The sequence below is a fragment of the Rhinolophus sinicus genome, chromosome 14, assembly GCF_057876585.1.
Source record: "Rhinolophus sinicus isolate RSI-liver-muscle chromosome 14, RSI-T2T, whole genome shotgun sequence".
NCBI classification, from domain to species: domain Eukaryota; kingdom Metazoa; phylum Chordata; class Mammalia; order Chiroptera; family Rhinolophidae; genus Rhinolophus; species Rhinolophus sinicus.
In genome coordinates, this window is record NC_142514.1 from 142,297,443 (window position 1) to 142,369,531 (window position 72,089).

At 37.2% G+C, this 72,089-nt stretch overlaps 5 protein-coding genes and 1 pseudogene across 5 annotated transcripts; 3 read left to right on the top strand and 3 right to left on the bottom strand.

The window, feature by feature from the left end:
* Nucleotides 1-6,727: 6,727 nt before the first annotated feature.
* Nucleotides 6,728-7,687, bottom strand: LOC141572442 (olfactory receptor 51F1-like). Its single transcript, XM_074337132.2, has one exon. It carries the CDS (start codon nucleotides 7,685-7,687, stop codon nucleotides 6,728-6,730), a length of 960 nt encoding a protein of 319 aa, XP_074193233.2.
* A 14,089-nt stretch (nucleotides 7,688-21,776) lies between these two features.
* On the top strand, nucleotides 21,777-22,727 carry LOC109436953 (olfactory receptor 51F2). Its single transcript, XM_019715834.2, has one exon. The coding sequence runs from the start codon at nucleotides 21,777-21,779 to the stop codon at nucleotides 22,725-22,727; it is 951 nt and encodes a 316-aa protein (XP_019571393.2).
* A 4,064-nt stretch (nucleotides 22,728-26,791) lies between these two features.
* On the top strand, nucleotides 26,792-27,730 carry LOC109436968 (olfactory receptor 51A7-like; annotated as a pseudogene).
* A 13,506-nt stretch (nucleotides 27,731-41,236) lies between these two features.
* OR51S1 (olfactory receptor family 51 subfamily S member 1) lies at nucleotides 41,237-42,208 on the bottom strand. Its single transcript, XM_019715839.3, has one exon. The coding sequence runs from the start codon at nucleotides 42,206-42,208 to the stop codon at nucleotides 41,237-41,239; it is 972 nt and encodes a 323-aa protein (XP_019571398.3).
* Nucleotides 42,209-61,816: 19,608 nt separating this feature from the next.
* On the top strand, nucleotides 61,817-62,773 carry LOC109436903 (olfactory receptor 51H1-like). The gene has a single exon (XM_019715782.1). The coding sequence runs from the start codon at nucleotides 61,817-61,819 to the stop codon at nucleotides 62,771-62,773; it is 957 nt and encodes a 318-aa protein (XP_019571341.1).
* A 5,185-nt stretch (nucleotides 62,774-67,958) lies between these two features.
* LOC109436904 (olfactory receptor 51H1-like) lies at nucleotides 67,959-68,909 on the bottom strand. Its single transcript, XM_019715783.3, has one exon. It carries the CDS (start codon nucleotides 68,907-68,909, stop codon nucleotides 67,959-67,961), a length of 951 nt encoding a protein of 316 aa, XP_019571342.1.
* Nucleotides 68,910-72,089: the final 3,180 nt, after the last annotated feature.

A 72,089-nucleotide genomic window follows, 5' to 3' on the forward strand; every position in this document is an offset into this window, starting at 1 on the left:
TTAACTCCAATTCGCAGGGTTTTATTTCAATCTGAGAAAAAGCATTACAATATTCAACTATAAACTAGTAGGGGTCAGATATCTGTGTATTATCTGCATCCCTGAGGAGAGGGTGGACCTTAATGTTATATGACTTTTCTGTAAGCCCCTATGAATAGTTTTGAATAGATAACAAAGTACAACATCACCACAATGAACACCTTTCTCTACCTTCTTACCAACTTTATGTGGAAAGAAGAGCTTCCATTTACCTCTTCACCAGCAGAGACAGAACAAGTTACCGTTCTGGAATCATGGGCTTTATAGTAAAGTGCGAGTGAGTTCTGGGGCCATTGGTAAATCTCCTTGGGACTATAGACAGAGAAAAACTGAAATCCTTCTCTCGCCAGCTATAAATATAGGACATTGTTGTATAATCACAGAAGGGTTTTATTTAGTAACTCAAGTGACAAGTCGTCTGCAGGGACATTAATTGCAAAACAAAAGAATGAAATCATCCACATAAGTGGATGTTTAGACTTTTTCTGTCACTGGGGAATAGAGAGATGTATGTCATTATCTCTAGATTATCAGTATTCTGGGAAGATATGAAAGTAAACCAATGTTCGCTGACATAGTTATGGTGACAATGAAGAGAGAAGAAAATATACACCCCAGTCTGCAAGTCTCTGTTCCTCCACAGTGACCCATAGAGAGGATGATACATCCACTCCAAAATCTATCTTGGTCTAGCCATTCCCTAGCTTTTCCCCAAGAGAGGGGTCAGCTCTTGATACATTAATTGGGCCCCATACTGCTAGTGGCTGAGGTTGGTATGGGTGAACGATGAGTTCTCATGTGCATGTGTTCTTGTTCTCATAATTGTTGTTTTTCTTGTGGGAATATATTTAACATCTGAGACTATTGCACAATTTTTGTTGTTCTTGTCAATCTGGGTATTTCAGTAATGGATACAGACTATAGACTTAGCAATTCTACATTCATAGGAAAAGCCAACATACACACCTAAACATTATGTTTCCCTTTTTTGGGGAGGCCTCACATTGGCAGAGAGTCTAGTGTTTTTCTGGATATCGATTAAATCGGCAAATTGTCCTCCATTTAGCTATTTTTTCCTTAATTTATATTTGGCTATTATACCTATACTTCCTTGTTTGAGAACTTTTAATGGCAGAAGGTGTGAGGGTTCAATTCCAGTACTATAACTCTACCTGGAACCCCTATCAAATGTCTGGCCTGATACTTCACCAACAAAAATGAACTATGAGCAATTCATTGTGTAAAATTTTATTTGTCAGTGTGAAAGAATACAAAGTGTCACCACATTGTGTTCAGAGAGTTTATAATCCAACAAGGTTTCCACTGAAATCCTTCTGTGGTGGACAGATTAAAAATAATAAAATAGTCCCTGTTTACCCTTGCTTGATTGAACCCTTGTGTAACCCTCTGATCTTGAGTATGGGTAGAAGAAATACAGTTTCATTAGACCCTTTTGGCTCAAACCAGTGTCCAAGATTTTATTTGAACGAAGCTGCTTTTAACCAACAGATTATGGCAAAGGTGACAGGATATCACTTCCATCTCATCAACCAGCTAAAAACTAATTCTGGTCTTCTCCATTAATAATTATGCTTCTATCAACATTATAATACCTTTTGATGACACATTTATACATTTCTGTTGATAATATTCTATGAGTGAAATTTCTGGTTCAACTTTGAAATACTACCAAACAGCTTTTGAAAGAGTTCGTACAATTTTACACTCACACCAGCAGCATGTGAGAGTTCCTTTTGATTCATATTTTATCAATAATTGCTATTGTCAATATTTTTAATGTTAGCTATTCCTGTGGGTTTATGCCTATCTTTTGGTACTATACTAGCTCGTATTTCCTAACTAATGATGTTGAATATCTTTTAACATGTTTAATGGCACTTTACATCTAATTTCTCATAAACTGTCTGTTCCAAACTTTCCCCATTTGTCTATTGTCATGTTTGATTATTTTATAAAGTTGCTTACCTATACAAGACACAAATCATCTTTTTAATATTCCCTTTTGATGGACAGAATTTCCTGTTTTAATTTAGAGCAAGATTTTTTTCCTTTACACTTAGTGCCTCCTATGTTCTATTTAAGAAATAGTTGTTTTGATTTTATTTATACGTGGAATCTGAAAAACAAAATAAGCACATGAACAGAAATAAACTCATAGATACGGAGAACAAACTGATGGTTACCAGGTGGAAGGGAGGTTAAGGAGCTGAGTGAAAAAGATGAAGGGATTAAGAAGTACAAATTGTCAGTTACAAAATAGTCATGGGGCTGTAAAGTACAGCACAGGGAATATAGTCAATGAAATTGTTATGTATGGTGTCGGGGGGGTGGGTACTAGACTTATCAGGAGGATTGTTTCATAATTAATATAAATGTCTAACCACCATGCTGTGCACTGGAAACTAATACAATATTAAATGTCAACTGCAACTAAAAACTAAAAATTTCAAAAAAGAAATAGTTGTTTACTCCAACAAGTTAAATACATTGTCCAATGTTGTCTATAGAAACTTTATTTTTTATTGTTTACATTTAAATCAATAATTCATTTGGAATTTTATGTTATGAGGGGGACATCAACTTTATTTTCTGTATATGAGTATAAAATTAGCATAAGTAACTTTCACTAAAGACACCGACTTTTCTCCACTGCTATATGGTTCTACATTTATTATACAGAGAGTATCTACATATATAGTGTATCTGTTTTGGACTCTATTCTGCTTTAATGCTCTATTTGCTTGATTCTGGGAGAAACCTATTGTCTTAATTATTGTAGCTTTGTAATAGTTCTGATATTGAGTAGAGTAAGACTCCAAACTTTATTAATTTTGTTATGGATTTTAGAGTCAGTTTGTTAATTTACAAACAGAGAGAGAGAGAGAGAGAGAGAGAGAGAGAGAGAGAGAAATTCTGAGGTTTTAATGGGATTGCACTGAATCTGTAAACTAACTTGGGGAAAATATTTCATAACACTTTAAAGTATTGAATTGTCCAATCCATGAATATGGTTTATCCCTCCATTTATTTAGGATATCTTCAGTTTCAATGCTGTTTTATAGTTTTCAGAATAGAATTGATTTACACCTTTGTAAAATTTATTTTTAGGTGTTTGTTTTCTTATGTATTTTAAATGGTAACCCTTTAAATATATTTTTTGTTTGCTAGTAAAATTATGAAAAATACATTTTATATGGTGATATTGTATCATAAATCTTGCAAAATCCATTTATTAATATAAAAGTTTATTTGTTGATTCTTTTGGTATTCTATATAATCTATCAGGTTTTCTGTATATAATAAGATATATATTTCTCCTTTCCATTTATTCTCTCTGTGTTATTTTTCTCTAATTATTGCATTGGCTGGGTTCTTCTTTGCAATATTGAATAAAATTGTTTTTATATACTCACTAGGAAGTGTTCCTTCTTTTCTTATTCGCTTGAAGTGTTTGTGTAAAGTTGAAGCCTGTAGATTAGAGATTGGAGCTAATTGTTCTGTTAGTTTTCTTTCTGTCTTCCTTTTATCTCCCCTCCTTTCCTCCTTCTTTTCTTTTTTTTCCTTCTCCGTCTCCTTCTCCTTCTTCCTCTCTCTCTCTCTCTCTCTCTCTCTCTCTCTCTATCATTGCCTCCTTCTTTTGTTCATTCCTTCCTATTTTTATGTCTTGGTATGGTTTGTAAGTAAGAATATAATGTATTTAATATATATGAAACTATGGAATCTATATTTTTCTTTCATTACTGTTATATGTTGTGATTTTTAGGTATTTATACATTTCATCTAAGTTTTTTAAAAAAGTGGTATTCAGATATTAAATTTATTTTCTTTTACTACTTTAAAATTTTGTAGCATCAATAATAATGTCACCTCTTCATTCCTAACACTGATTTTAATGCTTTTCTTCAATTATAATTGATCACTTTTGCTAATCAAGTTTATTAATAATTCGTTTGCTAATTAACTTTATTATTAGTTTTTCTGATGAATTAATTTTTTAAATTTTATTTTCCTACCACTAGATTATATAAACTATTTGAGAGATCAAAAATACTTTAACGTGCCCTTGTATTACCACCACTAAGAAAGAGCCTAATGTTACTCAATAAAATGTTGAAGGAAAGAAGAATGATAAGGAGGAAAAAAGACGATCTCTATTATCCAAGTCATTGCATGGTCAGAGTGACTACTCTGTGTTTGGAAAGAGCTTTACAGATTTGTTTGACCTTCACACTATATATGATGGGGTTCAGCACTGGGGGATATAGGAAATGGAGATTGAACATCAGTGTATGGCCATATGGAGGAGCATTATGACCCATGCAATGTACCAAAGCCAAGATGACCCAGGGAATGTAGACGATGGCAATAGCACCAATTGGAAAGATGCAGGTGCCAAACATTTTTTCCCTTTCCTCTGGAGAGGTGGTGCTGAGGATCAACTTGATGATCAGCATATAGCAAAGGAAAATGCAGGGAATATCTATACCTGATGTCAGAATGAGAGCCACTAAGCTGTAGATGCTGTTGACCTTGATAGTTGAGCAAGAAAACTTAATCACATCAGGTGGTAGCAATAAGAGTGAAAAAGCACATTAGGACCACAGAAGGATAATTGCTTAGGAGCAGGAACAAGCCCATTGGGTGGACCCAGCGTTGATGCAAATGTGACTACACCAGCCTGATGATTCTAGAGTTGGTTAAAATCATAACATGTCTTAGGGGATTGCAGATGGCAACAAAACAGTGGAAAGCCATGGCTGAAAGCATAGAAGATTCTATGAGGTTGAATCCATGCAGAAGGAACATCTGTACAATGCAGGCTGATGATCCTGGCATTGTACCAGAGAACAGCCAGTGTTGCAGAGAGAGAAGAAATAGAGATCCCCGTGCCAGTGGTGGAGAGTATGGAGAGGAACTAGAACTTGTGCTTATGGAAGTGGGAGTGTATACATAGTGCTGTTCCCTAAGAGGGTGACCACACAGTGGCAGCAAAAAGGGATATAAAACCAAATGTGAAAAACCTTATAGCCCTGGAACTCTGGTGAAAAGAAAGTTGGGGGAGTGGAGTTATCAAGGGGTAGCATGGTGGGCTGCATGAAATGGCACTGCCCTTCAGTAAGTTCCTGCATTGACACATTTCATTGAGTCAAAGCTACTCTCTGTCAGCCATTTTGATAGTCATTTTAATTAAATATCTTTTATTGATCTTTCATTTGTACTGCTTCTCACAAGGCCGACGCAAAGTAGATTCCCAGTCATTGGTGTGCTGGTAAAACGATTCTCTTAAAAAAGAAAAACAAAACTTCATTTGTAGTGTTTGCCAATTCCCATGGTATAAGTGGTGATTTCAAGCTGCCACTATGATGTTATTGTACACAGAGTTGAAAAGAAAGGCACACACTGGCCTCTGAAATCTGACATATTGCTTTTTCCCGTGTTTGTGGGATATGTGAAACATTGCTCCTATCTATTACTATTTTTCCAACTATAAGAAAATTTATGTGATTCCCCTGAGGTTTTCAGTTCTATTTGCCTGTGAATTTTTCTACCATTTTATACAACCAAGTCTTAAGCTTCTACCTGCTTCTTAAATTGATATAGTTACTGTGAATCCCTTTTTAGGAACCAAGTATTTTAGATTGAGCTATGTATAACTATTTGTAGCTGAGCATCATTCATTATTTACCTTGGTTCTTTGATTGGTTAAGAGAGCAATACTAGGTCCTTCATGACATTTGTGAAAACTTTGAAATTTTATGAAAAATAATGAGTGTGTTTACATGTGATTTTTCAGTGGAGAAGTTTTCATAGATTACATTAGATTCCAAAGGAACCATTGTGAAGAAAAAGATTAAGAACCTCTGACCCAAACTTCCTTACATTTTACTTTATGATTTTTCCAATTTCCTCAAATTCCCATTTCCTGTAATGAATTAGTAATTGCCCCTAATTCTTGAAACTTTTCTATGGACTGTCTAGTACTTGTTACCTATCTACACTGCATGCCATGACATATCTATTTTCAGTTTTTGTATTATTGATCCCAAATAAAAACAAGCTAAATTGTGCACTAAAGATAGACAATACAGCTTTTCTTCAGGCATGATATATGCACATGAAGATATAGTTCTTACATTTGACCTTCTAACATTTTTTCTAGATGCTTTTGGCAAAGTATGCAATACATCAGTGAAGAGCATGGTGTCTAAGATACAGAAAGGTTGGATTCAAATCTCAACCCTGATCCATGTTAGATGCCTGGGCTTTGATGAACTACATGTCTCTAGACTTTAGTTTCTTCATCTCTAAAATATAATTAATAATGCTGTATATGTTATTGAGCTAGTTTGAGGATAAGTGGACTATATCTTAACAGTAGTTACTGGGACAACTAGTATAAAATAAACAAGCAATAAATGGTAATTACTATGAGTATTATTTTTATTTAATTATTATTATTTTCATGATTCCCTTATTAGACCATAAAATCCTTGGGATATATTATACTTGTATTTTATAACTAAAATACAAAAATGCTTACTAAATATTGATTGAAAAAAATAAACAAAATGAGAAAAAAAATCTCACAGGCAGTCACCTACCAGGGTTGCTCTTCTAGAGTGAAAGTCACTTTTGTCAGGTTTTTCTCAAAATTAACCATGTCTGTTTATTTTGTAGGGAGAAGCCTGAGTATAGCCCTGCGGATCTGTTTTGTTTTTACACTGTAGATGATGGGGTTGAGCACAGGGGGCAAAAACAGGTATGTATTAGCCATCATCGAATAGACTACTTTGGGGGCTGATAGACCATATCGATGCACCAAGGACAAGCTCATCATGGGGATGTAGAAAATAGTGACGGCTCCAATGTGGGAGACACAGGTGCTAAAGGCCTTGTGTCTTTCTTCAGGGGAGGCAATGCTGAGCACAGAGCGAATGATCAAGATATAAGACAGGACAATGCATGGTGTATCCACCCCCGTGGTCAGGCCGAGATCAATTAACCCACAGATGCTGTTGGCCCGAGTATCTGAACATGCTAATTTAATCACATCTGGATGGTAACAGTAGGAATGGGAAAGGACATTCGCTTTACAGAAATAGAGGGGTTTAAGGAGCAAGAGCAGTGGTACTATTAATACTACAGTGCGTATAATCACTAAGAGGCCAATCTGAATGATTCTAGAATTAGTGAGAATGGTAGTGTACCTCAGAGGGTAACAGATTGCCACGTAGCGGTCAAAGGACATAGCCACCAGCACCCCAGATTCCATGACGGTAAATCCGTGAAGAAAAAACATCTGGATAATGCAGGCATCTAGACTGATTTCTCTTGCATTAAACCAGAGGATAGCTAATGTTGTCAACATGGTAGAAACAGTCAAGCCCAAGTCAGTGGCTGACAGCATGGAGAGGAAATAGTACATGGGCTCATGGAGACTCTGCTGGGTAATGGTGACAAAGAGGACCACGCTGTTTCCAGACAGGGCAATGGCATAGAGACAGCAGAAGGGAATGGAGAGCCAGGTATGGACAGTCTCTAGGCCAGGAATACCGGTCAACAAGAAAGTTGGAAATGTAGATGTCAAGTTCCTTAAGATCTCCATGTTGTCCAGAATTTGTAGCATTTGTCCTTACAATACCCACATCCTATAGAAGTAATAAATTACATGGTTACACAAAAATATCTGGCTAAGTTTACTTTTGGTTCCGAGAGTTCTCTAAAGACATAGATAAGTACTCTATGATTGAGAAGCTCTAAATAAAACCGAAGATCCCTTTGTATTCATAATCAGGGACATTTAATGATTATTTATGTATATATATATATATGTATATATATAGTATATATACATATATATATATATACATATTACGTATATAAAATATATATATGTATATATATATTACATACACTATATATGAGTATATAATATATATGAGGTAGGACAATTAAGTTCATGAACTCATCCTAGAAAAAGTGCTACATACCTCACTGCTGAATATCACTACAGTTTCCTTCAAAGTACTCCCCTTGGGAAGCTATGCACCAATGCCGACTTCTAGTCCACCCTTCAAAGCAATTTTAGAACTCCTTTTCTGGAATGGCCATCAGAGCTGTCGTCGTATTACCCTTGATGTCCTGAATGTTATCAAAATATTTTCCTTTCAATATTTCCTTTATCTTTGGGTAAAGAAAGAAATCATTGGTGGCCAGATCAGGTGAGTAGGGAGGGTGTTCCAATACAGTTATTTTTTTACTGGGAATTTTACTAAAAACTCCCTCATGGATGGTGTCATTGGAGCTGGTGCATTGTCGTGATGCAAGAGCCATGAATTGTTGGTGAAATGTTCAGGTCGTCTAACTTTTTCACATGGCCTTTTCAGCACTTCCAGATAATACACTTGGTTAACTGTTTGTTCATTTGGTACAATTTCATAATGAATAATCCCTCTGATATCAAAAAGAGTTAGCAACATCGTTACAACAAGTTCACGAACATAACTGTCAGACCTCATTAGTGTTTGTGTGTGTGTGTCTGTATAATCATTTAAATCTTAAAATAAAATATGTCCATATAACCTTATACATTTTGATGATTATTTTTATAATTTTAGTATTTTCAGAATTTTAAGCATCATTAGATAGTGAGATTCTATGAATAGAGTTTTAGTTAAGAAAAATTATTGCATTCAATATTGAATATGTTGTGTATGAAATGACTGAGAAAAGTCCATCTGAAAGTATCCATGGGTATTCAGTGTTCATGTGGGTGTGGATCTTCAGGCAAAAATCTTCAAGTTTGTAATAGAGGCAAAAAAGTCCAGATTTTTCTGGTTATTGATTTAGAAGTTATGTGTCATTTTAATCCAACAGTGTTGGTAAACAACCTCAGAGAGTAAATTTATGCAAGAGAATCAATGAAGATGAACCTCTGCAGAAGTCAGTAGTGAGGACTATAAACACTGAAGATGAGCCCGGGCACTTTACAGGAACCATAAAAACCAAAAGAGCGTATTATCATAGTTGGGGGTGACACATAAACAATAGTGTCGAGTTGCTCATGCAGTCAAGTCTATTAAGGATTAAACATTTTAAATGCAGCTGAGAGCCCATGTAATAGTCATGGATCATTGACCCTGTAAAAAACAGTTGAAGTCTAGCAATGAAAGTTGAGAACCTGTTTACATGGTTTGAGGAATGAGTGGAACAACAAGTAGTGGAGCACTTGTTTCTGGAAACTTGTCAGTGAAGGCAAGGAGAAAAATAGGCCATGACTAAAGAAGACTATAAGGTAGATGGAGGACTTTTGCAAGATGGGAAAGACTTAGAGAAATGTATGTATTTATAAACTGAGGTTGAAGATATAACAAATAATGAAAGATTGAAATATAGAATGATTGGGATTCATTGGTTTAGAAAATTCCTTAAGAAAGTAATAGATGATTAAATATAGAGCATAATAGTAATTACCTCTCAAAAACATGAGGATTTCTACTGACACTAGTGAGTAGGTGAAAAATGGATAGATTAATAAGGATGGTTATATGAGGGAATTTTCACCCAATACTAGTTATTATTATTATTATTGTTATTATCCTTTTTTTTTTTTAAATTTTGGTCAAGTGAACCTAACATAAAATTCACCATTTTAACCATTTGTAAGTATACAATTCAATATTAAATACATTCATATTATCATTCAACTATCACCACCTTCCATCTCCATAACTCATCTTTAAAACTGACACTCCATACCCATTTAAACAATAACCCCCCTTATGCCCAACCCCTGGGCACCACTATTCTATTTTCTCTCTCTATGATTTTAACTACTATAAATATCTCATATATGTGGAATCATACAGTATTTGTCCTTTTGTGATGGCTTTTTTCACTTAGCATAGTGTCTTCAAGAATCATCCATGTTATAGAATATGTCAGAATTTCCTTCATTTTTAACCAGTGCATGCATTTTCCCCCCCTCTGAATTATAAGGGGGATATATACTGCTGCTTAAGAAGTATGCAATGACGGATGTTGGTTTGAAGATGAGGTCGAAGCTTTCTGTAGACATTGCAGGGAATAGGAGAGTCAGTTGAATCAATATACACAGAAATGTAATAAAGTCTTGTTCAATTAAATTTTTAAAAATAATATTTAAAATACATTTGCACTGTTAAAATCAATTCTAGGAAGACAAAATCAAATAATAGCAATGTAAGTTATTGTATTATTAGTATTTTTCTATCAAGTTCTTTAAAATACTAGGTAAGTTGACTTCCTGAGAGTAAATGTAATACCCTGTAATAAGTGTACATGTTAGCATTCCGTTTAAGCTAGTTTTCTATAGTTCCTTTTAAAACTCCAGTTCCCACGGTTTTATTTCAATCTGAGAAAAAGCATTATAATATTCAACTATAAACTAATAGGAGTCAGATATCTGTGTGTTATCAGCATCCCTGAGGAGAGAGTGGACCTTAATGTTATATGACTTTTCTGTAATCCCCTATGAATATTTGTGAATAGATAACAAAGTACAACATCACCACAATGAGCACCTTTCTCTACCTTCTTACCAACTTTATGTCGAAAGAAGAGCTTCCATTTACTTCTTCACCAGCAGAGATAAAACAAGTTACAGTTCTGGAATCATGGGCTTTACAATCAAGTGCGAATGAGCTGTGGGGCCATTGGTAAAATATAAATCTCCTTGGGACCATAGAGAAAGAAAAACTGAAAGCCTTCTCTCCCTATCTATAAATATAGGGTATTGCGTATAATCACAGAAGGGTTTTAGCTACTAACTCAAGCGACAAGTGGTCCACAGGGACCTTAAATGGAAAGCAGAGAAACCAAATCATCCACACAAGTAGATGTTTAGACACTGCTCTGTCACTGGGGATTACAGAGGTGTATGTTATTATCTCTGAATTATCAGTATGCTGGGAAGATAAGAAAGCAAACCAATGTTCACTGACATAGCTATGGTGACAATGAAGAGAGAAGAAAATATGCACCCCCGTCTGCAAGTCTCTGTTCTTTCACTACTCCATTGACCCATAGAGAGGATGATACATCCACTCCCAAATCCATCTTTGTCTAGTCATTCACTAGCTTTTCCCCAAGAAATGGGGAGCTCTTGATGCATTAATTGGGCCTCATTTTCCCCAAGAAATGGGTGAGCTCTTGATACATTAATTGGGCCTCATTTTGCTGTTGGTTGAGGTCACTGTGGGTGAATGATGAGTTCTCATGTGCATGTGTTCTTGCTCTTGTACTTGCTGTTTTCCTGTGGTAATACGCTTAAGGGCATAGACTCTATGGAGAATTTTGCCATCCTTGTCAATGTGGGCAGCGAAGTAATGTATTCACATTACTTTATAGGCCCAGCAATTTTAGACTCATCAGAAAGGGGAAGACCCACACCCAAACATTATGTTTCTCCTTTAAAGAGAAGCCTTACATTGGCAGAGAGAAACTTGTGTTTGCCTAACTATGAATAAACCAGTAATGTGTTCCTCATTTAGCTATTTTTCTTTAATTTACATTTGGCTATTTTTCCTATGCTTCCTTGTTTGAGAACTCGTAATGGAATAAAGTGTGAGGGCTTCAATTCAAGCACCATAATGTACCTGGAACCCCTATCAAGTGTCTGGACTGATACTTCAACAACATAAATGAACTATGAGCAACTCATTGTGTGAAATGTTATTTGTCAGTGTGAAAAAATGGCAAGTGTCACCACCATTGGGTTCAGAGAGCTTACAATCTAACAGGGCCTATTTTAAAATTAGATTGTTTTTCTGTTGTTGAGTTGTACGAGTTCTTTATATATTTTGATATTAGCCCCTTATCAATAAAAGGCATTGTTTGAAAATATCTCCTCTCTTTCAGTTTGTTGCTTTTTTGCTTGGTTGATGGTATCTTTTGCTGTGCACGAGCTTTTTAGTTTGATATAGTCCCATTCATTTATTTTAGCTTTTACTTCCTTTGCCCTTGAGGCAAAGTCACAAAATCCTCTCTGAACCGAAGTCCATAAGTTTAGTACCTGTACTATTTTCTATGAAATTTACTGCTTCACGTCTTATGTTTAGGTCTTTGACCCATTTTGAGTTAATTTTGGTACATGGGGACAGATAGCAATCTAGTTCCATTCTTTTTCACGTGACTTTCCAATTTTCCCAGCACCATTTATTGAAGAGGCTTTCTTTTCTCCATCATATGTTTTTGGCTCCTTTGTCAAAAATTATCTGCCCATATATTTGTGGGTTGCCTTAAACTTATACGTATAATTAAAAAAAATAAAAATCAGTATTTTTCTTGAAAGTAAGATCTGCTAAGGGAAAACTATCTTGACAAATAATATAATAGTAATTTTTACCATTTTATTCTTTAGAACTAACAACTGATTTGTTTAACTGTTGCCCTGAGTCCTTTTCATCCTTCTGTTTAAGTCATTTGGGCAACTTCTCAGGGTAGAAAACCAGTTGGAAAACACTGGTTTAAAGGTCCATAGCAATGTTTGTAGTGATGCTGAGTTAGCTTTGACTCTGGGACAGTTACCATGAAGATTTTGGTTGGAAAGTAACTGACTTACCAATTGTGCACTTCTAATTAAATATGTTATCTTTAGTGTATGGCTCCTCCTAGATTAAGGGACAGCAAAGTTTACTTTTTTTTCCCTATAAAAGGTCAGATCATAAATATTTTAGGCTTTGTGGGCCATACAGTGTACAACTACTCACCTTAGTCAATGTAGCATGAAAGCAGCCACAGTCAATATATAAATGTGTGGATGTGGGTATATTCTAATAAAAGTTAGTTTACAAAAAAATGCTGAAACCTGGATTTGGTCTGCAGGCTATAGTTTTCTAACTCCTGTCCTATATGATAAATTTTCATGAGGTGAGCCCTGAACAACACACCATCCATTACACCTCTGTGCTTGGCATAGAGTAGGAGTTTAATAAACATTTGCTGAAGCAAATAACAAATAAATGCCATTATTCACTGGCAGTGGATGGACTTAAATAACTAGTTAACCATATCTTAAAATATTCTGACAGAGCCCACACAGAACTTCCTCTCTTTCAATGCTTCTATAGGTCTCTGCTGGTAATCTCTTATTTACTTTTTTCTCATCATCCCCTGATGTATAAAATGTCAAATGAAGATTGGAGAAAAAAGCATTTAAAAATAGAAGCAAAGATTTATTTGCAAAGAGTGCAAAGGAGTCAAATTTTAGAAGTTATGCTTCACAAAATACAAAACACAACATATAGGGGAACAAATCACACATAAAGTTACCAAGGTTATTAGGTTTACATTAATCTATTACTGATGGATTTTGACCATCATATTCACAAAGGTTGTGATATATGTTAAAATATCAGTATAAAAATCAGGGATACAACAGTTTTTATTAGGGAGTCCAGGTTTACAGAATATATTCAAGGGTTTACTGTTTTGGAGATGAGGCTGACCTTATAATTTTGCATTTATCTCAGGTTTCAAATAATTTTTCTTCCTCTGTTTCTTTTAACTCTACACATGAAGCACTTAACACAATGAAAGTATTAACAGAAGAAAGTGTTAGGTTCTTCTCTTCCTCCTTCTCTTTTTCCTCCCTCCTCTTCCTCCTTCTTTCTTCTAGACAAACTTTTCTCTCCAAATAGATGTGACATCTAGGAATATGACCTGAGTTTCTTCAACTGTTAACTCTTCCACAGTCCCAGATGCAATGGTGGCTCCAGACAAACATGACGCCAGGCTCTAGTGGAAGTTACTTGTTGGCCAAACACACTACTTTTCAAGTATAGCTGGGCATGGCTTGCTGAAAGGAGTGTATAGTAGAAAGTTTAGTCTTTTCCTGATTGACCCTTTTAAAGGTCTCTCATCATTTGTGTCTTTCAAAAATAGCAGGATGCAGAGAGGTGTTGAATTACATCCCCCCAAAATTCATGTGTCGAAGTTCTATTCCCCAGTATCTCAGAAAGTGACCTTATTTGAAAATCAAATCATTAAGATATAACTCGTTAAGCTGAAGTCATAATGGAGTACGGTGGATGTTCTTATGCAAAGGGGAAATTTGGACACAGGGACATGTACACAGGGAAAATACCATGTGGACAGGAAAGCAGAGATCAAGATGATATGGGTACAGGCCAAAGTTTCCAGCAAACCACCAGAAGCTAGGAGAGAGGCCTAGCACAGTTTCTCTTTCATAGACAACAGAAGGAACTAATGCTTTTGATACTTTAGTCTCAAAATTCTAAGATCCAGAACTACAGCATGTCAAAAGAACTCAAAGAGAGTCTGGAGGCTTTGGCTAGAAATAGAGGATAAAGAGTTATTCAAGGGTCTTGGAGTTTACAAATTAGAAACACAGCTAGGCAGAAACCCAGTACAGTTTCAAAGAAAAAAAAAACTTAAGAGTTCTCATAATAGAAAGTGCAGTCTTGAAAATAATCAATCCTACATTCTTAGCCCTCGGATTGGTCCAGGATGGTTATTAGTCAGATGTCAGGTGGTCTGGATAATGGATGTCAGGTGGTCCAGAAGATGGGTGCCAAGGGGTCTGGTCATGTCCTATAGTCTGGATAATGGGTGTCAGGTGGATGTATATGTGAATCCTTCGGGGAGTTATCAGAAGGTCATCTAGAGGTCCAGATTTATATCCAGGCATTGACACAGGACTGGAAAGTTCAAAAAGTTTAAGTTCTGAGGCTAGTTAGAACAAGAATGGAGTCTTTCCTCATGCCTCAAACTTCATAAAGTTAATCATTTTAGCAGCTTGGTTAAAATGATTCCATTTTGTGTATTCCCTATCTTCACTCTTTTCAGGCACATTTCTATTGTTTTAGCTAGTCATCTTGTGGTACTTTTTTTTTTTTTTATAGCAGCCCTCATTTTACAGGTAGAGAAACTAGGCATAGAGAGGTTAAGATTTTACAGTATAGATATACAGACCTAGAATTTTATACCTAGTCTTATTCATTATGTTAAACTAAACCTTAAAATGTTCAGAAAAAATTTTAAAGCCTAACAATTCTATATATAGCTGATATGCTGATATAGTATAAGAGCAAAAGAGTGTCTTTTTTTTAGATGGGAACACAGAAAATTTATCATTTTCTGCTTCCATTTTTTTATGACTAAAACTGGAGTATGTTCTTCAGCAAAATGAAACAGATATCCAATAAAGTTCAACTATTGCTAACCAAGTGGTAGTGAAACTACTCAGGGGTACCATGTAACACAATCTCAGGAAAGCAGCAATTCAATATGCCTTAAAAATGCAGAAAGCATTAAAGCTCTGCACAAAAGTGGTGTCAGAGGAGAAGTGGTGTCCAAAATTCAGAACTTAGGCCCATCCCAGATGTAATGAATCAGAATTTTCATTTTAATAAGCTCTCGTGGATGGTTTATATGGTTGTTAAATTTTGCAAGCTTTTAATAACCATTATGAGTAATTAGCAGTGAGACTTAGGGGGATGAAGAAGTCTTTATCCTGCTAGCAGGCAAAAGGGAAGATCATTTGAATTCCAGAGAAAACAGAAAGTTGTCTCAGAAAACCATGATTCAATGTAAATTAAACAGAAATTTGACATAATTGAATCAGCGTGCAAGGAAAGCATCAATTTTATTTTGATGAATGGATGCCCCCTCTAATAGTGGTATGTGTTTTGTGACATAGGATAACATACCGTTCCTTTTTTAGTCACACCATGTATTATAGGTTCTATGTTGAATAATGTTTATTTAATCTCATTTCAGTAAAAAATTATTTGCTTTAAAATTCAAACAACTAAAATACAAATACACAACATTTAATCATACCTCCAAGGCTGTATGTTAATTTATATATCCTATCCAGGGAAATATTATGCTGTAGGTGACTAAAATTGGGAATCAAGAAAGAAGAGAAGGAGGAATGTGTAACAGCATTTCTTGCCTGCACCCTACATAGCAGTAAATAAAATATAAAGTTAATGGAGATAAAAATGAATGTTTATATTTATTCTATTACACAAATAATAAAATACTTAAAAGGGGGATGATTTAGTCTGGTGTGGTGAATCTCCTGGGAAATTCTAGTTCTCAAACCTAGGATCATGTTATTCATCACATTATATTGTCTCCAATCCTCAAGGGTCTCTTGGCAGCAGGGCTGGGTTAATGCTGGGCTCCTTATAGAAGACCAGATCCAAGAGCCACCCACATACATACTTGGCTGGGCTGTGAGTGGAAAGGGCAGCTCTCCCTCTGTCTGGAGCCAGGTATGATGCTAGGGCCAGAAACAGCAGACCAAGAAGAGGGACTGTTGAGAGCGAACCTGGAGTACAAAGGATAGAGTAGAGGGAGCGGTGGGGGATGGGGAGGCAGGCATTTACAGGCAAAAGACCGTAAATTAGATGTAGAAGAGTGGAGATATTGGGAAGAGGGCTTCAGGGGGACAGACTCAAGCTAAAGGTTGTGGGAATTGAGTGAGAGATCAACAAGAAGTTTGCAAACAAATATTTCCAGGAGAAAACGTCAGTCAGTTAAATCAAGCAAGTAGAGTGAATTGTGATTCTGTGTAGTCCGAATTTGACGTTTATTATATATTTTATTGTTGTTTTACTCAGCTTTTAAATTTGGCTGATTTCTGTATCCCTATTTGCTAGAAAATAGCTTTTGGAGTTCTTTCACTTGGCATCAGCTCCATCTTTTTGCAGGATCCTTGTAGTCTGAATTTTCTAATAGCTATCTTCATAGACACGATTTATATTTAGAAAGAAGGACTTCAAATACCTTTTGTCATTTGACCATCACAGAAATCACTAGAAATAGTCAGACCAGAGATGTTTTTAAAGTCCAGGATTCACAAATGAGGGATCTTAGATGGCAATGAGTTTCCAAGTTCCTACCCCTTGTCTGTGTAGGACCAAGGACTTCTACCTTCATGTAGATTATTCTACTGCACCAGAATAACATATCCCGAAGTCCACCACTTCCTTCTTGACCAAATCCTCTAGATATAGAGATCCATTCAGTGCTATTGTTTCCTGTTCCCAACTCCCTCACCATCTATCAAACCACAGACTCTCACCAAACCAAAACAGACACAATCTAATTTAAAGTTAATGTAGCAGCATTCTTTGGTCTTGGCCTTCTAATGTATGTATGGCACGCTCTACTTCTTATTTTTTTTACATGTATCTTTTGCAGTCAGTAAACATTTAAGTTTGATGTGGTGTTCTGTATCAGTATTTTACTTACTGGCTTTAATTTCATCTTAGTTAAGAAGGCATTCCCTAAAAGAGTCATAAGTGCTTTTTCTCTAATACTAATATTATTATAGGGATTTGTTTTGCCTTGAAATTCTTAATCCAAATGCAGGGATGTTGAAAATATTTTTATGTTTTTATAAATTTGTAGCCAATTGATCAAACATCATTTATTACATTTAAGTTATTTTTTCTAGTGATATAAGATGTCATTGTCATTATATTCTTTATCTATCTATCTATCTATATCTATATCTATATAAATATTATATATATCTATATATATCTATATATATCTATATATATATAGATATATATATATAGATATATATATATGAACACTGCTCTTTTCTGGGGATATGTTTTTTAAACCTTTGACTGTTACATTTTGTTAATTATAATAGCATTATACTAAATTTTTACATATCAAAGGACGTCACCTCTGTCATTTTCAATATTATATTGAATATATTTGCACATTTATAGAACCTGATACATTTTAGAATCCATTTGTCACTAGTCATCAAAAATTCTGTGTATTTTTGATCAATAATGCTTTGAATTTATGAGAATGTTAATGGGTGAATTCATGTCTTTTCACTATTGAGTATTCCTATCGTCAGGAAAGGAATAAAGGACTTTCTTTATGTTTGACAGTAAATTTTTACAGTCCTCTCCTGTCCCCACCAAACACAAGGTTTTGTTATACTGACACATTTTGTAGTTTTGTGGCTACTATAAATAAATCCTTAGTTTTATGAAGTTTTCTCAGTAATTAATTTTTATGAATAAGAATAGCTATTAATTGAGATACTGATCTTCTACCTGGTCACTTTGGTAGACTCTATTTTAAGAGTTTGCAGTTCATTCTTTTGGACTTTTCAGGTAAAAAAAATCAATTAAAACCTAAATAAAGACTTTTTTTTCCTTTTAAAGGTAACACTATCTTCTTTTATTTGTCTTTTTTCATTTACTAAGACTGTTCCATAAAATGTTGAATAATATTGCAATAGTAGGTATCCGTATTTTATCATTGCTTTTTAATAAAAATGCTTTTAATTGGTCACCAGTAAATATGTTTGCTCCAAATTTCTAGAAGCTATCTTTCATATGGGAACTTATTTAAAATATTAATAATTTGATTCTGGATTGCCATTGAATTTTCTGATTTTTTTTCATCTCATGAGAAATCATATCTTCCTTCCTTTAATCTATTAGCATAGTCACACCATTGATAGATTTCTTAAGCTGAATATTTTTTTCATTCGTAAGACAAAGTCTACTGTGTCAAAGGGCGATGTTCTTTAAGAGCACAGTTGCATCTGACTTGCTAAAACATTGTTTATAATGTTTGCACGTGTCATCCTAAGTAATTAGATGAATAACTTTTCATCTTTTTATTCGCTCTAGAATAGGATTTCTCAACCTCAGCTCTATTGACATTTGGGGCTAGATAATTCTTTGTTGCCTTATGCATTGTAGGATGTAAGCATCCCTGGTGTCCAACCACTAGATGACAGTGGCACCTCCTCCCCAGTTGTGACAACCAAAACTCTCCAGGCATTGCCCTTGGGGGTGGGGGATGAAATTCCCTATTTTATGCTCTACTAGAATTTGTAAAATATAGAAATTCTCTACTTTTTTAAAAAAATTAAAGTTTGGTTGTCAGTGGAGTTTTACCTGGCATTGCCGTTTTTTCTGGCTGAATTTGATTTCTTGGGCTAGTTTGGTGATTGATGTTTTCCTATAAAATTATTCATTTTATATCTGTTGCTAAATATAGTGTTATGCATCTATTCCATTATATTTAAAGTTTTATTTCTATATCTATTTCATTTTCTTTTTAATTTCTCATGCAGTTAATTGTGACTTCTCTAAAGTTTTCTTGACAACTCTTAAAGAAGTTCACATATTTTCTTTTGAGATAATCAACTTTGGTTTTATTGTTAACTCATTCATTTGCGCTTTTTTATTTTTGTGAATTGCTTCTTTTGACACTTATTTAAATATTTTCCCAGCATCTTACATTGAAAATATAAAAATGTAATATTTTATATCCTTGTTTTCTAATAAAAGTATATTCTTCAGACTATACATTGCACTTTAATGTTTTACCCCACAAGTTCTGATATGTGGTTTTCTCATTTTTATTCAGTTTAAAGGATTGTTTGTCTCATTTATATTTTTCTGTCGTAGAGAAGATATTTAATAGATGGATGTTGTTTTTGCTTTGGAGCTTTTGTTATTTTTACATTTATAATAAATTATTATTATTTGTAGGTTAATTTAATAGTCAAGGTTATACAGTATGAAGATCTGAAAGAGATTATTTCATGTTTAAATAAAGAAGAGATGGAAGAAGAAAGAGAGAGCTTAGAGATTCAATAGAAAACATTTGGTAATTAATTGGCATGGTGAGCATTAGAAACAAAAAGCATACAGGATAACTCCCAGAACACTGATTTAGATAATTGGCTAATTTTTGTGGAAATTGTAAGTTTTAGATAGAATGTATAGGAGAGAAAACAATTATAGGGGAAAATGATCCATTTGGTTTTGAACACATTGAATTTGATTTATCTATGAGAAATACATGTGACAATGTTCAAAAGGCAGATCTGTTTTCAGGAACCTGGAAACCAGAGAAGGCTTTCAGGTATTTATTTGAATTTTGTCTTTAAATAGGTGAAAAATGAAACTGTGAAAATGGGCGATACAATTATTTAAATGTCTTGAGAATGGGCAAAGGACAGATCTTTGAAGAATTCTGTATTTAAAGTTCCTGGGGGAAAAAAGGCAGAAAAAGAAACTAATAAATGGGAGGGGGAAATAATAGAGACTGGTGCCATACAATACACGGGGAGAGACAATTTCCAGAAAGAAAGTTTCATCAGCGTAGTTAATCTAAGTGTTGGATAAATGGATCATTAAAATGAGTCAACCAAATCCAGCAGTTCTATTTTGATGTTGTTTTCATGTAGGTGGGTATGACTTTGCCACCTGCTTCCCTGGGCCCTTTGTATATAGAGACTATCAATGAGATTCATTTTCCAAAAAGCCTAAAGTGCTTCATGTTTGCACAATTCCTATGGAATTAACATAGGAACTTTAGAACTCTACTCCAAAGATGCCACATTGACCATAATGGGTCTCTGAAAGCACACATCTGAAAAAGATTTGTCAGGGACATTTGTCAGACTGGTGTAGAGATTCCTCCAATGCATTCCTCAGCTTTATTGAATGAATGTGTTGAGGTCATATATGAAGATTCCAACTCCTGTTCTTCTACTGCCTAACTGCATAATTTAGGGCAAATTACTTAATCACTTTAAACATCAATTTTCCTGTATGTATATTAGGGATAACAATTTTTGTACTTCACTTGACAGTTATGATTATTGGATAAGATTATGGATATGAAAATGATTGCATCTGGCACATGGTATTTGTCCAAGAAAAGCTGGTTATTAAAGTTCTTTGTGTTTCAGCAGTAGCCTGTGCTATTATTTATCAAAATGTAGTGCTTACTGCACTGTATTAAAATAATTGCAAGGTTTGCCTTTCTCCCTCCTTTCAATGTCTTCTCTCCCTCAGTTTCTCTCTCCCTTCCTTCCTTCCTTCCTCCTTTCTTTCTTCCCTCTCCCATCTCTCTCAATTTTTCTTTTTTTCTCTTTTTTCTTTCTCTTTCTTTCCTCCATCTTTGTTATATATGTGGTTTCTCTCAACAACTAGGCAGTGCTTTATAACGATAACCTTGGGGGATTATTTAATTGTTGAGTCATAATTTCCTCATATGAAAAATGCATATACTACTACTTACCTCCTAGAGATGATATATGGATAAAATTATACAATGAATATAAAAAACAATAATGCAGGGAACTCTCAAATATGGGAGTTATACTTACTTTTCTTAGGATGGTTCTTTGGACCAGCCTGTTATCATATATATATATATATATATATGTCTTGGGGGATATCTTTGGCATTCTTCTAGACATATCCCAGAAAAACCTAATTATATCCACATTTCAAATGAGACTTGATTTTTTGGTGCTTTTTTCCAGAATCAAGAATTTATTTTCAAACAATACTGAATGTTAGATTTCTCATCATATTGTTTAGGTATTCTACTGGGAACTTTTATTGACAAGGATGATTTAATTGTAATGTTTATTGCCACCAAAGAGAATTATAGACTTAAGAAACTTGATGTGGAATAATTCAGGGAACCTTTCTTCTTAACAAATGAGAAGTACTGAGAGGTGAAGAGAGAAGACTGTAGTTCTAGAAAATTCAGAAAATACTAAAGCTCTTGGAGAAATAACAATAGTAATTCAGTGAATCTGAGTGCCAGAAAGATGTTCTAAGTGATAAGCTATATATATTCATTATGTGTCGTATTCAATTATTCAAATATTCTTGTTGTCTCAGTCCCTCATTATGTTGGAGCTCAATAATACCAATGATCAGCCTCTGACATTCCTCCTGACGGGTATCCCAGGCCTGGCAGCAGCCCAGGTGTGGATCTCCATTCCTATTTGTCTCCTGTATGTCACTGCCCTGTCTGGGAACAGCATGATCCTGTTTATGGTCATCCATGAGCAGAGCCTCCATGAGACCATGTATTATTTCCTTTCTATGCTGTCAGCCACAGACCTGAGCTTATCCCTGTGCACACTGGTCACTACTCTTGGTGTGTTCTGGTTTGAAGCCCGAGAGATCAACTTAAATGCTTGCATTACCCAGATGTTCTTTCTCCATGCATTTACTTTCATGGAGTCTGGGGTTCTGCTGGCCATGGCCTTTGATCGTTTTGTGGCCATCTGTGACCCACTGAGATATACCACCATCCTCACCAATGCCAGGATTGCCCAGATTGGGGTGAGCATATTGATAAGGAATGTTGCTGTCATGCTGCCGGTTGTGCTCTTTGTCAAGAAGCTGTCCTTCTGCAATTCTATGGTCCTTTCACATTCTTACTGCTACCATGTTGATCTCATTCAACTCTCATGCACAGACAACAGAATCAACAGCATCCTTGGTCTGTTTGCACTCTTCTCCACAACAGGATTTGACTGTCCTTGCATCTTGCTCTCCTATGTTCTGATCATCCAATCTGTCCTCAACATTGCTTCCTCAGAGGGACGGCAGAAAGCCTTCAATACTTGCATATCCCACATCAGTGCTGTTGCCATCTTCTACATCCCTCTCATCAGCTTGTCTCTTGTCCATCGCTATGGACATTCAGCACCTCCATTTGTCCACACCATCATGGCCAATGTGTTCCTGCTCATCCCTCCTGTGCTCAACCCTATCATCTACAGTGTGAAGACTAAGCAGATTCGAAAAGTTATTGTCAAGATCGTAATTCAGAAGCAGCTCCAAATCTAATCATTAGTTATCTCAGAGTAGAGATAAAGCCATCTATGAATGAGTGCTTTGATAGTATGGAGTAATTGTCCCCAGAGTGCCTCGATATGCCTCCAACAGTTGAAACTATGCAACTTGTCAGTTATATGATATTTGCTTAGTTAATTTCTTTCTCAATAAGTCCATATTAATATCACATCAATTACGATTTTTTTCAAGACAAAGTGAGATAATGTATCTAAACAACTACTGATATTTGCAAGCAGTATGAGACCCCAATAAATTATTCATACTCTACAAATAATTCTAAAAGTCCAGATTTAATGTAGGAAATTTATTAAAAAGCCAGTTGTGCTTTTCTGAATAATATACAAAAAGCACTTCAATTAATTGGATTTTTTTCTTAAAACTCTCGATTCTCTGCATGCTTCAAATATAGCCATCCCATCTTAGAGTGAATACTAAACTACACATCAGTGTAATGCAACACTGGATCTTATGTAGTGGAGTTATTTTGCCCTTTATCATGTGTAGGGGCATATTCAATGTAAATACAAAATGCCATATCAAGTGCTTAGAATCAGTTACTTCTACTGTTAGCTGAACATTAAAAATTAAGATAAACTTTGTCCAGAATGCCATTGATCATTTTACCTCAATAATCTCATACTTTAACCAAAACAGAGCATCATGGTATGTTTGGTTGCCCATTATCAGTGAGAGATTATATCCTATATTTTTTTTTTTCTAAGAATGTGAAAAGTCAAAATTAATAGTTTCTAGGTCTGTTTTCTTCAATGTTCTGCCTGACCTAATTTGTTGACTGCAGCCATCACCTCCAGCACATCCCATCTTGTCTTAATGTGAAGACAGAGTAACAAGTGTTGACTCACCAACATTGACTCATTGATTTGTTCTTATTTTGTTTCCGGCCTAAGATATTTTGCTAGATCTTATTTTGTATTCTCTACCTGAAAAACATATTCTCTCCTATAACATGCCACCAGAATTATACCTTTTATTTATTTCCAACCTTTAAAGTTTAGGGATGAATACAAATTGATATTCTCTTCTGAACTTGAGGGTTCAAGATACCAAGAACACTTGTGACTCTGGGCTTTACTTTCTGCTCTGTGAGATGAATTGCCTTCAGTGACCAATAAATGTGAAGCGACTGCATGTAGAACAATGAAGAAATGAGAAGTCAATGATACGTTTGAGAACTTGTGACCTACCTAAATCCATTCACATTAAAAATAAAATTAGACTTTGTGATGAACAAACAGGACATATCTGCGGGCAGAACTCCATAGAAAGTCTCTGATAGCCTTAGATAGTGTCTACTATGGCATATTTTTGGAGCCACAGCTGGATCCAGGCTGCCTTACTAATGTCTGAGCTTGGCTCTCCCCAAAGCCTGCACCTGATGTGGGAGCAGGATCACAAGCGTTAAATCTATGACTGTGAACGAGAGCCCGCTTTCTGCATTTCCTTAAGAGAGCCCTTACTGACAGACAGTGATGAAGCAAGTGGGGTCACCAGGGCCTAGGTGTCTGTTAATTCTCAGGAGGATGTGCCTGTGCTAGAGAAAAGTGTGAGAGTGTAAATGGAGATATGGATTTCCAACAGGGTGCTGGATCAGAGAAGCTGCAGAATCTGACTTATCTGAAACTTTTCTACCCTTGCTCTGAGATAAGAAAACCAGGAGCCTGGTAGGTGTCCTAGAGACTCAAACTAAATTTCTGTAAGATAATTTTATGTTTCCCAATGAAAATCGGTCCTTTGTAGAGATCAACCCTATGCCTTTCAGAAGGATGGAGGTAAAAATGCTTTATGGGTTGTACAGCCTAAGGGATCAAGCTATATTTGAGACAACACTGACAGTTGAAAAGATAAGTGTCTATTTATAGGATGGAGTACATTTGTGTATTTGCATGATGAATACAGTTGGGAAAAAAACACACAGTGTTGTCAACAGTTGACATTTCTTTAGTTATCTGAGTTAGTTTGGGTGCTTGTTAAGAAAGGCCTGAGCCATGGAATCTTGGAAATGAGCCATTTTGTGGGGACTCATTGAACAAGAATGGACATTATGTTATCACTTTTCTCCCTCTGTCTGAAACCCACTTCCCAGGCAAGAGAACACTGTCAGCAGAATGATTGAGGCTTTTCTGGTCTAGAGCTGTTAAAAGGAGAGTTACCCGAGATATCGGTGATGCTGGTACCAAGAGTGTGAGAAGGATCAGGTCTAAATACCAGCGATAATCTGAATTGGTCACCAATCAAATGGGTAGACACAGAGAAGCCAAGAGCAATTGGAAAGGAATCTATGAACAGGGAGAGAAGAGCAAGGGCTGTGGCCATTCTGAGTAGGATTAGTAGCAATTACATGAAAACAGTGTGAGTGTTTTAAGCACTGACAAATGACAACTGTGGTGTGTGCTGCATGTCAAGGGAACATTAACTGCATTTGAAAGGCTGAGAAAAAATGGACACTCAATACTGTAAGTGGAAAATACGTTCTCTTCATCCAGGCTTACCACTTCCCTTCTCCATATGATACCCATATATACCACTACACCTCCTCCACAGCCCCTATCTCAGTCTATTTGAAGTAAATTCTTTCAATTTTGGCAGCGGACAGGGGAGCATCTGCTTTCTATTTCCACCCTTCGCCCTGCAATTTCTTCTATTTGGATGCAACCTCCTCTTTGTCTACCCTTGACCAGAAATGCTCATAAACAACCCGTGAAAAGAGAAATGCTAGTGCCTGGTCATTGCCTCCTCACCACTTTGTGGTCTTCTAGCTGGGTTGTTTACCATGTAGGTCATGACAGCTGGTGTCAGAGGAGTCTGTCCTGCTCTGCTCCTTGAGGTGCTGCGTTCTCTCGCAATGCCCTGCCTCAGGCTACTGTCAAGTTCTGACAAACTGGAGATCTCTCTCAGTTTTTGAGTTTATGGTTCTGGGAGTGGTGCTGTGTAAGACAATTAAGAGGCAGAAAGAATTAAAAGAATATAGAAAAATACAGAGAGTAACACCTGTGTTTTCATGATTCTGATGGGCAAATTTAAACATTTGTGTATTTGCTTTATGTAATATTGTTTTTGTTAATGAATAAAGAAACATTTGAAGTTCTTTTTGACCCATGCTCCATTCCCTCCATACTCATTGTATCGTGATTGTGTGTGTGTGTGTGTGTGTGTGTGCACGTGTGTATGCTTTGTATGCATAATTTTTTAGTCCAGGGTCAACAAACCTTTTCTTTAAATGGCCAGAAAGTAAATATTTTAGACTTTTCAGGCCATAAACTGTTTCTGTTACCTAGGTTTCTTCTTCTTCTTTTTAAATACCATCCTTTAAAAATATATTGATTTTTTAAATTAATTTTTATTAAATTTATTGGGGTGACATTGGTTAATACAATTGTATGGGTTTTAAGTGTACATTTATATGGGGATGAAAGGAGAACTGACTCTGGGTGGTGAACACACAATAAAAATATTTTTAAAAACCCCATAGGTTGTACAAAAACAGGCCATGGGCTGAATTTGGCTCTGCATCTTAGTCTGCCATCCTCTATGGTAGATCAATTTTATATTTTCACACACATGTACCATGAACAATAATATCAAATTTAGTCTTCCTTTAACTCCTGTTACTGTAGCATCTGTGGTTTGTATGAGTACACGACCACTGACCACAAGCATGATGTTAGAGCTTTTCCAGACTGCAATATATTCCAACTTAGTTTACTTGATGAATAAATCTCAAAAAGTGGTAGTTAAGAAAGGGTTACTGAGGCACCTCGGTGCTTCCAGGTTATAGAGTTTAGAAATCCATTGAGGAATAAAAATAGACTTGAAAAATATAAAGGTCTTATATGAACATAATGAGAAGCATGTTTAAATCTACTCCATATTTTTTATATAGAAAAGTTACCTTATTTTTTGACACCTAAGGATGAACTGTATTTAATTTAACTGACAACTGAACTTATTTGTGTTAAGTAAATACAACTAAGAATTTCTGTTTGTTGTTGATATTATTATCTACCAGGAACATGTAAACAAGAGACCTGTTTATGATGTTTCCTCTCAATACCTCAGAAGTTGACATCTCCACATTCCTATAGATTGGGATCCCAGGGCTTGAGCACATGTACGTTTGGATCTCCATCCCTATCTGCCTCATGTACCTCCTGGCCATCCTGGGCAACTGCACCATTTTATTTCTCATCAGGACAGAGTCTTCCCTTGAGGAGCCCATGTACTATTTCCTCTCCATGCTGGCCATCTCTGACCTGGGTCTGTCTTTCTCCTCTCCTCCCACCATGCTGAGGATCTTCTTGTTCAATGCCATGGGGATTTCTGCGGATGCCTGTTTTGCCCAGAATTTTTTTTATCCACAGATTCACAGACATGGAGTCCTCAGTGCTCCTCATCATGTCCTTTGACCGCTTTATAGTCATTCGCAACCCCCTGAGATATAGCTCCATCCTTACTAGCTCCAGACTGTTGCAAATTGGGCTGGCATTTGCTGTTAAAAGCATTCTGCTAGTGCTTCCTCTTCCTTTCACTTTAAAGAGACTCAGATAATGTAATAAAAGGCTATTATCACACTTCTACTGCCTCCACCAGGACATCATGAAACTGGCCTGTTCTGACAATAGGGTTAAATTTTACTATGGTCTGTTGCACTCTGCATGATGTCAGACAGTATGTTCATTGCTGTTTCCTATGTGTTCATCCTGAAGACTGTTTGAGGTATTGCATCCCATGGGGAGCAGCTTAAAGCTCTTAACACCTGTGTGTCCCACATCTGTGCTGGACTCATCTTCTATGTGCCAATCATCACCTTGGCTACCATGCATCACTTTGCCAAACATAAGTCCCCTTTGGCTATGATTTTCATAGCTGATGCATTCTTGCTGGTACCACCCTTGATGAATCCCATTGTGCATTGTGTAAAAACTTTACAGATCAGAGTGAACATCCTGGAAAAACTAGGCCTGGAGTCTAGATGATGGGGCAAAACTGAGAGTTCCATTTATCTCTACAGCATATTGTCTTAGGAGAAGGACAATATTGCTTTCAAGTGAGATGTTTCCATTGACTTCATAGTTCTTCAGTTACATTAATTAGTTAAGTAATTAATCAGTTAATCTCTATCAGGAATCTAATATACCACGGCTTTTCTTGCTTTTAAGGAAGAAGAGGCCTGCATTTCATAAAGTAGGTAGGAGCCCTGTTGCTGTTGTTTGGAGGGGGCCGGAGTTGGTGATGTTTTTCTTCAGCTATAAGAATGAAGAGTAAGAATCTAGAGAAGTTTCTAAGGAGGAGCTAGGGAGAGTGGGCCTGAACTGTGATGTGGAGAACTCTGCAAGGTTCTGGAGCCATTTAGCATCTTTATATTTGCCTCCCTTATTTGATTCCTCATTGGGATTTATATTAAACCCTTTACAATGTATCTAACTTTGTCTAAGTAAGTTTTCTTCCTTGCTACTCAAAGGGTAGTATATTGATCAGTAGCATCACCAGGAAAGTAATTCGATTACAGAAGCTCATGCCTTGTCAGCCTTTTCAGTCAGAATGTGTATTTTAACAAGATCCTAGATGATTGGTGTGTACGCTAATGTTTGAAAAATGCTGTCCCTAGGGCAAGGTGAAAGGGAAACCTAGAGGGTGTATTTTTCGCTGAAGTCAATTTTGAGAGAAATTGTAGGAGGAAACTATAGGTGGACATTGTCATTTGGCAGCCTTTCAAATAAAGGTAGGTATTGGGTCCTTGACACATATGTCTTTCTCATTGACTGTATTGTGAAACTCAACAAGAAAAGGGCTGAGAATTATTCAGTTTTAGAAGTCTCCTCACAACGAAGTAACTTGTCCAGAGTTTGTGTTTGGTAGATGTATATCAACTTGCACTAAAAGAAAGATCTAAAGAAAAGGTAAATAAATAAAGGACAAATAAAATAATAATTCTGGAAGTTTCTGTGAAAAGAGAAAACTTGAAAACTAGTTCCTCAGGTTTTTCTAAGGTGGGGAGATTCAGGGGTGAATCAGGACAGTCTTCATCTATTTTCTGCACCTCTTGCCAAGAAGTTAATATTAACAGGGAATTTAAGGGGCCTTTGTGAGACACAGGAGTTCTCCCCTCTCAATTTAAGGTAGCCCATAATACCATTAGGTAATATTGTCAAGCCACAACACAGACTCTGCCTCACTGTGGCCAAACACACACCCAGACAACTTTAATACCTGTGGCCTCAGCTGTCACCTCTTGGCATTGTAAATGGAGCCAAACTGAAGCATTCCATGGACTTTCTATTTAGAAAAGTCAATTAAGAGACTTTAGGGGCCGGCCTGGTGACTCAGGCAGTTGGAGCTCTGTGCTCCTAACTCCAAAGACTGCCGGTTCGATTCCCACATGGGCCAGTGGGCTCTTAACCACAAGGTTGCCGGTTCAACTCCTTGAGTCCCGCAAGGGATGGTGGGCTCTGCCCCCTGCAACTAAGATTGAACACGGCACCTTGAGCTGAGCTGCCGCTGAGCTCCTAGATGGCTCAGTTGGTTGGAGTGCATCCTCTCAACCACAAGGTTGCCGGTTCGACTCCCGCAAGGGATGGTGGGCAGACCCCCTGCAACTAGCAACAACAACTGGACCTGGAGCTGAGCTGCGCCCACCACAACTAAACCTGAAAGGACAACAACTTGAAGCTGAATGGCACCCTCCACAACTAAGATTGAAAGGACAACAACTTGACTTGGAAAAAAAGTCCTGGAAGTACACACTGTTCCCCAATAAAGTCCTGTTCCCCTTCCCCAATAAAATCTTTTTTTTTTTTTTTTTTTTTTTTTTTTTTTTACGCTTTAAAATTTTTTTATTAAGTTTGTTGGGGTGACATTGGTTAACAAAATTATATAGGTTTCAAGTATACAATTCTATAATACATCATCTGTATATTGCAATGTGTGTTCACCACCCAAAGTCCAATCTCCTTCTGTCACCATATATTTGACCTCCTTTACCCCTTTGTACCTCCCCCAAATTCCCCTTTCCCTCTGGTAATCACCATACAGTTGTCTGTGTCTGTGATGTTTTTTTGTTTGTTTGTTTGTTCATTTGTTTCAGTTTTAGTATGTATCCCACATATGAGTGAAATCATATTGGTCTTGTTTTTTACCGTCTGACTTACTTCATTTAGCATGACAATCTCAAGATCCATCCATGTTGTCGCAAATGGCAGTATTTCATCTTTTCTTATGGCTGAGTAATATTCCACTGTACATATATACCATATCTTCTTTTTTTTTTTTTTTTTTTTTTTTAATTAGTTTCAGGTGCACAAGACAAAGCAAAACTTAGACATTTATCATTTATATCCCTCACACTGTGTGAACCCCCCTCCCCCCATCCACTATCCCTCTGTACGTTCCCAAAACCTCTCACCTTCCCCTTATCCCCACCCCCCCGCCCCTCTAGCAACCCTCTGTTTTTCCTCCATGTTTCCAAAACTGTTTCTGATTAGTTCATTCACTTATTCTTTTCTTTAGATTCCGCATATAAGTGAGATCATATGGTATTTGTCTTTCTCTTTCTGACTTATTTCACTTAACATAATGTTTTCTAGGTCCATCCATGTTGTTGCAAATGGTAAGATTTCTTTCTTCTTTATGGCTGCGTAATACTCCATTGTATAAATGTACCACAGTTTCTTAATCCAGTCATCTACTGATGGGCATTTCGGTTGTTTCCAGGTCTTGGCTATTGTATATAGTGCTGCAATAAACATAGGAGTGCATAAAGATTTTTGAATTGGTGTTTTGGATTTCTCCGGATAGATACCTAGGAGTGGGATTGCTGGATCATAAGGTAGTTCCATTTTCAGATTTTTGAGATATCTCCAAACTGTTTTCCATAGTGGCTGCACCAATCTGCATTCCCACCAACAGTGCACCAGCGTTCCCTTTTCTCCACATCCACGCCAGCACTTGTTGTTTGTTGATTTATTGATGATAGCCATCCTGACTGGGGTGAGGTGGTATCTCATTGTGGTTTTTATTTGCATTTCTCTAATGGTTAGTGAGGTTGAACATTTCTTCATATGTCTGTTTGCCATCTGTGTGTCCTTTTTAGAAAAATGTCTCTTCATGTCCTCTGCCCATTTTTTAATTGGGTTGTTTGTTTTTTTGGAGTTGAGTTGAGTGAGTTTTTTATAAATTTGTGATATTAACCCCTTATCAGATATATCATTGGCAAATATATTTTCCCAATCAGTAGGATCCCTTTTTGTTTTATTGATGGTTTCCTTTGCTGTGAAAAAGCTTTTTAGTTTGATGTAATCCCACATGTTTATTTTTCCTCTTACTTCCCTCGCGCGAGGGGATATATCAGTAAAAATCTTACTCCGGGTAATGTCTGTGAAGTTTCTTCCTATATTTTCTTCTAGGAATTTTATGGTTTCAGATCTTACATTTAAATCTTTAAGCCATTTTGAATTTATTTTTGTATGTGGTGTAAGGAGGTGATCCAGCTTCATCTTTTTGCATGTGTCTGTCCAAGTTTCCCAGCACCATTTATTGAATAGACTGTCTTTACCCCACCGTACATTCTTGCTTCCATTGTCATAGATTAAGTGGCCATATAGGCATGGATTTATTTCTGGACTCTCTATTCTGTTCCATTGATCTATGGGTCTGTTTTTATGCCAGTACCATGCTGTTTTGATTACTGTAGCCTTGTAGTATAATTTGAAGTCAGGTATTGTTATACCTCCCACTTTGTTCTTATTTCTCAAGATTGTTGAAGATATCCGGGGTCTTTTGTTATCCCATATAAATTTTAGGATTATATGTTCTATTTCTGTGAAAAATGTCGTTGGTAGTTTGATAGGAATTGCGTTGAATATATATATTGCCTTAGGCAGTATGGACATTTTAACTATATTAATTCTTCCTATCCATGAACATGGTATGTGTTTCCATCTATTTGTATCTTCTTTCATTTCTTTCTTCAGTGTCTTATAATTTTCTGAGTACAGATCTTTTACTTCTTTGGTTAAATTTATTCCCAGGTATTTTATAGTCTTTGGAGCAATTGTAAACGGAATTGCTTTTTTAATTTCTCCTTCTGATGTTTTATTATTGGTATATACAAATGCAACTGATTTCTGAATATTAATTTTGTATCCTGCTACTTTACTAAATTCATCTATCAGCTCTAATAGTTTCTTGGTGGAGTCTTTAGGGTTCTCTAAATATAGTATCATATCATCTGCATATAATGACAGTTTTACTTCCTCCTTACCGATTTGGATGCCTTTTATTTCTTTTTCTTGTCTGATTGCTGTGGCTAGAACTTCCAGCACTATGTTGAATAGAAGTGGAGAAAGTGGGCAGCCTTGCCTTGTTCCTGATTTTAAGGGGAATGGTTTTAGTTTTTCCCCATTGAGTATGATGTTAGCTGTGGGTCTATCATATATGGCCTTTATTATGTTGAGATATGATCCCTCTATTCCCACTTTCTTAAGGGTTTTTATCATGAATGGCTGCTGAATTTTATCAAATGCTTTTTCTGCGTCAATTGATATGATCATATGATTTTTATTTTTCATTTTGTTAATGTGGTGTATCACATTAATTGATTTGCGGATGTTGAACCACCCTTGCATGCCAGGGATGAATCCCACTTGATCATGGTGTATAATCTTTTTAATATATTGCTGAATTCTGTTTGCTAGTATTTTGTTGAGGATTTTTGCATCTATGTTCATTAGCGATATCGGCCTGTAGTTTTCTTTTTTTGTGGTGTCTTTGTCTGATTTTGGGATCAGGGTGATAGTGGCTTCGTAAAAAGTGTTTGGGAGTCTTCCCTCTCTCTGGATTTTTTGGAAGAGTTTGAGGAGAATAGGTGACAATTCTTTTTGGAACGCTCTGTAAAATTCACCTGTAAAGCCATCTGGTCCAGGGCTTTTGTTTGTTGGGAGATTGTTGATTACTGATTCAATTTCCTTGGTGGTAATCAGTCTGTTCAGGTTTTCTGTCTCCTCTTGAGTTAGCCTTGGGAGGTTGTATTCATCTAGGAAATTGTCCATTTCTTCCAGGTTGTCAAATTTGTTGGCATACAGTTGCTCATAGAAATTTCTTAGGATTTTTTGTATCTCTGCGGTGTCTGTTGTCACTTCTCCTCTTTCATTACTGATTTTATTAATTTGGGTCCTCTCTCTCTTTTTTTTAATGAGTCTGGCTAAAGGTTTGTCAATTTTGTTTATCTTCTCTAAGAACCAACTCTTGGATTCATTGATCTTTTGTATTGTTTTTCTGGTTTCTATTTCATTTATTTCCGCTCTGATCTTTATTATCTCCTTCCTTGTACTCCCTTTGGGCTTATTTTGTTGTTCTTTTTCCAGATCCCTTAAGTGTGAAGATAAACTGTTGATTAGTGATGTTTCTTGTTTCTTTAGGTAGGCCTGCAGTGCTATGAACTTCCCTCTTAGGACTGCTTTCGCTGCATCCCATAGATTTTGGGTCGTTGTATTTTCATTTTCGTTTGTCTCGAGATATCTTTTGATTTCTTCCTTGATCTCCTGTTTGACCCATTCATTGTTTAGTAACATATTATTCAGCCTCCATGAATTTGTGTGTCTTCCAGTCTTTTTCCTGTAGTTCATTTCTAATTTCATAGCACTGTGGTCAGAGAAGACAATTGGTATGATTTCAATTTTCTTAAATTTATCCAGACTTGCTTTGTGGCCTAACATATGGTCTATCTTGGAGAATGTTCCATGTGCGCTTGAGAAGAACGTGTATTCTGCAGCATTGGGGTGGAATGCTCTGAAAATATCGGTTAAATCCAAGTGGTCCAATGTGTCATTTAAGGCTGTTGTTTCCGTATTGATTTTCTGTCTGGAAGACCTGTCCCTTGTTGTCAGAGGTGTGTTGAAGTCCCCTACTATGATAGTGTTACTGTTGATCTCCATCTTTATGTCAGTCAATATCTGTTTTATATATTTAGGTGCTCCTATGTTGGGTGCATAGATGTTTACTAGAGTTATATCCTCTTGTCGAATTGATCCCTTTATTATTATATAGTGTCCATCTTTGTCTTTTAATATTTTCTTCATTTTAAAGTCTATTTTGTCAGAGATAAGTATTGCAACTCCAGCTTTTTTCTCATTTCCATTTGCATGGAATATCTTACTCCAACCCTTCACTTTTAGCCTGTGTGTGTCTTTTGATCTGAGGTGAGTCTCTTGTATACAGCATATACAAGGGTCTTGCTTTCTTATCCATTCAGCCACCCTATGTCTCTTGATTGGAGCATTTAAACCATTTACATTTAAAGTGATTATTGATAAGTACATAGTTATTGCCATTTTTAAATTTGTGGATAAATTGTTTTCGTCTTTCTTCTATTTACAGAAGTCCTTTTAGTATTTCTTGCAATGCTGGCTTGGTGGTAATGAATTCCTTTAGCTTATTCTTTTCTGGGAAGCTCTTTATCTCCCCATCAATTTTAAGTGATAGCCTTGCTGGATAAAGCAACCTAGGTTGTAGGCCTTTGTTTTCCATCACTTTGAGTATCTCCTGCCACTCCCTCCTGGCCTTCAATGTTTCTGCAGAAAAGTCATTTGATAGTCTTATGGGAGTTCCCTTGTATGTAACCCTCTGTCTTTCTCTTGCTGCTTTTAGGATTCTCTCTTTGTCTTTAATCTTTGCCATTTTAGCTATAATGTGTCTTGGAGTGGACCTGTTTGGGTTTATCCTGGTTGGAACTCTCTGCACTTCCTGGACTTGTATGTTGGTTTCCTTCATCAGGTTAGGGAAATTTTCAGACATTATTACTTCAAATATGTTCTCAATCCCTTGTTTCTTCTCTTCACCTTCTGGTATTCCTATGATGCGCATGTTGTTGCGCTTGATGTTATCCCATAGGTCTCTTAAACCATCTTCATTGTTTTTTATTCTTTTTTCTTTCTGTTGTTCTGTTTGGGTGATCTCTGCTAACTTGTCTTCTAAGTCGCTGATTCGATCCTCTGCTGCATCTAACCTGCTGTTAATTCCTTCAAGTGAGTTCTTTATTTCGGTAACTGTGTTCTTTAGTTCTAACTGGTTGTTCGTTATGATTTCTACATCCTTCTTGATGTCCTCTCTAAGTTCCTTAAACATTCTTATCATCAGTATTCTGAACTCTGTCTCTGACAGTTTGGTTACCTCTGCTTCATTTAGTTCCATTTCTGAAGGTTTCTTCTGTTCTTTTATTTGGGATATGTTTCTTTGTTTCCTCATTCTGGCTGACTCTCTGTGTTTGCTTCGATGTATTAGATAGGTGCCCTGGAGTTCTTAGTTCTTGCTGGATTAGTATATAATAAATGTCCTTTATATTTGACTTGCACTACTTCGTTCTTCTCCCCTACGTGTGCTCTAAAAGTGACTCTTGTGTTGTGTATATTGTCCTGTTAAAGAAGATCCTTAATTGCTTTTCGCTTGTGAGTAGGTGGAGTTAACTCCTAGGCTGACTAGTTGTAAGACTTGGCTTTGCCCACGCAGGGTATTCTGCTGCGTGAGGATTGACCGCTTAGATGTGGTTTGCCCTTTGGCCTCTATGTGCCTGTAAAGAATCCCCTCTGAGTGTATCACTTGTAGGTCAAACCCGGTAGTACTCTGGCTTGGTCTGGAGTTGGCCGCTGGGTATGTTGAATCTTGTGCCTCTTAAGCTGGGCACTGGTAGGGCAATTACAGAACAAAGCAAATCACCAAGCACAACAATAACAACAAGGAAAAAGTCAAATACATTCACATGTAAAAAAACAATCGACAACCCCCACTCGACATAGGCAAAGATGTCAAAAATATAAAGACAAATCAACACAGAACAAAAACAAACAAACAAACAAAAAACAAACAAACAAAAAACAAACAAACAAACAAAAAACACAGCGCCAGTTGTGGCTTAAGCCCACCAAGTGATCTCCAAGTTGTTCTCTGCTGTAGCACAGAATCCTCACTCGACAGAGGCAAAGATGTCAAAAATATAAAGACAAATCAAAACAGAAAGAAAAGAAAGAAAAAGAAAAAAAAAAAAAAAAAAGACAGCGCCAGTTGTGGCTTAAGCCCACCAAGTAATCCCCTGCGTATTGTGCAGGTAGAGCCGGTCACCTGATGCCCAGAGTGACTCTGAGGCTGCAGCTTTAGATGCGTGGGGCTGAGGGGTCTGGACAGTAGGTTTTACAAAGTCAGTGCAGTTTCTGCCCTTGCCGGCACATATGCACACCGAGAATAGCACCACCAGCCCTGTGTCCAGCTCTCCTGAGTCTTAGGGCACCTCTTCCCTGTGTGTGTGTGTGGCCGGCAGGGAATTCCTCAGCTGCTGAAAGCTGAGTGCTGTATATACCACTTACTGCTGATCCCTGGGAGTGCCTCCGCCGATGTAATTGCCACGCCCTAGGCAGGCCAGAAAGTGTGGGGGCTGGGGATGGAAAGAGGGGTCTTCTCTTTCCCAGCCCAGCTGTGTCACACCCCACCCACAGGCCAGAAACGGTGGTATCTGGGGGTGGATGAGTCTTCTGTCTCCTAGTCCAGGGCAAACCACACTCTTCTCAGCCTCTTCCCTGGACCAAAGCCAGCGGCCAGTCTTCCCTTAGCCCAAACCCCAAGGCTCCTCTGTAATCTGACACTGCTCTTCAGATCAGGAGCCAGTTTAAGTCTCTGGAAGGGTGGGGGTAGGATTGGAAGAGCGGGGGGAGGGGCCCAGGTATGGAGTTTAATAGTCTCAAATGCTAGATATCCTCCCTCTGCGGGAGGGAGAGGTCTGCTCTGGGACGCAAAGTAGAGTCCGGCACTTGGCTTTTGTGTTCTCTCTTTTGTCCTGGGAACCCCTGCGTCTCTGCAGCTGGGGATGTGTTTACCCCGCTCTAGGCTGGCTAGAAAGGGTGGGGGCTGGGGATGGAAGGAGGGGTCTTCTCTTTCCCAGCCCCGCTGTCTTAACACTCTTCCCGCAGGCCAGAAAAGGTGGGGGCTGGGGGCGGAAGATTCCCAGCTCCTAGCCTCCTCCCTGGGCCCGCCTGTCTTCCCGGAGCCGGGGCTCCAAGGCGCCTCTGTAATCTGCCGCTGCTCCTTAGTGCAGGGGCTAGATCAAGTCTCTAGAAAGGCGGGGGCAGGGTCAGAAGAGCGGGGGAAGGTGCCCAGGCACGGAGTCTGTGTTCCTTGTCCGGCCCAAGGACCAACTGAGGTTATTAGCTGAAGTTAATGCTGGATATGCTGCGCCTGCAGCGGGAGAGGTCCGCTGTGGGACGCAGGGCAAAACGCCCACCTCGTGGCTTCCGGGCTCTCCTCCGTCCTGGGATATCCTGCGTATCTGTAGCCGTGGGTGTGGGCTGGAATTTCACAGGCACAGGTGCGGAGCAGATTTCCACAACCCGAGGGTGGGGGCCGAATTTCTACCGCCACAGGTGTGGACCGCGATCCCAACCCGCGTCCCCACCGCCGCCGCAGGTGCGGCGTGTCTCCGCTTCGCTCCCTCAAAATCTTTTTTTTTTTTAAAGAGAGACTTTAGGAGCCACTAGGACTATGCCATCACTATTTAAGGGATAAGAGTCCAGGATTACTTTTAACACTAACGTACAAGGTAGCTCCAGACTGAGGATTTAGAAGCCAACCCATAGAAGAAAGAGTAAAAAGGCCCCATCACAGAGTACATGTCTTATAAACTACTGTGATAGCTTAGTCTTGCCAGAGAGGAGACAAGAGGAGCAGAAAAGCTAGGGACTCAGCCAATAAACACTTCCTCTGGTCTCAGCTCTGCCATTTCCTGGCTGTGTGGTCTTGAAAAAATTACTTTGCATAATACATATTGTATATTATGATCTATTTCATATGTACTTAGAAATGTTAAAAAACCCTTCTTCTACATTGTATGGATTAATAAGTTAATATTTTTAAAAGCTATAAGATCTACCTGTGGTCTTCAGACAGGTTTGTCTGGACAAAATAGTGTTTAGATGATTTCATATAAAAATATCGATTTACAAGTTATCTTGAAGGTGGGAAGATATGTTACCACATGGAAACACTCAGTAGAAACCCACTGAGAAGTAGCTAGTCCCTTAAGTTAACACAGTCCCCACTGCTCACAGTCTGAGTGTGTACTTGATCCACTTATTTCTATTATCACCTTACTCCTCTAGGTATTTGATCTAATGGATCCCTGTTATGAATTCTGAATCTCTCTCTCTCTCTCTCTCTCTCTCTCTCTCTCTCTCTCTGTCTCTCTCTCTCTCTCTCAAAACACACACACACACACACACACACACACACACACACACACACACACACACACACACAGAGCCTGGAGGGCTTTCTTTAGCAATGAAACCAGCTAGTGATCTGGGTTTTGCAAAGCTTTTCCTGGTCTGCAGTTTCATCTGACTCCCGTATATCACTGTTACATTTTGTTTACAATTGGAATGTTCTTGCTAATACTTCTATCCCCCTGCACACTGTTAGAGGAGAAAAAGCATTTTTCCTCTCAAACCTATCAGTCAAATTGACGTGAAGCAGAGACAGAACAGAGCCTCCTGCTGGGCCAGGAGTGGTAATAGCAACCACTGGACAGAAAGGCTTTGACAGGATGGATGGGAATGTGGCCAGCGAGTGACCAGCAGTGAGTGAGAAAGGAAAGAGCAGTTCCGGCCTTGCTGTGAAGAAGTTCTTTTCTCCCCTACTTAGTGAAGTAATAAACACATGCAGGTAGCCAGCAGTGCTAAGAGTAGTTCATCTACCACTGACTTACAAAGGTCTATTCACAAGTGCTTTCAGCAGCCCCTAGTTGTGGTTTTCTGTCTATAAAATGAGGTGGTAGAAACTTAAAGAATCTTCCAGTTGTAAAATATTTTATTCAAATTTAATATGCACACAAAATTTAAATATAGTTATTTTAATTTCATTATTAATTCCGAATAGCCACCATTTATCAAATATTAATATCTCATGTGTCCAGACACTACGATATAGGGATTTGATTCGTGTAATCCTCACTATACCTAGTTTACAAACATGGGAACACTTGATGCCACATCACACAGGAAGCAGTGGGTTGAGAATTCAAGCCCAGGATAGTGTGACTTCAAACTCTTTGTTCACATCGTTCTACTCAGACTCAGTAAATACATGGAAGTCTGAGGTGGATATAACAAGGAGGAGGAAAGAGTAAACTTTGGGAAAAGCAGGGTTTCTCAGAGACCTCATTGCTATTGCCTCAAGACCAGGCTGTTATTCTATTCAGTTTTAAAAGAGTGTTTCATAGCAGGGGCTTTGGATTAAGGTAAATCTGAAAATAAATGTTGTCTCTCTAATTTTATAGACTTGGGGAATTCTTCAATTCTCAACCTCAGTATTCTTACTTGTGAAATAGAGAGACTAACTTATCTAATTAGTTAATAAGAGAGTGTATGAAATATACCTTGTGGAGAAACAATATAATATGAAGACATAACTATTCCTGCATTTCTGAAATGTATTCTAACATATTATTGTGTGTTCTTGTTTTGGCACTGAGTGAATTTAATTTGCTACTTTTCATTTAAAATGTGTTTCAAGGATGTGAAACAAGGATGTTTCAATATCAGAACACTTCTCAACACATTAAAGAAGACAGTTATGATTATATTAGTGGATGCTGAAAAAGCATTTGATAGGATTCGTTAAGTAAGCTTATTAAGAAACAAAACTGGACTTTAAATGAACTATTTAAATGTTATAATGTTTACCCAAAGATCTAGCAGCCAACCATTGTTGTAATAGGTGAAACACTAATGCCATTTCTATTAAAATCAGAAACAAGATTTGAATGTTCACTTTCATTCAATCTTTCATAATGGGTTGGTGATTCTAGTGAATTAAATAAGAAAATGAGATAATTTGTATAAATATTGATGAAAAGTTACCACCCATCTACTCTTACTTACATATGTTATATCCAAATAAAATAAAATAAATTGCTATAATGCATATGATAATTTGGTAAAATATATATTAATGCACAGTGAAAACTGTTTTTCTCTATCTAGCAATATGTAAGTGGAAGTAAAAATGGGTAAATGTTTTATTTATAATAGCAATAAAACCATACATTTAAGAACTACATGGAAATTAATTTAATTAGAGCTAATAATTTTATTGAAAAATACAAAACAGATATTACTAAGTGAAACATTTTTCATATATTATTGGATGTGAAAAATTATTATTATAATGTTGATTCTCTTACAGTCAATCTATAAAAACAATGTAACTCCTTTTAGAATTCCAAAGCCCTTATTTGTTTTGTGAGAGGGGGATCACTTTATATCACATATTAACAAACTCACAGTATGAGGCTACTCTAATGGATCAGTGGCATATGATTATATATATGACACATATATATCAAAATCCATAAAGTATCTATAAAGCAATGTACACCCATATATGTATATATGTGTATTTAAAGATGACGCACATAGTATTTTATTTTGGTGAAAAAAAGAGAATGTATTTAATAGATTTTGCCACCAGTTCATATTCACCTTGATTAATATAAGTTTGGACTTATGACACACAAATGTTTAAAATGAAAACTATCACAATTTTAGAACAAAAGCATGAGACTATATGTAGAACGTAGGAATCAAAGATACTTTTTTAAAAGCAACATATGAAACGCCAAAATTATAAAGGAAAATAAAGGTGGATATAATTATATAAAAGTATATTTGCTTGCTTGAATAAGGCCAAATACAAATACTGTATCGATAAAGGCATAAAACTTGGATCTCTTGCAAATTTATATTTAAAACATAAACAATACAATAAAAATGGATGAAGTTTATTTGAAGAGGCTATTCATAGAGGCGGAAACAAAATAATCAATACATGTGTGAAACACGTTTGTTCTTACTATTAGGGAAATTCAGCATATAGTTAAATATGGTAATTCTCACTAACAAAATTGATGAAAATTTAAGAACAGTGGTAACAGTGAGTTTTAATGGATATGCAAGAAAAAGGCACACTCCTACATAAGTTAGAAATATGAATTTGATGTGCCTTTGGGGAAAGGCATCGACCAATAAATGTTGAAATTAAAAATGTAGAACCCTTTGCAATCAGCAGTTGATGATCTGGAGATCAGTCTTATAGAAATAAAAGCATAAGCGTACATGAAGAGCTGCATAAAAATGTTTATTACAGGATTGTTTAGAGTGGTATAAAACGCACACTTGTATGGCTGTAACAAGACCTAGATTCTGGCCCTTTCAAGGCCATTGATCTGTAGTGTAACAGTGGGTAGACCATTGCCATTTTCTGAGGTTTGTAAGCTTTCATCAATATACTCGTACACATGCACACGTCTAGGAACAGGCATATGCATCCATGTGTATGTGCTTCTGCATACCTGAATGACCATTTCATGTATGGTGAACTGAGTTCTCAGTCATAGAAAACTTTGTGTCAGTTAGCCTTGAGCAAACAAATGTGGAGAGGCATCTTCCTCATTGAGCACAACCCACCTTTCTGGGCTGCAACCTCTTGAGTATTCTCTCTCTAATCTCCTTCATCTTGACACTATAGAGAATAGGGTTTATCAATGGAGGAAGCAGGAAGTGGATATAGGAGAGAAGAGTATGGGCAGGCTGAGGGATTGGCACCCTAAGATGGTCAATGAGTGCCAGGAGGATCATGGGCACGTAGAAGAAGAGCACAGCAGAGAGGTGGGCAGCACAGGTTTGGCCAGCCTTCCAGCGATTCTCACTGGATCCCAAACCTTGCAATACCCTGCCAATTAGACCATAAGAGAAGAAAATAACCAAGGGGTCCGATACCATAGCTGACAGGACCACAAAGAGGCTATAGACGGTACCCCAAGCTCCTGGGCAGGCCAATCGGGTCATATCTGGATGCAAGCAATAAGAATGGGTCAAGACCTGTGGGTGGCAGTAGGGCATGTGGGCCAGTAGAAATGGCAGGGGCAGATGGAGACCCAGGCTTCGGAAAACAATGGCCAGGGTGATCTTACTGATGACATCATTGGTGAGGAGTGTTGGGTAGTGGAGAGGGCGGCAGATAGCCAGTGCCCGATCTATGGCCATGGTGAGTAAGACAGAAGACTCCATGATGGAAAAGACATGGACAAAGAACATCTGTAGGAGGCAGGCTGAGGCAGGGACAGCATGAGCATCAGCAAGGGCAAGACCCAGCAGAGTGGGCATCAGGGCTGTGGCCAGGCCAACATCAGACACACTAAGCAGGGAGAGGAAGAAGTACATTGGGCGGTGCAGAGTGGGCTCCAGGGCAATGATCCAGAGGATAGTACCATTGCCCAAAACAGAGAGAATGTAGACAGTGATGAGGAGTATTGTCCACCAGGAGGGTACAGCTGACAGGCCTGGCAGGCCCACCAACAGGAAGGTGGGGGCCATTGAAGTGCTGCTGTTGGGGGATGCCTGGGTGAGGAATGTTGACATAGTTCAGAATCCCACTTAGAACTCTGGAACCTGAAAACTGATTAGAAAGATTTACTTAATCTTATGACATACTTGCATCATGTTTTCTAAAACAGCTTGCCTTTTACCTCCTCTGCTCTACCTTGCCCCCCACAGGTGTACACATACACAAACATATTCTCTACCCCTGTATACATACATTCTAATATTTATGCCACAGTCATACCTTACTTTGGAGTTTTTCTATGGCCGTCCCTAAAGCTCTGTTTTTCTCTTTAAATTGTTTTTCCGTAATCATTTAATCCTGCCTTTCCATGTAACTATTTCCTAATATCTCTCTCTCTCAATGTAAACACCTGGGAGAGGGTTTATACTCCTGTATGTACTTTTTCTTTTCCTTTTATTTTTTTTAAAAATTAAAGTTTATTGGGGTGACAATTGTTAGTAAAGTTACATAGATTTCAGGTGTACAATTCTGTAATACATCATCTATAAATCCCAACGTGTGTTCACAACCCAGAGTCTGATATTTTTCTTCTCCCAATCCCAGGCCTTCTGACTTCTGTGCTGCCTTAACACACTCACATTTCAGTTCACTTTGAAGTTTCTCCTTAAGGTCACCAATTAGCCATTTATTACTATATCAAGAAACACTCATTTTCTTAAATGGATTTAACTGTCAGAATTTAACTTCTTAGTTCACCTTCCTGTGCCCCATCCAATTTATACATTGGTGTTTTTGAGGGATCTTTATTTGGCTCTCTTCTTTTTCCTTAGTAGTCTTATATACTCTCATGACTTCGACGAAGCTCCATGAGCTGATGAATCATGAATATATCTCCCAGACTATTCTATACTCATCTCATCCTGGAAATCCTATGTGGATGTCCCATGTATTTTAAATTCAAATAATCCCAAACAGATCTTAACAGATGCATCTTAAAACCTTTTCCAGACTCAGTTAAGAGAGAGTGGTGGGAAAAATTTCAAAAATGACCAAAAGAAAAGGAGAGAAGCATATATTGATTCCCTAAGTCAGTTGGTGGCATTACTACTCACCAATTTCCCAAAATAAAAGCCTCACAGTGAAAACTCTTCATAAAACAGAAATATAAAGGAACTTCCTCAACCCGATAAAGAGTGTCTATGAATAAACCTAACATCATACTTGACTGTCAGATTTAGAATGAGAAAAAAGTTATCTGCTTTTGCTACTTCTATTGAACATTGTATTAAAAATTCTAGGTAATCCGTTAAAGAAGACAAATTATAATGTCTGGTTTGGTAAGGAAGTCATAAAATGATCTTATTCACAGATGACATGACCCTATTTGAAGAAAATTGTAAGAAATCCATCAAAAACCGACTGAAACTAATCAATAAGTTTAACAAGACCACTGGATACAAAGTCAAGACACAAATATCAAGTGTATGTATATATAATAGCAATGAACAACCTGAAAATAAATTAGGAAAACTATTTTACTAAAAAAATATTAGATTGGTGCAAAAGTAATTGTGGTTTTTGCAATTATTCTTAACCTTTCAAACCACAATTACTTTTGCACCAACCTAATAGAATCAACAATTTAAAATAGGAATATTTTTAGCAAAAAATACACTATTTGTACATTGAAAACTACAAAAACAATGCTGAGAAAAATGAAAGAATCTCTAAGTAAATGGAGAGCTTTCCATATTTACAGATTAAAGACTCAAGATAGTCAATATAGTGAAAATACTCATAAATATGAAATCTTTAGATACCTCCCTGTCATTCCCAAATTTATCTTTAGTTTCAACAATAACACCAACAAAAGGCCAAAGTCCTTTTTGTAGAAACTGTTTTTAAGCTTATCCTAAAATTTATATGGAAATGCTTTGGAACTAGAATACCCAAAATGATTTTGAAAGCAAGAAAAAAAAGTTGGGAAAGTTATACTACCTAACTTCAGAAACTTGCTATAAAACAACACTAGTCAAGATAGGGCATAAAAGCAAATATATGGACTAGGGGAACAGAACAGAAATCTTGCAATGAACTCCTGCATATGTGGGCAATTGATCTTCAACAAGGGTGCTGATGTACAGTGAGTAAAATAAAGTCTCTTTACCAAATGGTGTTGGGAAAACTGGATATCTACATGCAAAATAATTAAATTGTAAATATTGCACAATACATAAAATCACCTTAACATGGGCTAGAGATTTAAACATAAGACCTGGAACTATAGAAGAAAACATAGGGGGAAGTTTCATGACATTAGAATTAGCAATGATTTCTTGTATATGACACAGAAAGCACAAGTAATAAAAGCAAAATTAGACAAATGGGACTACATCAAATTTAAAACTTCTGTACAGCAAAGGAAATAATCAACAGAGTGAAAGGTAACCTACTGAATAGGAGCAAAAATTTGCAAACTGTATCTGATAAGGGATTAATATTCAAAGTATATAATGATCTCCTATAACTCAAAAGCAAACAAACAAACAAAACCCACTCAATTTTAAAAAGGCAAAGAAACTGAATAGAGATTTCTTCAAAAAAGACTTACAAATATATTCAACATCATGAATCATCAGGGAAATACAAATGGAAACCATAATTAGATATCACCTCACACCTATTACGATGGATATTATAAAAACATAAAAGATAAGAATTAATGAGGATGTGGTTAAATTGGAACCCTTGATGGTTCCCACTGTTGGTGGGAATGTAAAATGGTGCAGACACTATGGAAAACAGTATAATGGTTCCTCAAAAAATTAAAAGTAGAATTATCCTATGATGCAGCAACCCCACTTCTGGGTCTATATCCAAAAGAATTGAAATCAGGATCTTGAAGGATATCTGCACTCCCATGTTCACTGCAGCATTATTCACAATAGCCAAGATATATAAATAACTTAATCAATGGATAAATGGGTAAAAAAAATATGTATATGCATATAATGGAATGTTACTCAGCCTTAAAAATGAAGGAAATCCTGCCATATGCTACAACATGGATGTGTCTGGAGGACAAACTGCTAAGTGAAATATAGCTGTTACAGAAAGACAAATACTGCGTGATTCTACTTACATGAGATATATAGATAGTCAAAAGCATAGAACAAGAAAGGAGAATGATGGTTTCTAGGGTTTAGGAGGAGGGAGAAACAGGCAATTGCTGTTTAGTGAGTATGAAGTTTCAGTTATGTAAGATGAAAAAGTTCTAGAGATCCTCTGTACAACATTTTGCTTATAGTTTACAACTTAAACATTTGTTAAGAGGTTAGAGCTCATGTTAAGTGTTCTTACGATAAAAAAATTCACAGCAAAAATAAAATGTCATAGCAATGGCATCATATATAAAGTTAAAAGACAAGGAAAAGGTGAGACAGTGTCTCAGAATGGGACAATTTTTGCAACTTACATTACTGAAAAAAGTTTAAATTTAGAATATTTAAAGAATTACAAATAAATAAGATGTGGGCAATCTAATATTAAATCAGGCAAAATATGAACAGTGATTTATATAAGAATAAATACAGATGCTAAACAAATGTATAATAAAATCCATCTCAGCAGTTACCTTAAGAATACACATTTTTAAAAAATTGATAAAACATTTCCTACCCATCATGTGGAATAAAAATCACAAAATTTGATAAAATTATATTCTGGAAAATATATTAAAGCACGATTTTTAATCAATGCTATCAATATTATAAAATTATGTAGACCTTAGGGAAAGAATTTGGAACATCTCATTAAAATAAGAAATTTACTTGATTTGACAATTCTAGTTCTTGATATAGCTCTCACAGAGAAAGACTTTCACATGCATAAAAAGACATTAAATATTTTTGTTTGCAAGAGGAAAAAGTAGAGTTCTTCATAATTCTCATATTAATTCTGGTAATTAATCAGAGAGATGGTCGTGATGCATGAGTTTCAACAGCTAAGAATGAAGATATTTTGTTGAGCTGAAAAATAAAACGCATAGTATTCATGTATTGTGGTATCATATGAGTATATGTTTTAAAAGGCTCCTAAAGTTTCTATCTCCCTGATAGGTATATTTGTACACAAGTATCTAGAATTAATCTGGAGAGATTTGCATTAAATTTATTTCATTAAAGTCCTAATGACTGGGGGAGGGGACTAACATTGAATTGTGGATAGGACTCAATGGTGACTTTGGCCTTAACTCTAATACTTTATTTTTTTCTTAAAAAGATATATTTTCATATGAAATGAATAACTATCAATTATTCAGTAAACTCCATTGTCTCATCTGAAATTTTTCTTCCGTTTCTAATTGTTTTCCTCGTCAATGGTGCTTTGGTTTTTGCTGAGGCTTTTGTTTGCATTATCCCAATTGGCTTCTCTGCTGCTAATTCTCCCTCCATACAGATCCCACAGTTATTTCCAATTTGCAATCTGATAATGTGGCTGTGGCGTCTTCCCTTTTTTAAACCCATCTGATTTTCCTCTGTTAAAATAAGGGCCACACCTTTATTTGTCATAGAAACCCTTTCACCATCTGGCCCCAGACAATCTTGACTGCTTAACCCGTTTTTATTTCTGCTTCCATCTTAGCCTTCCAGAACTAGTGGGATTCTTCAGCTATGTTATTGCTTTTTACACTTTCAAAGAATACATTTTATAAGTGGAATTTCCTTCTCCCTCTCTGTATCATCATACTTCATATATATCATGAAGTTCCAGCTAGGACATTGTTGCTCTTCCTGAACCCCTGCTGAGCACCTCTCCTCAAACAGCTCCTGGGTAGATTATTTACCCTCTCCTATCACAGTGTGGAACATTTTCTAACATAGTTCCTGTCGTTCTCAATTATTAATGTTTCTATGTCTTCCTCCTCAATGGATTGTTACTTCCTCAGGACATGGTTCTTCATTTTATTCATTGTTGTGAATCCAGTTTCTGGTTTACATTAAGCCTCAAATAAATGTGCTTCATAAATCTTTTATACTTCTATTTTGTGCTTTTGCAATTCTATTTCTCTAAATTTTCTTCTGGATATGGTCCCTCTTTTTGAAATGCTCACTTAATTTTATTATTCCATAGCTATCACCTTTCTCAAAATATTCCCATCCACCCCTCATGTAAATCCTCCAAAATGTTTCTTTCTTCAGGGGAGTCCTTTTTTCCCCCCAACGTATGTTTTTGGTCTCCACTCTCTCCTCCTCTGACTCTTGAATTCTCTGCTTCTCTTCCTGAAATGTACCCTAGATTGAGCTTCTTCTGAGTGTCTAGGCTTGCAATATGGAGAACAGAGAGGTTCCTCATATATACTATACATTTACGGAACATTCCTGCTCATCAAAAACAGGTCAGGTAGTGGAACCCGGAGTAAGATTTTTACTGATATATCCCCTCGTGCGAGGGAAGTAAGAGAAAAAATAAACATGTGGGATTACATCAAACTAAAAAGCTTTTTCACAGCAAAGGAAACCATCAATAAAACAAAAAGTGATCCTACTGAATGGGAAAAGATATTTGCCAATGATATATCTGATAAGGGGTTAATATCACAAATTTATAAAAAACTCACTCAACTCAACTCCAAAAAAACAAACAACCCAATTAAAAAATGGGCAGAGGACATGAAGAGACATTTTTCTAAAAAGGACACACAGATGGTAAACAGACATATGAAGAAATGCTCAACCTCACTAACCATCAGAGAAATGCAAATAAAAACCACAATGAGATACCACCTCACCCCAGTCAAGATGGCTATCATCAATAAATCAACAAACAACAAGTGCTGGTGTGGATGTGGAGAAAAGGGAACGCTGGTGCACTGTTGGTGGGAATGCAGATTGGTGCAGCCACTATGGAAAACAGTATGGAGGTATCTCAAAAATCTGAAAATGGAACTACCTTATGATCCAGCAATCCCACTCCTAGGTATCTACCCAGAGAAATCCAAAACTCCAATTCAAAAATCTTTGTGCACTCTTATGTTTATTGCAGCACTATACACAATAGCCAAGACATGGAAACAACTGAAACGCCCATCGGTAGATGACTGGATTAAGAAACTGTGGTACAAAAAAAAAAAAAAAAAGAAACTGTGGTACATTTATACAATGGAGTATTATGCAGCCATAAAGAAGAAAGAAATCTTACCATTTGCAACAACATGGATGGACCTCGAGAACATTATGTTAAGTGAAATAAGTCAGACAGAGAAAGACAAATGCCATATGATCTCACTTACAAGCGGAATCTAAAGAAAATAATAAGTGAATGAACTAATCAGAGACAGTTTTGGAAACATGGAGGAAAAAACTGAGGGTTGCTAGAGGGGCGGGGGGGTGGGGATAAGGGGAAGGTGAAAGGTTTAGAAAATAGTCGGTAACCACAAGATGGCCACGGGGTTTTGAAAATTAATTTGGGGAACGTACAGAGGGATAGTGGATGGGGGGAGGGGGGTTCACACAGTGTGAGGGATATAAATGATAAATGTCTAAGTTTTGCTTTGTCTTGTGCACCTGAAACTAATTAAAAAAAAAAACAACGGGTCAGGTAGTGGATATGCTTGATTATGGGTAAAACAGAAAGAGGTTTAGGATAGGTGCTTGTTGAGCAAAGACTTTGAGGCTTTTGTGGGGCTATTTAAGCTATCACATGGGAACTTTCATGACAGATTCACTCCTTCCCAGATTTTTGAAAGCCCTCTCCTACATGCCTAATTAATATAATCTGCCATTTACACTATTCTCACACACAAAAAGATACATTTTATAATTATTACCCATGTCCACACATAATATAGACATATGCATACACACACGCTTATCCACATTGGTACACAGAAACACACACTGACACATTCATAAGAAAGGTTTATATTCATGGACAGAAACATTTTTGAGGCAGACGCATATCAAATTAATAGGTACTCAAACAAAAACTGTAATCCATACTCATGCATGCTTTCAAGGATACAGAAATGTACAAATGCTCATTTCCTAAGATAGAAGCACTTCTGTATATGAACTGATATATATGCATGTACTCACATGAAGAAGCATGTGGAAACAAAAGCACCTGCATGTGCACATATGTGTTATTTCAAACACACACACACACACACACACACACACACACACACACACACACACCCCTACCTCCAAAAATCGTGAATGGCAAATGTTCTTAACCAATCTTTTGCCACCTCACACAATCACAGGCAGGTAGAGTCAAAGATTCAATCATTTTTCTAAAACACACATATGCAGGCAATGAGTAACTTATCCCTTCACATACACAAATATTCATCAGATGTTCACAAACATCCCTTCAATAGTCAGTGCATACACATATATACATCAGAAATACAGGGGAATCGTAAACATACACCTTACAATCACTTCTCACGTCACTCATTTAGGCCCTCCTTCTTATTTTCCTTCAAATATCCAATAGGTTGCTACAAAGACAAATAATGTTCCTTATTCTCAAACTGAAATGCTGCTTTCTATAGATTTAATTCTATAATTCAAACTGAAAGTTGGGGACATTGTCACCAAAAGATATTTATAAATACTGAATGATGTTTTCTAGGACAGGACACACGTTTCATTCATTACCACATTAGTGTCTTGCCATCTGAAAGACAAATGACTGTTCCTAAAGGGATGGAACATAGGATATTTGGTTATAGGGGAGATTTGATGCTGGTATAATGGAGGAATCTAGCAGTCACATACAGATGGCAGAGTGTTGTGAACAAATTTGTGCCCAGACTTAGTCCTGGTTGTTTGGACCCTCACCACAATCTTCCCTGCTACTTACCAGACCAGCATTGATGAGCGTGTGTCAGATAGCGTCTTTGGTTGCAGATGAATGCTGCAGTATTAGAATGGCTTCAAAATGTGGCTAGTGTGAGGGGATTTATAGCATCAAATCTCTAGGAGTTGTGTCATAGGGGATAAACCAGAGTAGGAAGAAATGGTTAAGAGAGTGGACTTATCAATCCCTCCATATAATGAGAGACCCTCATTTGTCTCCACATTAACTCTGACTGTACTGTAAGAGATATTGTCAGTGCTGAGCACCAAGAAATCTGCTGGAGAGAGGTGGTGTGACCCATGGGTAACCACCTAAAAAAGTATGAGATCACATCAGGTACATTATTAAATATAGATATGGTAAGAAACCTACGTATACAGGGAGCATAAACAAATCAGCATAGTATGTGGGGTGAAAGAATACAATATCCTAGGGAAGAGTAATGATTAGGTAAGTCATAGGGCCCACATTTAGAAAATAACCTCCCATATTCTTAGTCCAAATCTTTATGGAGAGTTGGAATATAAGGCAATAATCAGTTCTGTTGCCCCCCTGGGGATGCCCTGAAGAACCTGGGGACAAGGACCCCAGCGGACCATCACTGAGGTAAGGTAGGTAGAAAGCCAGCCCATATGTATAGAAGATACCACTACTGAATTTTCAAGGTTTCCCTAGTTCCACCATCCAGAGTTTCTGGCCACTAGTAAACTCAGAACTGCACTATACAATTTTAAGATATCCGTCAGTGATATGTTTGGTCAGCAAAGTCTGTTCCATGTGGCTTCTTAGTTCTAAAGTATAATGTTGAATGTTGAGTCCCAATTTCACATAAGGCATACTTTGTCATAATCCTTGCCTTTGTACCTGCAGTTATCTCTACGTTCCCTCTATTTTCCATCTCAGGAAACAATTCATCCTTACTAGAACTCAGTTGCTACCAGCGCCCATAACCTTCTATTACCCCTTCCAAATGAATCACTCCCTAATCTCCTACCTCTATGCATCACTTTAACATAAACTAGTGCATTATTGTACTTCTTCCCATGCCTTCCTACTACTCTGTGAGCTAGTCAAAGACAAACACTATCTTTTTGTATTTTTCACTCATGTAATAACAGCATATTTCCATTATACATGAAAGAATTAAATGTTTTAAAGAATCTGCTTATACGGAAATCTCACTCACTGTCGAGATTCTGAGCCCCACAGCTCCTTACCTTCTATAAAGGGCACTGTGCTTTTCCGATCTCTCCATTTGTTCCATCCCAATTCTGTAGCCCTGATCGACATTCCGACTCTTCAAAAACTGAAGTAACTTATTGAAAATGGTCAAAATCTTTACGCTATCTCCTTTCTGTTCTTCCAAGCTCAGAAGCAGTGACTTCCACACCAATTTCTCCCTCTTCTTTCTTGTTTCATCTCCCCACTTGCTATGCTCTCCCCATTGATTTTTACCACCTCATCTTGAGTCTTATTCTTCTTTCCCACCCCATGCTTCTCCCTTTGCGCAGTTCACTCACCACACTCGTTTCTCCCAGCGACCCTCACACTCTTTGGTGTTCTAGCGGACTGCCTCAGGTGTGTTCTTTATGGCTACCCTTGTTGTACCCCATCTGCGTGAGTGAGTGGGGTGTGGGATACTGGAAGGGTGAGCACAGGTGTCCAGTCTCTTGTTGCCAGAGCCCCATGGGGAACCTCGATGAGAATGCTGTGATTAGTTAAAGGCTTGCTGTTCTGCCCAGAGGAAGCACCACAATGACCTTTGAACTGCAGCAGGATGGAAGAATTCCTCCATGCCTAGCATCCAGTCCTTCTCTCATAACCCCAGAAACAGGTTCCCCTCCACCTCACATTAGTCCTGGGCTCATAGGCCCAATGGGTCCTGATACCCTGTCCTGATATCCTGTCTCGCCTTGGCCTGTATGCTTTTTGACAATTACCACAGCCCTTCTCCAACCTTGTTCTCAGAGAGCAGATAATGAGCCCTAGACAGTGCCCCAGGCTCAGTCCACAGGGACACCTTCTGGTTTTGTTGCTTGTCTTTGTTTTGACTAATTGTCATTAGCTCAGTGGAGTACCACATGGTGCTAATGGCTCTAAGTTCACAGGTTCCATCTCTACAGGGATCACTTACTCACTTTGCTTTGTATCCCTCAGGCTAAGGCCTAAATCAATTCAAAAACTACCTGGGCTATAGAATGACCTCTTATCCTTGTTATGATTTGATCCCCATTCCTGGACATAACACACTGCTATAATAAAGCCAGATCTCTCTGAAATACAACAGCTAGCTTGATTGGACGCCCTCACTCCTCTGGCTCACTTCTTTTCTCTGCCTTCACTGTACTTTGCACTTTCTCATTTTCCCTGCCATTTGTCGTTCATTATATATGCTCTGTTTTTTGATGGATCAAGTATCATCAGATATCCCCACTCCCCATGCCAGCTTGTGGCTTTTCCTTCACACCCTGGACTTAATCAGCCTGAAGACTCATTGTATGCTATGCCATCCACTGCTCCTCCCCTTCCTGAGATCTTTCAGAGGTGTTTTTGTTCCTTTAATCCCTGCAACAGACCTGGGTAACCAGATCCCAACTCATGAGTTTATCCTGGCTCATCCTTGTCACTTATACTCCCTTTCAGGAGACGGTACATTAATCTCCCTATGCCCAGGGTACATCTAAACGTCTCCAGGGCACAGGTTACTGCATCCCTTCTCTTTCTTCCAGAAAACTCTAGCAGGTGTGATCTATTGGACCTGGAAGCTGCCCTCAAATCCTCCTGCTGACGTTTAATGCCATGGTGAATGGAGGTGAGGACATTAAGTCTCAGCTCTTCAGTGCACCCACAGCCCCAGAAGGTACTGTCTTAGGCTCCTCGTTCAGTTCAATGCACTGCTCCCTATCCTTTCGTCAACCTGGGATCCAGGGCTTTCTTTCCTTTGATCTCTAAACCGTGGAAAGGACCCCATATCTGTCTGCGCTCTGCTCTGTTCAGGAAAGCATTATTAATGTGATAAATGAATCTGCCCTAATAAGTTGGAGGGAGGGACAGAATTAAACCATCGCTGGTCCTTCTTTTCCTCAGCTCAATGTGTATCATTTGATAGTGTTTCAGGAGCCCACAGCATAGTGCTGTGGCTTTCATATTTAAACTGTCTAGGGAAAAATTCTCATTTTGCCATTTTCTTGCTATAAGACTGTGGACAAGCTACTTCACATCTCTGAGCTTCAGTTTCCTCATCAGTGAAAACAGTTTGGATGTAATGTTAGTGAAACGTCCAGGACAATACCTAACTCCTGTTATTTACTGTATATGCACGTCAAACTCGGTTCTCTATAGCCATTAAACAATAACTCCTTTTCCCCTCTTCCCACAACCCCTGGTAACCATCATTCTATTTTCTTTCTTCTTTTTTTTTTTTTCCATTTCTTTTTTATTTTATTTTATTTTTTTATTTTATTAAATTTATTGGGGTGACAATTGTTAGTAAAATTACATAGATTTCAGGTGTACAATTCTGTATTACATCATCTATAAATCCCATTGTGTGTTCATCACCCAGAGTCAGTTCTCCTTCCATCACCATATATTCGATCCCCCTTACCCTCATCTCCCACCCCCCACCCCCCGCCCCCCTTACCCTCTGGTAACCACTAAACTATTGTCTGTGTCTATGAGTTTCTGTTCCTCATTTGTTTGTCTTGTTCTTTTGCTGTTTTTGTTTTATATACCACATATCAGTGAAATCACATGGTTCTCTGCTTTTTCTGTCTGACTTGTTTCGCTCAGCATTACTCTCTCAAGATCCATCCATGTTGTCACAAATGTTCCTATATCATCTTTTCTTACTGCTGAATAGTATTCCATTGTGTATATATACCACAACTTCTTTATCCATTCATCTATCGAAGGACATTTTGGTTGTTTCCATGTCTTGGCCACCGTAAACAAAACTGCAATGAACATTGGAGCACACGTGTCTTTATCTCTAAATGTTTTCAGATTTTTTGGGTAGATACCCAGGAGAGGGATTGCTGGGTCATATGGCAATTCTATTCGTAATTCTTTGAGGAACCTCCACACTGCCTTCCATAACGGCTGCACCAGTCTGCATTCCCACCAACAGTGTATGAGGGTTCCTTTTTCTCCACAGCCTCTCCAACATTTGTTACTATTTGTCTTGTTGATGATAGCCATTCTGACTGGGGTGAGGTGATATCTCATTGTGGTTTTGATTCATCATTCTATTTTCTGTTTTTATTAATTTCACTACTTTAGATAATTCAGAAAAGTGGAATCTTATAGTATTAAAACGACATCACCCATGTTTTTGACACCCAAATAACAAACACGTTTTAGTGATTCTCATTTATTAGCAATATATTAAAATGCTTCTTCCCCCGCCCTCAATTGAAAACTTACAGACTCTCTCTGGTGATACTTGATACTACCTAGATAATATTGAAATTGATATTTGAACTTCAGCCATCAATTCACGAAAAATCTCACGGCATATTTCATATAAAGACTCAAAGAGAAAGTTTTCATCTTTAAGGAGATCAGTAGTTGCTCTTAATCATATTTTTTTCTCTACATACATATCTTTAAAAAGTCTTACTGAACAATTTGATGGATGAAAGATGTCATAGCACACAGTCACATAAACAGCTTTTGAAAACAAAGTCCAGCTCAAGGCTATTTTATTTTACACAAATGAACAGCTTTTTAAAATATTGCCCTTATCTGTTAAAATAAAACAAAACAAACAAACAAATAAATAAAAGAACATGTGATACGAGTATAGTTGCAAAAGACTAACCTCTATTCTTATTCCATTGGTGCTATACCATGGAACACTGTTCAGCAATAACACGGATACATCTCAAAAGCATTATGTTAAGTGGAAGAATTCATGTTTGAAAAATTACATACTGTATAATGAACCAAAATGATAGGATTAGACAAAGATCAGTAGTTGCCAAAGGCTTGTGTTGGGTGGAGGGGTTGACTACAAAGGGGTAACATAAGGGAATGTTTTGAGTTGTTGGAACGATTCTGTATCTGGTTTAGGGTGTTGGTTACCTGACTCTATGTATTTGTCAAAACTCATAGAAATGTACTAAAAAGTGAATTTTAGTGGATATAAATTTTAAAAACATTTAAAATATATAGTCTCATAAGAGCATTTAGCATTTTTGGTTCTTTAAAATTTACCTTTCCAGGCTCATCTATATTTTCTATGTCCTCCCTCTGTCTCTCCCATTTTCTCATTATTTATTCCTTGCTTGTTTCCGCTTCTTTCCTTTCTTTTTTTCTTCTGTCCGTCCATCTTGCCATTTGTTTTATACAACAAAACTTTTTGGTTATCTTGATCATACAATGTACATTAGCCCTGGGTTATGGATTGAAGCATCTCTGTTCTAGTAATCCAGTTGTTTTTAAATACCTCAGAAGTGTATTAAGAATGAGTCAATAGGAAAGAACATGTTTTGGGAAAAATATACAATTTTATTAATGCTAAAAATTATCCTGATATTATGGAAACTACTTAAGGATTTACAAATTATTTGCGACTTCATTTTCAACTTCTCACGATTATGCATTTTTTATGAGGCTTTCATACAAAATCAAATTTATGTGGCAATGAAATAATTTAACTAGATGGATTAAGACATCTGTCTAACTCAAATTTGGTTAGTGCTAAATGTTATGAGCGTAATATTTTCTAAAGAAATTGACAAGAAATAAGAGAAACCTCATTAGTCATTCAGTTAAGAGAAAGAAGGAACAGGAAAAATCAAGGATAAGCAAAGCAATTTATTTTTATGTGAATAAAAAGTTAAGATGTCATTGAAATAATCCATGTAAGAGAAGTAGAGGGTCTATAATTGTATAACATTGTTGGATGTAGAAAGAAAATGACAATATTAGAAATATTTAAGAGGTAAAATTCTCAGGACTTATTTATTTGATGACATATGTATTTTCCTATTTTATGTGAATAGATGGATAGAATTAACAACTGAGATATAAAAGTTTAAAAAATAACCAGTTAAGGCATAGCACAAAGTTCTGTTTTAAGTTATAGACTTGTTGATTTTGATAAATATGTGTGATACAGAGGTGAAAATCATGGCCATGAGGCAGATACATATAACTCTCTGAAACTCAACACAAGAATAAGTATCAAATATATAGATTTGGAATGAATCTGCTTCTATGTAGAGTTGAATATATATATTATTCATATGAATAATATGAACAAACTCATGAACACACACACACACACACACACACACACACACACACACACACACAGAAATACAAATTCAATTGCCAAGGAAGAAGGGGAAATGGGAAAAGCAAGTGGTCAAGTAGGAGATGAAGTCAAAGACATTGGGAATGCAGTGGGGTTACTATTAAACCCCTGGAAGAGGCAATTTACTTAATTCTAGGAAGGTTAGAATAGGTGTGGATGTATTTCAAAAAGGAGTTAAGAGAGGTGGATATTGAGAAAGACTGGATGAAACTATCACAATTTTTTTGAATGAATAGGGGAAAGGTTTTTTTACAGAATGTTATACGAGCAAGATTGAGTGAGAGTGGGGGTCAGAAATATGATGAATATTTGAAATTGTTTTTGATAGGAATGGGATTGATATTCAATCAAGAAAAATTAAAATAGTTAACTGAAAATAGATTCTCCAAATTTACAGGACCATGCAATCTGACCTATTTCATAGTCAGTCTCCTTTACCCAACTTCAGTTTTGAAGATGTTAAAATGAAAAAAGAGAGACACTTGTTTAGTTTTATATTTGTACTGGCAGTATGACAGAAAGTTAAAAGAAATCAGACTCCACGTGAGATACAAATGATCAACCTATATAAGTAAAAAAGAAGAACAAAAACAACAAACATAGTTGGCTGAGAAATTGTAATAAAGTTATAGTGATTCAGTTACTCCAAAACCTTATTTTTCAATATAGAAGAAAAATATGAATAAGAGCATGACAAGTATCATAAGATGACATATTTACAATGAACAGTGGAATATGGAGTTTAAGATATTGCAAATAGAGCAATTCCACATTTTAATTACTTTAAACAGTATTAAAAATGGTTATATGATGTAGAATGAATATTATTTGAGTTAAGGACTCAACACTTTGAGAGTGTATGGTATTGAAAGCATAATCTACATTAATATTACATTATTCTAAGACTATCATATAGATAAATGGTAAGTGAATAAGAGAGGTTAGTATATGAGCCTCATTCTATATGAGCATTGTTTTCTTACCTAGACTTGGTGACCTTCAAGATCCAGGAAGTCCAGGACACACCTGGGGTAGTGAAGAGCCCCTGTTCTATTATTTCTATCATAAGTATAATTTCTACAACCAAAGTCTTACAATTACATCAAGAATCTGAGCCAGTTCCCAGTGTGATCCTTTCAGGTCAATGAGAATAATACTTAGCTTATCCACTCTACAGGAGTATTAAAGTCATGAGGATTTATGAGGATTTTGATGATGAAAGTATAAAGCAAATGTAATAAATTACATAATTGATAAAGCTCAGAATTAACATTAGATATTATTGCTATTATTAATGTTCCTGCTGTTATCATTATTATTATTATTCAGAGGGCAGGTTAGTACAATAATATAATTTGAAGGTAATAATTGGATATTACAGAATATGAACTGTCTCTTGATTGATGGGTACATCAATTCATTACTCCCCGAAGGGCCTCTTGCTTTCCTTTTGCACTGAATATGATAAGACTTATTAGGTTAATACTGAGAGCTGAAAAATGCAGGTGAACCAGCACAAAAAATTCATTCATTAGGGAGTCATCTCAACTTTAGAATTCATGCGAAAAATGGAATGGGAAAATCATGGAGTCACTTTTACTTGGGATGTTTTTGTTAGTTTTGCTGTGTTTTGAGAAAAATAAAGGCAACTATTATACATTACAGGGCATGGAAATAACAAGGTGGCTAAGATGGCCCTGAGAGACTATGATTCAGCATTCACCAGTGTTTGGAACTCCCCAACCAGCCAAACACACACACACACACACACACACACACACACACACACACACACACACACACGTTTTCCAAATAGCCTCTTCAGTACTATCTCATTTCCCAGAAATTAGAGTCTAGGACATGATTTTACAGCCCTAGAGAGAGTCCTTAATCTTGGAGGCCTGGGGAATAACCCTATTCATAGATCTGTGAAACTCTCCATGGTATAGTACAGGGAGGGGTTTGGAGCAGCTCAGAAAATAAAAGTCCTCACATGGGTAGTGGCAATGGTTTTGCCAAGCAAGCCTCAGACTGCTTAAGAATCCTCTGCCAGCTGGGGAATATTCTTGGCAACCAGGTAAGTTTTAGGGCAAAATCATAGGATAAAGTTGATATAAGCTAAATATCAACAGAATATTGTAAGATATCATCACTGAAGTTTTTTTTAAATTAAAGTTTATTGGGGTGACAATGGTTAGTAAAGTTATATAAGTTTCAAGTGTACAATTCTGTAATATGTCATCTGTATGTCACATTGTGTGTTCACCATCCAGAGTCAGTTCTCCTTCCATCACCATATATTTGATCCCCTTTACCTTCTTCTACTATCACCCTCCCTCCCCTACCCTCTGGTAACCACTGAACTATTATCTGTGTCTATGAGTTTTTGTTTCTTTATTTGTTTGTCTTGTTCCTTTGTTGCCTTCAGTTTTATATCCCACATATCAGTGAAGTCATATGGTTCTCAACTTTTTCTGTCTGATTTATTTGGCTTAGCATAATAATCTTAAGATCCATCCATGTTGTCATAAATGGCACTATTTCATCTTTTCTTATGGCAGAATAGTATTCCATTTTCCATCCACATTTTCTTTATCCAATCTCTGATGTTCATTGCAGCTTTATTTACAGTGGCCACGACATGGAAACAACCAATGTGTCCTTTGATAGACATTGAACTTTTAAAATTCCTTTCATCTAGACTCTTACAATGATTGGAGTTTGAGAATTTTCCCCTTGAGAAGGGAATCTGTGGTTCTACCATCAGATGAGGGGTAGTTACAATTAATCTCTAGATCAGGAAGGGTTTTCTTCCTTTTTCCTCAGGTCCTCTCTGTCTATCATACGATCCTGGTATAAAGAAGCACTAATTAGCAAACTTCTTTTAAGGCCAGTTCATTATTCCATCATCCACAAACACTCTAGAATTCCTGGAAACCTGGAAGTCTCTCTAGTACCATGGCAAATGGAACTGTGTTTGTTTGCTGCTACTCACACACTAGAAAAAATTGTAATTTTATTTATTGTTCACCTGCTCTTTAAATCTAGGATCTATAATGAGGTTATGCAGCTTGTGGTTGCCTAGAGGAGCAGATATAAAACACTTACACAGTCTATTTTTCCATAAATGTGGCAGTATGGATAGCAGAGGGTTAGGGCTGGATAAAACTTCCAAAGGAAGAACTTGAGATCTAAGTATGTAATCTTCAGGGCTTGAACTCTACCTGTTTTTTAGATCTTGAGCAATATAGATAGAGAACAAAATCTAAGACCCTACATCAGGGAGCAAGCATCTTTGCCAAGAGGTGCAGTTTGGGCTTGGTCTTCTCTAACTGAGACATCAAGTTCCCATTGCACTTAGTTGAATTTTTCTCAACAAGGCTCTGCCTCACGCCCTCCTCCTCTTCTCTTCTGTTTTACTACTAACAAGGTTTTTGACTCAGCAAGTTATTTCTTTATCTCGGCTTCAATGTCTTTATTAGTAAAATGTGAAATAGACCAACTTTTACTTCTATCCATTGGATCTCTGTTTTTCTCTTTTTATTCTTTTTCTCTTCTCTTTTTCCCTTCCCTCACCTTATCCCCCCCCCCCATTTGTTTACCTCTTAAACTTTTCTCTCATTTCATCTCTTTATTACAATTGTTTTAAAAACTTAAACATTTTCTTTCTCAAAATCCACTAACACACAAAAACTGAAATAGTAGTTTAGTGGAAGGACAGAAAATATATGCTGGCAATCTGATAGTCCAGATGTTTGCACCAACAACTAGCTGTCTTTCATAAAAGCAATGGAAAGAAATGGATATTTTATAGACAAAAGGAAAATATGCTGGCTAAGTTTGGGGAAATGTGAACCAGAAATCTTTCTAAGAGGATATTTTGGGAGATTTCAAATACAGTTATGATATGCTTTTTGATGCATCATGAGCATGGGTCAGCCAGAAGTGTATACATAGCCTTGGGTTGAGCCACTCAATATATGTAGAGCAGAGGGTAAATTATTTCAAAGTTACAAGAGATACAAAGTTAAATATGATTTTTTTGCTGATGGAAAAGAATCTGTCAGTTTTCACTTCCACCAACTGCAAAGAACTCTGGTCAAAAAGTCCAAAACAGACAAACAAACAAAATAAAAAACATGAAAGAAACAAATGAAAAATCCAGCGTAAACATTGAGAATATGTGAAGAGAATAACTTTTTAATCATAATAAAAAACACACATTTTATTTTCTGAAAACTTTGCATTTAAATCCTCACATGGCCCCTGTGGTTTAGGATTATTGTTGTCCACATGTTACATGTATAGGGCTATACTGAGGGGCAAGGTACCTGGAATCTGATTACAGCCCTGGAGAGAACATTACAAGATGTGTGGCTCAATAGTCCAGGTTCTTAACACGACATTGGCTCTTAGTCATCTTGATTGCAGTCAATTGATGAAGGCACCTGATGAATGCCTGAAGGTTGAGAGCTTTTCAAAGACAGTCTGCTCTACCTCTGACCAGCATTCATGTCTAAAGTTGAATGACCTCATCAGGGGGCCTTTGGAATAAATACAGTTACTGATTCTGGCAACATGAGTATGTCTTCCAGATCTCTGCTAAGGCCTCTGTACTGACTCAACCAGAGTGTAACATGCCATTATGAGTGATCACTGTGCTTTAGCAATAGGATGGCCAGATGATCCTGATCCTAAAAAAGGAATCAGGTAAGCCTTGGGTGGGTGGGGGGGGGGGTGTTCACTTCCTCTTGGATAAACTGATTTACTCTAAAAGAGAATTGCTATTGTTTCTTTCATAAGTATAAGTTTCTCCCCCTTCCACTAAGATTTCACTGGATTGAAGATGAAAAATACATTTCATTTTCTATTCTTAGAAGTGGCTGTCTGAGGTTCCTGGGTTGAGAATTATTCTGAGGCCACATCCAGGTTCAGGGGAAATGAAGGAAGGTCATGCCCAAATAGAAGCATAAGCATGTGTGCTGGCATTTCCATCCCTACCCTACATACAAGATTCACTGCCTTCATGAGAGTTCTGGACATAGGAGTGTGATGGGTGGGAATGGCATCCTTTGGGGGGAATAAATAATTCATATTTATATTGATTCTTAGTTATTATGTCCTTAGCCTCTGATTCAACAGCTTATAAACTATTGATTAGAAAAAGAGAGGAAAGGTCAGGAGAGGCAGAATGTTTACCTAATGCATTGGCACTACGGTATGTGCTTTAACTGAATATGATTTATTTGTATTTGGGTGAGTCTTTTTCCCTTGGGCCAGTAGAAGTTTTCTTAACAGGATACACATTGGAGTAGTGATTTCAGGGTTCAGTCCTCTCTTATACTCTCCCCAACACATGTGAAAATAAAACGGTTCAATTCCCAGGGAAGTCAGATTCTCATATCTTGTTAATCCCTGTTACTATATTTTTAGGAAGCCACCAACCAGGATCTCATAACCTGCCTCCTCATGCATGCGTCACATTGGCTTCATGGCAGATAATAACCACTCCCACTTCCAACACCTTTACTTTGTCTTAACTGGAATTCCAGGGCTTGAACAAAAGTACTACTGGATGGCATTCCCTCTGGGTGCTATATATGTCATTGCCCTCTTTGGCAATGGTGTCATCATTTCTACCATCAAGTCTGAATTGTCCCTGCATATCCCCATGTATTACTTTCTGTGTATGCTGGCATTGGCAGATATGGGACTTGCCCTTTGTACTTTGCCCTCTATGCTAGGCATATTCTGGTTTAACTACAAGTCCATCACCTTTGATGCCTGCCTTGTTCAGATGTACTTCATCCACACCTTCTCAGCCATTGAGTCTGGTGTTCTGGTGGCCATGGCCTTTGATCGGGTTGTAGCAATCTGGAGCCCCCTCAGGTACAGCACCATCCTAACTAATGGTGTGGTCTGCAGAACAGGGGCAGTCATCTTGACAAGGGCAGTCTGTGTGGTCTTCCCTGTGCCTTTTCTCATCAAGCGGCTCCCCTTCTACGGCTCCAACATCCTCTCCCACTCCTTCTGTCTCCACCAAGATGTCATGCGCCTCGCCTGTGCCAGCACCCGTGTCAACAGTCTCTACGGGCTCATTGCTGTCATCTTCACCAAGGGCACTGACTCCCTCTCCATCCTCCTTTCCTATGTGTTCATACTCCGAACAGTAATGTCCATTACCTCAGGGGAAGGCCGGCTGAAGGCACTCAACACCTGTGTTTCACACATCTGTGCTGTACTCATCTTCTACGTGCCACTCATCGGGGTGTCTGTCATTCATCGTTTTGGAAAGCACATTTCACCACTGACCCATGCCCTCATGGCTAATGCCTACCTTATTGTACCCCCTGTGCTAAACCCCATAGTCTATACTGTGAAGACCAAGGAGATACGAAGGAAGCTCATCCACATATTTGTTCAAACCAAGATCACTGCAGGGGGTTAGGGTCTGCACGTTTGAGAGAGAAAGAATCTATTCTGTAAAAGCTCAATTATGACTATGAAAAATAAAGACTTATATATATATTTTTTTCACATTTCTGTGTGATTTGAATTGAGCAAAGATAGATTTGCCTGTTCTCAGAGCGTAATTTCCTTTTCCTGTGCCAGTCTTTTGCCCAGTACAGAAAGAGTGACAATCGATGGGAACCGTTCAATGTACTGTCCTGTATCCCTGCTTTTATGAGTTGGCATATAACAGCTGAAGGAAGGGAATATTACTAATTCCATTTTGTAATAATGCTTTTGGACAGAAATAGTCCATTAATTTTATGCTTTTTAAATTAAAGCTCATTAAATTAATTTAACATTCTATCTCGAGAGTTAGGAATGGCCTCCACTGGCTTAATAGGGAAAAAAAAATGAACTATATTTATTAAATAATAAGAGAACACCTGGGGATAATACATTATTAAATAAGATATGAATCAGAAAAACTGACCACATTTCAGGATTAAGAATATAAACGTATACAATTGAGTGGGGACCAACTGTGTTGCATAATTTGGGATCAAAAATTAAGGTCTTTCATGTGTGATTCTTACCTTCTCATAACTGCAATTTTTAATTTTAAAAATGGAAATGATATCACTTGGCATCTGATATTGTTACAAAATTAAATTTAATCATATAAATACAATTATTTGTAAACTTTGAAATGCTGTGAACCTATAAGAAGTGTTTAAAAATATCAAATGTAAGAGAATAAGAGAACTTATATTTATAGACTGGCCATTAAGTAAAAGAAATAGTGCCAGAGCCTTCTACATGTTATCTTATTTGATAATTATAGCATCCCTGTGAGGGAGGTTGTTATGTACTGTTTCCATATGAAGATACAAGTCACAGAGCCGCTCACTTGTTGGCCAAGGCTCAGGCAGGCTGATTTCCTGGAGATTGTTGGACACCATCTATGTCATGGGAGTTAGATAAATGGGTTAGGCCAAGTGGGGAAAACACTCATAATAAAGCTTAAAGAATCATTATGGATTTTGTTTGAAGGCAAACTACATATAGGAAATAGAACGGACAAAGGCACATGTATACACTGAACTATTAGTATCCCTTTACATGGTCCAAATGACATTTTCTAATTTACTGTTTGATTGTTATAAATCTATGACAAAAAATTCTTTATGACTTGAGTGGTGAGTGTTATTATCTATTACTCAAATGAGTATCAAGTTCAGAAGTTTATTAGCACAGACCCTAGGTTGGTTAAGATTAATTCAGTAAGAGTTTGCATGCAAGAAATTATTATTTCCATTTTAATATTGCTTTCAGGTTCAAGAGACCTTACTGAATTAATCTTAGATAGTTTCATAAAAAATAAGCTTTATTTTTTAATTCTATAAGAAACAAAAGCATATTGCAGACATTTAACAGAATCATAAAATATAAAATTGCATTTAAATGTTCTGGATTATGCAGGGAGAGTTGCGCTCTATCACTCCTGGAGGCACTTGTTAAGAGTTAGCCAACATGATCGCAGTCCTGAATTTGGAGCAGGGAGTGCAACCCAGAGCTAGTCCTGTGATTAAGAGGCTAGGACTCAAGCTGTTCTTTTGACTTGAGGGAAAAGTCCTTAGATGCAGCATAAAGTGACCAGTATCCTCAAGGGATGAACAAGTCTCTAATGAGTTTCAGTTCTTGGGTGTTTTCACCCATATGTGATGCTTGACATTTAATCTATGCCAAAAAAATTCTAAATCATACTCTATGGTTTGGAGACAAATAGAAATGCTCTTCATAGCCATTGTCTTTATCTTTGGTGCCTTCAGTACATAAAAGCAGAAACAGTGTCTGGTGAAGGAGTTTGTGGGTTTCCCTATGTCCCTTTCCATCACCTTCACTTTCTCCTTTAAAGATGAAGGTGGTGATGGCCACAGCAACAGCAGTATCGGCAGTGGTAGTGATAGCTGCAGTACTGTAAGGGTGATGGTATACTTTTCGGGATTTAGCAATCTAGTTTGCTTTACTGAATTACAGTTTGATTTGCTTTCATTTGTGGCTTTTTCCTCCCCTCCTCTTTGTTTCTCTCCCTCACTGCCCGATTTAATTGCTCTGCTTTCCCAAGGCCTAACTTGTTAATCAGCAGAACAGCAACTTGCAAGAAATTGAATCAGCCTTCAGCCATCTGGACACCAACAATCAGGCTGCAGTTCTGGACTGTGATTTTTCTGTAGGATGACATATGAATCACCCCTAAGACCGGGTTCGAGATAACCATGGCAGAACAAACTGGACCCTAGGAGAGCAGCATGACTAACTCCCCCTTTCCTGTGTTCTGCTTCTTCTTGTGTAACTATAGAACCCTCTGAGTGTTCTAGGAAGGGGGAAGGTGGTCTCTGAGACAACAGTCCGCTATCTTCCTTGAATGTTGCTGGCATTTTGAATAAACCTACTTTTCTTTCCACCAACTCTTGTTTCTTGATCGTTGGCTCATGAGCCAAGCAACCGAACCTGAGTTTGGTAACAATACCATCTACTAAATAATAACCCAAATAAGTGGTATTTTAGACATGGTGTCATTACTTCTAGAATTAACTCTATGAGTGAATATATTAAGAGCAAGGGCTTCAGTGTCCTTCACCCCTGGGTTTAAATTCTGGTTGTGTGACTTATTACCTGTGTGATCTGGGCAAGATACATAATTTATTTAATGCTAATTGTCCTAATCTACAAAATCTGGGTAGTATTGCTCATTCTGTAAAGTTACAGAGATTAAAAGAGTTAATACATGTAAGACTTAGCCCAGGGCCTTGAAATAATAAGCATTTAATAAATATCAGCTGGTATTATTATCATTATTATTATTATTATTATTAATTATGGTTCTCATTTGAAAAAACACATTGAGGCACAAAGGGTTTATGTTACTTGATCAAGTTCACATACAAGTTAAGTAGGCACAGCCACAATTTGGAACCACGTCATTACTCTAGCTCCGAGATTAACAAGCAAAAGACTCTAAATATTTGTAATTTGTCTGAATAAATCAAGCTGAAGGAGATTTGAGGGGAAATATTTGATTCGTTCATTAGAAGTAGATATGAGCCATGGAAAACATAGCTTTCATATAGCAAGGGAGACAAATATGGTAGAGAAAGAATTGCAAAGTTGAGGATATGGAGTATGTATGTACATTGCTGGTAAAGAATTTAGATTTTTGATTTTGTCACCTCATGGTCCCATCAGAGAATGAAAAAAAATGACATTTAAAGGGTACTTCCAGCTAATTGCTTCTGCTATCACAGTTTTTGAATACTATAAATATATTCTGTGGTGGCTGGCTTTTAGATATAGTCTATTGTAGTTTTCAAATATTTGGTTATGCATCTGTATAAGGAAAAAAAGCACACTCTAATATATTTATATTTTATTCTTATTCATTCAAAAATTGTATACAGACATTACAATACTACTATCTTATGTATATAACAACACATTAAGGAAAATAAGCATTTTTGAAGGATGAAATAAACTTAAATACAAATAAAAGTTCTGTTATTTTCTCCTTGCAGGCTAACTAATTATAATATGTCCTGTTTCAGAGTCATGTTTTCCATTTAGATAACATCAATATTGAGGCCTTGGCTAATATTTTCATTCTGCACAAATCAACAATATTCAAGCAATTTCCATTGAAAATGTAAATTTTGTGTCAGTCTTGAAGATTTAGTCTTAATCTGCCTCTCTGTCTAGTTTTATTCTGGCAAACTGAACCTCTTACTTAGGGATTTCACAATATTGATTACCAACTTCTCACTCATGCATCTCTATCTGAGAATCACTGGTTCCTTCCCTCTCCCTGGAATTTACTTATAAGTCTAGAAAACCCTAGGTAGAGACATGAGTCTCAATTCACAGGTTTTATAATTTCAACAGATCTAAATTTGAATTTAGTTCTGCCACTTAGAAACTGTATGGCTTTGAGGAATTTACTGAACTGCTCTAAATCTAATTTTGCCATGTGTAAAATGTTGATAACACCCGTTCTCAAAGATTGTTGGGAGAATTAATTGAGATAATATATAAAGGCAACTAGCATTATTAGTTAGTATTACCAAATTAAATATGACATTGTCATGTGATACCTACTCAACTTGTAATTTGTATGTCTTTCCTTACAGAGAAATATGCAAGGGATTGAGCAGAAAACTGGTGCATTTTTCTCTGTATCTCCAGGGTCCAGCATCATGACTGGCATTTCATTAGTGTTAAATGTATATTTATTGAATCAGTAAATAACCCCCCTAGCAACTTGATTGTTTAAGGATTAACAAAAAATACTTAAAGCAAGTATTAGCATCACCGCAAAGGCACTTTACTTTTGATATACTCATCCCCACACATGTGAACACTGCTTTCTTGAGGTTCTTCCCAGTGCTGAACGTTTTCATTTGTCCTCATACAAAGCCGTAATTTTACTTGGTCAAGTTTTTTGCTGGATTCTCTAGTACACAGCAAAATAGACTTTATGCTGGGTCAAAAGAGTAAAGGCAGAACAACTATTATTCTATTAAGTATGCGGCAGAAAACTAGAACTGTTATAAATCCATAAAGAAGTGATATCCCTTAAAAGAAAAGGTATAAATCAAGCAACCACAGATATGTCTGTTTTAATTTTATCATAGGTGCTCTTTACCCAATAAACACTGAAAGAAAAATAAATGCTATTTGATTCTGTAGCAGTTTACTTTGCTCTATTAAAAAAAAGTGTTATCTCAGAAACCCAGCCCTTCAGCAGTGCTATAGGGCTTCAACAATTCTTATTGTAATTATTATTTAATTGATAGTTAACGAAAATATATTACTTAACAGTATATGAATAAACACTCATAAGTGTTATCTGGATTAACAGGTAATAATTTATATCATCACTGATGCTCATCTCCAGTTTTAAAGAAGAACAATTATGATATCAATTAAATCAGGTTTTGTATGTGACACTAGACATCAAATTATATACATCCCCAAATGGAGTATATGTGGACCAAGAATGACCTGTGTTATATCTTTACTCACAAGCCTTACCTACCCTTGCATTTTACCAGGTGTGTATAATTTGACTGCATTGTAACTGCTGAAAAGGCTACTTATTCTACATCTTAACATTTAATTCCATTTCCCTAGGTTCTGTTCTTTCTCCTCTGGAACACGCGGATGATCCGCCTTCGTATCTGCTTGGTCTTCACACTGTAGACAAGGGGGTTCAGAACAGGGGGGAGTAACAGATATATATTGGCCATGAGCATGTGCACTACTGGTGATAAATGCTTCCCAAATCTGTGGATCATAGTGACGCCAATGAGAGGAACGTAGAAGAGGAGCACAGCACAGATGTGAGAGAGACAGGTGTTGAGGGCTTTGAGCCTTTCAGCTCTGGAAGCAATGCCCAGCACAGTCTTCAGGATGAGCACGTAAGAAAAGAGAATGACGAGGGCATCCAGCCCCAATGTGAAGATGACTATGATGAGGCCGTAGAGGCTGTTGATGCGGGTGCTGGCACAGGCTAGCCGCATTGCATCTTGGTGGAGACAGTATGAATGAGACAAGATGTTGGATCGGCAAAAGGGCAGCCGCTTTATAAGGAAGGGCACGGGGAAGACGACACAGACTGCCCGGGTGAGGACAGCTATTCCGATCTTGCCAATGATACTGTGGGTGAGGATGGAAGCATAGTGTAGTGGGTCTCGGATGGCCACAAATCTGTCGAAGGCCATAGACACTAATACTCCTGATTCTACCACTCCAAATCCATGGATGAAGAACATCTGTGTGATGCATGCATTGAAGGGAATCTCAGGGGCATTAAACCAGAAGATGCTGAGCATGGAGGGCAAGGTAGACATGGAGAGACTAACATCAGTCAGAGCCAAGATAGAGAGGAAGTAGTACATAGGCTCATGGAGACTCTCATCTACCTTGATGACAGCTAGGATGGTACCATTTCCTAGGAGAGTTAGTGTGTAGAGAAATCCCAGGGGGAAGGCCATCCAAGGATTTTTATCTGGCATCCCTGGGATACCTGTTAAAATGAAACTATGGTGGTTGGCATGCGATGCGTTAGAATTCATCATGATGTTCTCACTATCGGGTGAGGCTGGACTCTCCCATCTAGCTCATAGCTCCTAAATTGAAAACATATTTTCATATAAGACAGGTAAATGGCTTTTAAAATTATAAATGGAACAGCAGAGGCAAGAATGGTGTTAAAACCTCCCTTCCCTTGAATTTAATTTGTTCGGTCTGGCAGAAAAGAAGCAGAAACACCCACGGACTTAATAGCATAGAACATTTTGCTAAATAATAAAAAAACGCTAAACTCACATTACCGTACACACTCATCTACACACATTCCACTGTCTTCACAAACCCACGTGTGTGTGTGTGTATATATATATATATATATATATATATATATATATATATATGTACATTCTCATACACACACGCACACACACACACACACACACATATGTGTGTATGTATATTCTTCCTCATGTCTAGATATCTATTTCACTGTATTTATAATGGCCTCCATTTGTAAATAGACACATTAGTGGATAAAACTGTTCAAATTAATATTTAATCTTCACAAATTTTAAAAATGTATAATTTTCCATAACCTCATTTAAAAATAGCAAGGAACTGAGAATAAAAGTTATTGGCTCAGAACAACCACACATAAGAGAAGCCACTCACCAGATTTTTATTTTGAGAGTCTCCTAACTCACCAGAAACTTGCAGCACTTCTTGAAACCTCTTCTGTCATCAAACCAACATTTGACCCCTTTCAAACTGGCCTCCAAAACATATGAAATAATTATTTCCTTTCTTTCTTTTGTATAGCCAATCAACAGTACAGCCCATTCCTTGCAGACTCCCTAACTAACGGTCCTCTATCCACCAGTGTCCCCCTTCCAATAATTCTTCATTCTGTAGTTAAACTAAACTTTTAAAAATTGGAATATGATTTATTCATCACATGCAAAAGCTCCTTTAAGGGCTTCTGTTGTACTTAGAACAGAGTCCCAAGCGCTTATCTTAGCCAGCAGGGTAAGGCATGATTCAGCCCTTATCACCAACTCACACCATTTCTCTCCCCTTTGGTCTCTTCAATCCAGCCAAATTTGCAGTACTTAAGTTCTTGCATCTCACTAAGATACTTCCTGATGTAGGGTTTCCACATATGTTCTTCCCTGTTCTTTATGCCTTTCTCCACCTCCTGTAGAGTTCCTCTTTGCCTGATCAAAGCCTGTCTGTCCTTCCCAAGTAAGCCTTTTCCAGCTCTCATCATCCTTTAAGACTCCTCAGTAAGCTGTTTTTACATTCTGGGCTTTTTCTTCTTATAAGTAAATACAGTTAACCATCGCATAGAGTGGTTGTTTCATATCTGTCTCTCCTACTAGAAGTTTAACTGCCTAAAAAGAAAGGAATATTTATCCGTTCATCACCTAATAGACCATATGTTAAGTGTATATTAGCTTTTCTGTATGTGTTGAATGAAGGAATGAAACAATGAATGAATGAATATGGATGATCAAATGTCATTCTTTTTTCTAGAAGTATTGCAAGCCCTCAAACTCCTCTCTGATCTTTTGCATGTGGGTTGAAAATCATTAACCAAGAGAAAAATCTGTTTTTCTAATAGGGCCCCAACATAAAAAAGGAAAACAAAAACTTAAATGAGGAGTCTTTGAGAGGTAGCATGGTGTCTTTTTTGTCCTCACCTAGGCACCTTCTTTGGAGAAAGGAGGAAGAAAAATCTCTAAAGACGTTTTGGGAACTTTGAGTCCAGGTGGGAAGGATAGGGGTGTGGTCGGTGCACAAGACCAGGTGGGCTTCGCTGCTTGTTCGCCTCCTTTTTCTCTGCTGTGAGATAGAATTTTCTGTTTGGGAGGCAACACTGCCAATAGTTATTTTGCAGATTCTGATCTCTTAGACAAGAGGAATCCATGAAAGATAGCGTAGTCCACTTACAAAGGTCATGTTGTGTGTAGCAAACAGAATTCAGGCCTCTCTCCCAGCAAATCACAATGCTCAGATCGAAACAAAGCATGCCGTGGTGGCTGTCTAACCCTTTGGCTCACTTTGAGAAAGGAGCTTTTTTATACTTTACATGCCAAGTGAGAGCCCTTCATTGCCAATCCCTCGTCTCAAGCAATTCAGATGGCTTTCACTTGGGAAGACTCAATTGGCTCATCCTTACTACATGTTTTTTTTGGAAAGACTTGAAAAATCTTTGATATTCTCTGAATGAGTCCCCAGGGCCTGCTGAAGCACTGTTTTTCTATGGAAATTGTTGATTTTTGTTTTTTCCTTCTTTCTCATTGCTTTTCATTCTATACATGCAAATGGTTTTACCCCATCTTCTCCTTTTTTTCTCTCATTCCTTTGTCTATTCTCCATCTTCCTTCTCTTTGCCATTCTCCCTAAATTTTCAGCCCCCTCTTTTCTCTAGTTCCCATTTTAATTCACATTTACTATTCCATCCAATCTTAATTTCATTCTTCTCTATGCACCAGATCCCCCCCCCATGGTATATCTTCTTTTATTCTAAATAGCAACGTCTACATTTTACTTTTTTTCCATCTTTTCTTTGCTTCCTCCCACCCCGTAACACTCTATAGACTCTTCTCATCTGTCCTTATCATTTCTCCCACTAGAACGTCTATGAGGATTTAATGAAATAGTGTTCATAAATAATCCAGCACAGGGCTTGCTACGTGGAGAGCATGTACAAAGATTTTAAGATTAATGTATACCTGTATCAACCTCTGTGTTCCAGTTCAGAATTCATTTGGCTTCTTCCTTTCCCTAAAACTAGCAAACAGAGCACTTAAGAAGACTTCTGAAACCCCCGGTGGCATCTGGAGCCATCATGATTTTACAATAACTTCGTAACTGCATTCGAAAAATCCCTTGAGGCATGTTATGTAATGCCACCAAGAGTACTCTATCCTGATTTCCCTAAGAACTCCAAACTCTTTCTTCATCTGTTAACTGCCCTTTCTTCTGCCAACACATTTAAAATTTTTCATTTTGAATTCTCTTTTTTTAAAATTAAATTTATTGAGATGACATTGGTTAATAGTATTATATAGATTTCAAGTGTACAATTCTTTTTTTTTTCAAGTGTACAATTCTACAATACTTTATCTGTATATTGCATTGCGTTCAACACCCAATCTCAAGTCTCCTTCCATCACTATATATTTTACCCTCTTTACCCTCCTTTACCCACCCCGACCATCCTA

Excerpts from the sequence above, each read along its gene's own strand:
- LOC141572442 (XM_074337132.2), bottom strand. The coding sequence starts at position 7,687 with ATGCTACAAATTCTGGACAACATGGAGATCTTAAGGAACTTGACATCT.
- LOC109436953 (XM_019715834.2), top strand. The coding sequence starts at position 21,777 with ATGTTGGAGCTCAATAATACCAATGATCAGCCTCTGACATTCCTCCTG.
- OR51S1 (XM_019715839.3), bottom strand. The coding sequence starts at position 42,208 with ATGTCAACATTCCTCACCCAGGCATCCCCCAACAGCAGCACTTCAATG.
- LOC109436903 (XM_019715782.1), top strand. The coding sequence starts at position 61,817 with ATGGCAGATAATAACCACTCCCACTTCCAACACCTTTACTTTGTCTTA.
- LOC109436904 (XM_019715783.3), bottom strand. The coding sequence starts at position 68,909 with ATGATGAATTCTAACGCATCGCATGCCAACCACCATAGTTTCATTTTA.